Source organism: Vigna umbellata, chromosome 4 (genome assembly GCF_029865625.1).
Source record: "Vigna umbellata cultivar VRB3 chromosome 4, Vumbellata_1.0, whole genome shotgun sequence".
Lineage (NCBI taxonomy): Eukaryota > Viridiplantae > Streptophyta > Magnoliopsida > Fabales > Fabaceae > Vigna > Vigna umbellata.
This window is the reverse complement of record NC_142168.1, coordinates 58346962-58413714: the sequence shown is the minus strand read 5'-3', so window position 1 is coordinate 58413714 and position 66753 is coordinate 58346962. Positions and strand designations below refer to the sequence as shown.

Here is a 66753-nt window from a genome sequence, read left to right as displayed (position 1 = left end):
GCATATTCCTCAATCATTGGTCCGTCCACTGCTTCGCACACACAGAACAGAAGCGTCTTCAGATATTTCTTCTGTAAGGCATCGTACACACCTGAAAAAGAAATATGATAGAACAAATGAACACGCACTGCAAGCAACGCAAAATCTTCTACTAGAAGTTCATTTTGACAATAGTTCAAGCGTGCCTTTCTCCATCCAATCAATTAGTCTACGAGACTCGGCATCCAACGGCATTAGTTTTTTGATCTTCATCTCTGTCATTTCATGAATAGATTTGCATGAAATTCACTTGTCAAAAAAAATTAGAAAATTCTGTGGAAAACTATAGTAAAAAGACTGCAGCGTTAGACAGGTTTTACCTAAAGCAGGAACAGACTTATCATTGAAATACTTCTCAGGAAATAGTCCTCTGATATAACTGATATTGAATATGGCAATTCGAAGCAGATTCCTCGTCTTGCAAATGAAATTTCAATTAGATAATGAAAATGAGATGATTCAGACACTATTAATTTACTAAAGCATATCAAATTGAAGTAAAATGTGGATCTACAATTTTTCCATACGACTTAACTAAATTAAACTTGTAACAGAAAACATTACATATAGTGTAAACAAAATAATGTCAGGTGCAGAATTTAACAAAACAAATATTACTGTTAAATAAAATAGAAAAGTACATATACTGAAGAAATCTAAAATACATTAATGCAATAAATTATCAGCAGGAAAGGAAATGCAGCATTAGAAGTACAATGAGAAAACTCGAACGAAAATAGTAAAAGCATCAGATTCCTATGGTTTAAGAAATATTATATTAAAACGCATAATTAAGTACGAGAAGAAGTGAATCCTGCTCGGTGATTTCAGCTTCCTTGACTTTCTGCGCAACGACCTGAAAGAGCGAAATGGAAAATTAAGAAACCGACTCAGTGAGAGGAAGAAGAAGAAGAAGATGAAGAAGAGGCTTCTCGTCTCACCATGGTATCTGAATTCCAGAGAAAAAAACTGAAAGAAGAGTGTGATCACTTATAAAAAATTTGAATGTAGAATGTGGCGGGAGGGAATGAAAGCTAAGGAGTGATATTTATAGGCCGAATCTGATGTAGCTAGGGGCCACGATACGATGCAGCGCCACGGAAGTTGGCACTTACTGCCGATAAAATTTTTCTCAGTCTGTTAGACAGGAAAAAATATATTTTCGAACAGATTTTTTTTACTAACAATTTGACAAACATGTTTTATTTATTTTTATTAATTTATTATTATGGTGACATATTTTAGAAAATGATATGTGTGTAATATTAAAATATTATAAAAATAATTTGTATTACCATATCATTATCATTATATATATATATATATATATATATATATATATATATATATATATATATATTACCCATTAGATACATATGTCATGAAGAATAGCAATGAGAAGGGTGTCGATGGGTATTCTAAATCTTCTCTCCTCAGTTTTCTCTTTTCTATGAGTTTCGTAACTTCTCTGTTTCGTTCTCTATCTCCATTTTATCCATCATAACAGTCACGCAAGTTCTGTGAGCAAGTTGGCGCCAGAAATCGGGGAAATCTTGAATTCCATGGAAACGCTAATTTCCTTCGTTCCTTGTCATACTTGGGCTACAGAAATGTCTCGATGACGCCATTGACTTTGCAATATATCTTATAATTTTGTCACTGATGTAAAACTTTTAACATATTTTCTCGAATTAAATATTGAATATCTTCAGTGTAGAATTAATATTTTTGTGAATAATCAGATAACAAATTCAATTGCAAATGGCTAGTTTGACAAATAATACTTGATAACAAATATTACAATAAGCCTAATATAGATTTAAACCTCGTTAAAAGAGTTAAAAATTATTAAATTAAAAAAAAAGTTCACAAAATATTATAATAATTATTTATTCATTAGGAGATTTGTGAAGAATGAAAAAATGAACGTTGTAAATGTTTAACAAATGTGCTAAATAAAAATAATTGGGAAACTTTTATTAACAGGAGAGTGAGAATCATGTATCCGCCCGCACAAGTTATTTTGTATAATCGGTTTCTATTCTCGACACATGCTTTACATTCTCATCATCCCCCTTTCTTTTTGCTGGTTCAGAGTTTGAATATCATTACAATTTCAACAACAAAGAAAATGCTAAAGTTAAAATCATAGTGCAAGAATGCTATAACTTTCCTTCCCCGATATTCTATAACCCATAATTCATTCTGATAAGAAATCTCTTCTATTTGTGTTTAGAGGATGCACGGCTGCATCAATTTTCCCCCGCAGGTTGAATTTCTTTGCAATTAGTGGCCGGACATCTTCAACACCAACCAAGCTCTCCAAAAAAGGAAGTAATGAAAGCAATTCTCGATCTGAACGATCTTCAAACCAACTCTCAATCGGTATTCCATTATCCACCTGGAATCCGAATGCCTGGGTGGAAAAAAATTAACAGCAGAAAAAGTTGTAAGTAAACCTTTAACATGGTATTTTCAACAACTACGTTCATTACCTTTTTCCTTTGAATAATAGGGTAATAATTTATATTACAAGTCATTACCAAATTTTATGCCATTAAAGATTCTAGTCTTTGGGGTCATAACACGTCTTGAGGTGTTGAGCATGATTTCACAACAAAGATCTATCCGTATGCAACTAGCACATTACAAATGTTAATCACAAGAATATCAATTTGGTCTTAGGCAATAGAACGTATAAGCATACCTGTGGGGAATTGTCAATTATTATAACGTGTGCCAAATCACGACCCAGCACTGTTAAATCTTTGAGATAATTCCCCTCGACATAAACACAGGACTCACGGTACACACGGTGGCGAAATATCTTCCGCTTTGGATCAAGAACGTTTAGAAGTTGCTCAGCATAAATACTTTGACTGGCTGTAAATATAATAATCTCGAAAAGTCCAGAAACTCTCTCAAGGAAATCTTTGAGATGAGGGCGGCAGCGTACATAGACAATGTGCTCCTCACAATTGAAATTAATAGGAAAAGTGAAGTCAACATCCTCACATGGTTCCAGTGTAGAATGCACCAAAGTTTCTGCAGAGTGAAAAATATGGTATAAATGAGCTTTGACAACTTGTTCTTTTTGCATAACAGAAAATGTAAATGAGACTAGTTAAACAAGCTTGGTACACATAGTAGAAGAATAAACCACTTTTAGAATTTGCACTATAAAAAACATGTTTCTACCTATAGACTCCAGCAAACTTATCACATAGAATGATAATTTCAGGATAAAAGACTGCTTCAACTAAGGGAAGGACAGTCAGCCAAGAGCAAGAACCAACAAAAAAAGTCACTATGCAGCAACCTTAATATGGCACCAAGGTGGATGGTTCACTGCCACATAACCATTTTAATTAAAGGATCTGAGTAACAAAACGACATAAAAAATGAATGATAGTAAAATAAGAAAGCAAAACCCAAATAATTGCCTAACAAAAAATTAATGACAGATAACCCAAAAAAGGATAAGAAAAGGACACTGGAACGGAGGACATCAAAACAGAAATGAAGGGAACACTGGGATGGTTCTGTTGCAAAGGACAGACAAACCATCCATAATATATAAACCCAAAAAAGGAAAAAAAAAAAAAAAAAAACTTCTGACGCACACTTTATCAGTAAGCATGCCCCTTAAAAATGTACATATATGTTTTTTTCTTACCATCCAAATCCAGAACAAGGGTAGTAGAAGGGCAACTACGTGTCTGCTTAGGTAACAACAATCGTCTAAAAGTTGGAACCACTGATGACAGGTCCGGTAAGGTCTTTATGAATAAGTATGGGTCAAAATCATCAAAGTCCTCGAACTCATCCTCCTCTGTGCATATTTCAGAGGACATGGGATCCTGACCATGCTCATCAACACATTCTAGCTTTGAGTTTTTCATGGCAAGATATATGGCAGAAACTTCCATGGAAAGACCATTTCCATCAAAATCAGAATTGCAACCATTCACCTTTTCTGTGCCTGAAGCATGCATCTGATTGCCACAGCTCCCTGAATTAGAGTAGTTGGATGCATTGTTCATGTCTATTTCCATTGCAGTGTCAAAGTCTTGACTGCCAGGACCATCTACTGTATCTTCCTGTGGTGATTTTATTTCTTGGCAAGGAGAAATTCTCTTGTGGTCTTCATTCTGAAAAATTTTGATAAAATCAACTAGATAGAAACAAAAAAAAAAATGATTAAATATTAATTTCAAAATATAGGAAAATTTCATGGAAAATAGAAAAAGAAATCCAAAGCTAAGAATGATTGAAATGATACAATGCCATTTACCTCTATCAACAACTTTTCCTCCAGGATTTTTGGATAAGTGAAACCCAGGAGAAAATATAGTTCCAGACTCAAGATGCGCAGCTTCATTGTTACAACCCTGAAGCATTATTTCAAAACATTTAGAAAAACAAAAAACAATAATCGCTAACAATACCCAGGTGTACATGAGAACTTAAAACAAATCCCTTCAAATCATCACTTCAATTTTCAGAAATGATTTATATTAAACATGCTCAGTGTACAAGAGAACCTTAAAATACTACATTTGAGACAAATTGCCAAATGACTTTGAGTCATTATGCAGTTGAAGTCTAAGAGGTTAAAAACAACTATCAAGCAAAGAGAGACTTATATAGTAGCAAGCACACCCAAACACACACACAAAGTACAACAGCCAGACCAAGACAAGTAGAAAGGCAGTATAGTTAAAATACCATAAAATCCAGTGAAACACCATCAACTGCATCATTTTCCAAACAAAGATTGGAAGTCCCACTGTCCATAAACTGGTACTCATAATTCAAATCTGTTGACGGGACAGGCTCTGTAGCTTTATTCTCGAGAGTGCTAACTGATGTCACACCACGAAGATGAGAAGTAAAATCAGATAATTTCACACTTTCTTAATGAAAGACACATTGTCTTGGTATAACAGTATATTTATAATGGATATTTCAAATTAAAAAATAAAATAAAAAAAGAGCAACATGGTTATGAGCCATATGTTGCAGAAATCATAGCAATAAAATTAAATGATAAATTAGACATAAGAAAGAAAAAAAAAATTATGTAGATTATCTTAAAAAACTGAAAATATCTGTCAGACCATCACTGGCACTTACAAGATTTATTCTTTCTAGCAGATGACGTAATTAGGTCTGTCACTTTCTTTTGAGCAGCTCGTCCATTTTCAGAGACCTTCCTCTGTGATCTTGAAACCTTAGTACTGCCACGTTCTTGACTGGCATTTCGCCTAGAAGTTTTTTTCTTAGTTTGCATATCCACTTCAACAAGAACATGTGGTGAGCTAATTAATTTTTGTGAAAGCAATTAAAGCATCAAAAACAGCTCCAGAATGACTACCCTGATACAGTGCATTCAGGAACAAAATTTCAAAGATCACTACCATTTTGAGATCCAAAATTCAACACCAAATAATATTTTTTGTAAGTTTCTAAGAACCATGATGAATCTTCATAATGTCTTAAAACTTCAGAGCTCCAATTTTAAAACCCACACCCCTAATCGCAAAGGACAATGATTCATACCATTGATATCAGGCAGAACGAAAAACAGAAAAGAAAAAAGCATGATCACACTCAAAATCCATTCCAAAGCAATCACACTAATTTACAACAGCTATTGATACAACATCACACTAAGCTTTTAATGAATTAGTTATTTCTTATTGAGGTCCCCAGAACTCCATAAAATTATCAAGAAGAAATGACTGGAACCAGTAACATCTAAAAGCACATCAAATCCACTACCCAACATAAATTGGCTTGTTAGTATCCAAATTCCAGAGCACCGAACAGAACAAGAGACAGATAATTGCGAACATTTCCATTGAAATAGCACAAAACCCTAAAAACGCAACAGACCCTAAAACATAATAGTTATGGCAACAGGCATGTGATGTCTCAATAAGTCCCAGCTCACAAAATACAAACATGGTACCAAGATCAAATGCTATGAACTCTCTCACAGTAAGCAGCCCATGCATTAACAGAGACTTTTCCTTTAACAGGAAAAAACAGATGAAAGAACAAAAAGAAAGAGAAAGAATCAACTCACAGAAAATGAGCTCAAGGAAAAGGCTAAAACCCTAGATTTGTTCAGTGGTTGAAGGAGAAGCTATATCCTTCCCTGTCCGAAAATTTCTTTTGGATGTTTTCCCTCCAATGAGAGAGTGAGAGGGAAAACAATCAAGGATGAAAAATTATTTTTCGCAGCACAAAGGGATGTGTTGATAAATAATAATGCAGAACAAAAATGATTAAATAAGATAATTAAAAATATTTATTCTTGTCCACCGATATTTCAAATGATTCTTTATTGTCTTGTAGTACTTGCCAGACTGATCAAATGGAAGTTACGCGCTCATCTGGACCAACACGTGTCTCTTCATCAAAATATCATTGCAGTTTTGAGGAAGTGAGACTCACGCTCTTGCTGTCACAGTGGTAGTGACAACATGGTCAGTGCTATTTTGAATTTCAAAACCAGATTCAAGTTTTCCTACTATGAACCTTTCTTAATTTACTTTCTTTACACACTCAAATTTCCTAAAATTGCTCACAGATACCTCAATTCATTGATATTGTGAAAATTTTCAAAAGTGATTCCAAATTTCATCAAATTTTCAGACCTATTTTTCCCTCCATTCCCTTCCTTTGAATAGTTTAAAGAAAATTGAAGACTCCTACATTTTAACAAATCATTGAAACAAAAAAAGTGTTTCCATTTTTTTTTTCACAAGTGTGCAGAGATGAACAGTAATAGTAAGAATAAATTTAACATAATCGTATCAAGATATGTTTAAAAAATGTATATATAATTTATTATACAATAAATTTACTGATTCTATTTTTATTTTTAAATGTATTATTTAATTACATTTTTTCAGCTAAACAATATATTTCCCTTTTCAGCCTTTTCTCTTTTCTCTCAAGTTATTTTTTTTATTATTTCTCCTTCTATAACACAAGTGTGACTCTTAATTCAATTTCAATTTTAAAAAAATATCAATTTATCTAATTGGTGTAGTTTAAATTTATGTGTTCTTAGGTAATTTAGATAAATCATACTACATCCTACATTTATTTTGCATGTATGATATTTAAATTAATATAATTACTTGATGAGAATAACGGTAAAATGTTTAAATTGATTGAGTCACATTTTAATTTTAAATATTGACTATGCATCATTTAATCTCTGACTCTCTTTTTTATTAGTTTATGAGTTTATTTCGTGTTATTAATAGTGTGTTGATTAACTGTTCTTTAGTAAGTTATAGAATGTTTAAGGTGTTACTTGAACTAATTAGATTCATCTATTTACTCTTCCATTTACTCAGTCATACTTAAATTGCATACTATTTTTTCTTAGGTGAAAATATTTATTTTATATATTTGTGTTTCCTTTAGTGAGATTTATTTAATTTTTTTTATGTGAGAAAAAATATTGTTTAAGTTTATCTTTCTATTATATTTTTTTTATTACTTTTTATTACATACAAAATAATTTGCACATTGTCTAATATTATTTTTTATATTATTAAATATTTAAATATATTTAATGTGTCATGTTGGTGTCTAAATATCTCATCAATATTTGTCTCTTTAGCAAGTATCATAAAGCCTGTGTTCGCATGAACAGAATTTCCTGTTCATGCGAATTTGAGAGCGACGATTTATCACTCCTGTGTTGTTCCTTTGCCTTGAAATGGAAGGATGTTCGCGGACGGATTTGCGGGATACACCCCGTTTTCATCACTCGCAAAATTGGAGAGATTTGCGTGGATTGATGATAAAAAGTCCAGTGTGCCCTTTAGATATTAATTAAATTCCAAGCGTGTACGTTGCTCAGAAAGTGCAGTTCAAACACTGTTGAACCACGAGAGTGCATGGCTTGGCGTGGTTTTAGAAATATTCGTGTGCTTTGCTTTTCCTCAGTGATGTTACCTTGCTTGATAAAAGCAATGAACAGCAAAGATTCCTGCACTGCATCAGAGTCAAAGTGCAGTGTTGAATATGAAAGCTCCATTGACTATAGGACCTCATACGCGCATGGTAGTGGGTAGGTGTGGTTCTGTTTATTGAGGGATGAGAAGCATAATAAATTGGTTGCTAGTTTGAGAGCTATCTGCGAATGTGTGGAGAGTGGTTGCTGGTGTTCAAAGTATCTTGCGATTTGCTGAGACGAGGAAGAGGGTGGTGAGGTAAGTTCAAGCCATTATCATGTATGTGTTCGTTTGCATTAGTAGGTGTGTAGACTGGGACGAAGAATCAGAAAGTGCATGGTCATGTGAAGAAGAAGCAAAGGGTTGAAGAAGAAGATGAAACGCGTGCGTGAGAGGCGGAGAACATGATGAACAATGGACGTGGAGGCTTCGTAACCGGTTACACGCTAGACGTAATCGATTACGTCTGTATGAGAAAATTACACTGCGTCATGTAATCGGTTACGGGCACAGTTAACCGGTTACACTGTTGACTGAAAAATGAGTGATATTGTGTTGGGTGCTTGGCCGGTGTCTGGAGCAGGTTATGGGGTGCACGACGGTTGTTCTTCGACGCCACCGAGAAGGAGATGATTAACCGGAGTGGACAAGTATGGTAGTGGTGAGTGGTTTTGAGTGGTTAACAAGAGTTATGTTGTAATGGTTGTTATTGATTGGCATTGCAGGGAGTTATGGAGGAGGTGAGGGTGGCGGAGGCCATGTGAGAGATAAGAAGGTGGAGAGGGAAGATAGAGTTGTGTTGAAACAATGGTGGAGAAGCAACCATATGTACTGATTATATGAGGAGTGGATGGTACTGGGTGATCTATCCTGGTCTGACAGTGGGTTTCTGATGCAGGTGTTCACTGGGAATTGAGGTGTTTATCGTGGTGGAGCAAGAAGCGTGAAGGTGGTGGAGATTTGGAAGTCCAAAGGTACAAAATGTGGTGGAGGTGAAGGAACAACATCGTTTTGTATTGCATGAAATAATGAACTGAATTGTTGTTTTGGTTTTGTTTGTTAAAAATGAAAGCAAAGTGTCATGAGTTGGATTGGAGAAGTATGAGTTATTGACCCATTTTTTTTTTTACTTGCTTTCATAGGAAAGAGGTGTTTGTGTGGTTGCTTAGTTGTTGCTGAAAGCATCTTCAAGTGTGCATATAGGTGTTGAGCGTGTTGAAGAGGTAAGTATTTTACATTATTTGGGTATAATATAATTATTTGAATGATTTATTGAGTTATGGACATGTGTACCTTAGGAGTATAAGATTATTTATTTGATATATTTTATGTTCATTTATATTTGTATTTTATTAAATATATTAACGTATTAATATTTCAAATATTAATTTAATTTGTTATACGTATATGTACCTAGTTAATAAGAAAGATATTAAATGTTTTTGTGGTATTATGTTATTTAATTTTTTTTTTATAAGCATTAGTTGAATGTATTAATGTATATTTGTATTTTATTTAATGAATATATGAATTTTAAACTTTTATTGTAGTATGTTTAATTGTTTAAGTATATTTAGATGGAAGAAATTATAGATTTATCATATTTGGACTGCCAAGAGGTAGATGACGATGTGGTTGGTGTAAACTTCAATATTATAGCAATGATTCGTCAACACTTGCAAATAACCACTTCATTGGCGGCATTAACAATGTTATGCATTGTTGCACACGCGTTGAGTATCTTGAATATGTACTCTACTGATTGCAGTAGTGTAAGCAATTACCTACCTGATAGAGATCGTCGTAGGGAGCAATTAATGTCATATCTTGTTCACACTAATCGATGCCGCGACATTATTAGGATGGGTCCAGAGGCATTTATTAATCTCTGTGAGAGACTAAGATCAACATAGTTAGTTAAGGATGCCATTCGTTCGACCGTGGAACAACAAGTTGCTGAATTTCTTCATATAATTGGCCATAATGTTAAGAACCGAAGTGTTGCATTTTTCTGGCATCGCTCAGGTTCAACCGTTAGCAGACACTTTCACAATGTCCTAGACGCTATCTTAAGTTTAGAATCTGAATTTCTAATTCAACCATCAGGAAATGAGGTACATCCACATGTGTTGAACAACAATCGATTTTATCCTTACTTTAAGGTAGTTATTCCCTGTTATTGTAAAAGTTATTTGAACCAAGGATGGTAAAAATTTCATGTTATGAAATGATTAGTTCTGATTTTTTTTGTTTAGGATTGTCTAGGGGCCATAGACGGTACTCATGTTAGGGTTAAGGTGCCAAGAAGTGAAGCTGCGAGATTTCGAGGAAGAAAAGATTGGCCAACACAAAATGTGTTTGCGGCGTGTGATTTTGACATGAAATTCACATACGTTCTTGCTGAGTGGGAAGGCACTGCATCTGATTCAAGAATTTTAAAAAATGCTCTTGATCGAGATGACCCATTGGTTATCCCGCAAGGTCAGTGTTTACATAGCGATGTCGAGGATTTTAAAATTGTATGAGTGACTAATTATCTTTCTCTATGCAAAATTGTAGGAAAATACTACCTCGGTGATGCATGATTCATGTTGAAAACCACAATTTTGACTCCGTATAGAGACGTAAGATATCACCTTGAAGAATATACACACAGAGGACCCCAAAATGCAAGGGAGTTGTTTAATCACCGGCATTCATCTCTGCGAAATGTTATCAAAAGAACTTTTGGTGTTTTGAAAAAACGATTCCCTATCATTGCAAGTGGCACTGAACCACACTATGGGTTGGAGACAATGACAGACATCATACTAGCTTGTTGTATATTACACAACTTCCTTCGTGGCGTGGATAACGATGAGTCATTACTTGATGAAGTTGATAACGAGTTGAATGAAATGGAAGACCATAATGTTTCATCATCTCAAGATAAAGAAGACGACCATAGGATTGGTAGTAATATTAGGGATTCTATAGCCGATCATATGTGGCGAGATTATCAAAACTCGTAGTTATTGTATTTTAATGCATTGTATGACTATTTCATGTTATGTGTGTGACAACAACATTATATTAAGGATGTTTCTATTTAACTTCTTACAGATTTGTTGATGAAATAAGTTTAAAATGAATAGAGGTAAGGCAGCCGCCATTGAGTCCTCTGCTCCTATTAAAGAGTTCATGAAGTGGACAGAGGACATGGACGCACATCTTCTACACTGTATGATTGAGGAATCACGAATCGGTAATAGGGTTGACGGTAGCTGGACATCCCAGGCATATAGCAACATAGTTGATCATCTTGATAGCTTTGGGTATGTCGCAGTTACGAAAAATAATGTAAAAAATCGTCAGAAAGTCTTGAAAGATAAATGGCGTGAGGTACATGACTTGTTTTCTGGATTAAGTGGATTTGCGTGGAACCCGGTTAGTATGAAATTTCATGCTGAGGACGAAGTTTGGATGGACCTGATTCAGGTATTTATACCAACACTAACATTTATGTCGTCTTTATTATAAGTCATATCTTCATAGTTTGTTTCTTGTACATGTTTCAGTCCAGACCAACTGCGGCAAAGTGGAGAGTTAATAGCATAAAACAGTATGATTTAATGGTTGAGTTATGGGCAGCTGATCGAGCTACAGGGACTGGTGTCCGAACCGCTCGTCAAGCACGAAGACAGCGAGTTGGGCCTCGTGTAAGTGTTGATTTGAACCAAAATATTGAGTACACTCCAGAACAGCCTGATTGGATGAGGTATAGAGACCCAACCCCACCATCTCCTCCTCCATCTGTAGATGAATATAGTCCAGGACAGACTCAATCTGTGCCTTCTGTCCCATCCGGTGGTACTTCATCTTCACGCGACTAAAAAAGAAAGGCACCTATGGTTGATGTTATTGATTCTCAATTTGATAAGTTGACGACCAGCCTGGATGGTTTTGCTGGTGTGCTTAGCTCATCAAATGTTCATTTTGGTGTGATCTCTGATGCAGTCGTGCGTCAAGTAACAGCTATGGAAGACAGAAATCAAATACTCCGTCGCAACTCCAATTACACATATACAGAGGCGGACATTTATGAAATGCTTAGTGCTATGAACATTGCTGATGAAAATTTGCTAGAGCAATGTTATGATTTCTTATGTGGAAACCCCACATGTACAAAGAGGTTGATGGGACTTCCACCACACAAGCAGTGGAATAAATTATGTAAAATGATATCGGGCGGTGACTGTTAGGAAGGCTTATATCACTACTATTATTACGATTATGTGTACTGATGTCATAGTCACCTTAATTAAGAATTATCTTTATTTTATCCATCTGTGATTTTAAAATTATGTTTAAAAATACGATGTAATGATTTGTTCTTATTCACTCTTATTGTTAAATATAAGTAATTTATTATCACTAGCTTTGTTGTTGTCTCCTGTTTTACTTTGTTCAAGAACCTGTGAAATGACCTCATCATCAACCAAAAGGCCAAGAAAAAGTCGTAAGGGAAAAGAAACCCTCATTGAGGCAGAAGATGCAGCCCATGTAAGACCATCTGTACAGGAACATTTAGATCAGAGTCGTTTCTTCACGCACAGTCATCAAATGGAAAACTATGCAGCATATTTCTATACAAGGAGTATAGTTGTTCCCAAGATAATGAATTTTGAATCATTTACCGGTTCAGGGTTATATTTTCAACAACATCTTCTATTTCAAGGGGTGGTGGAATTGCTTACATTGCAGGGACCCTACTATCCAGATTTAATCAAAGTATTTTATTCCAATCTGAAGATATCTGGAAATGGATATTTGATCAGTGAGGTGAACAAGAAAAGAATTAGATTGAAACCTGTTGATTTGTTGAATGTAGCTAACTTGAAGTACCAAGGTAAGAAATTGTGTTATTCAAATATCCCAGAGGACTTTCCATATGACCGCGACATGACATTAGCTACTATGGTTATACCAGATTTGGAGGGTGGTCACGGTGTTTTAACAGTTGGTTGTTTGAATATGAATGATAGGCTTCTGCATTATGTTATTGTGCATATGTTGACTCCACGACCTGGGAATTTTGCTAGGTTATTGCAGGAAGATATTTTTATGATATGGGTGCTTAAAAATAATATAGCTATCAATTGGCCTCATCACATCATGCAACATATGCTTAAATGCAAGGCCAGTGACACACCCCTCCCATACGGTGTCCTTATCACACGGATCTTGCAATATTGTGGAGTTCATGTTGATGCCAACGCGTGCACTCAGATAGGGTCCCGACATCACTTTTCAATGAATTCTTTGAAGAGGATGCATATTGTTAATGTCAACAGTGTTTGGCAACACGATCATGCTGATGATGAAGAAGAAGACCAAACAGACCATCATGAATACCCTGTGCAGCCTCCTCCACCTCCATCAAATCCTAATATGATGACTCAAATGTGGCAAGGTGTACAAGACTTGCAACATCGAATGCAAGGTATGGAACAAATGCAGGTCCGGGTTCAACATATTGAAGATAACTTGGCAAACCTTTCTTTGGACATGAACCGTCAATTTGCTAACCTCAATCAGAATGTTAACAAGATTCTTCACCGTTTCGATGACTAAGTTAATTTTTATTCCAATTATGTATTACATTACTTATTTTCCCTTAAATTGAATTGTGTGTTTGATATATTACCTTACCTATTACTCCATATATTTGTATGTTAAATTGTTGCCACTTATTTTACGTACTTGAATATTATAACTTCATTTAATTATTTGTTTCTTTAACATTAATCACTCTCACTTACCTATCGAAATTTTTTTTACGACTTGGTAGTAAATTATATTACAAACAAATACTAAATTTTGAAAAAAATAAATTCATTTTATACTGCATTATAATTTATATAATTTAATAATAATTATTTTATAAATTCTTTATATTTTTTGTCTCTATATAAACATTTTTACAAATAAATATAATATTAATAAATTACATTTTATATTATATTTATAACTAGGGACATTTTGGTAATCTTTCATTTCTAACAATTAAACTATTTTTTTAATCTATCACATCAATCAAATCATACACTAATTCTCACAAACTTTATTTCCAAATCCACTCTCAATTACCCACAAATCCACTCTCAATTATCCACAAATCCACTCAAAAAAACAATTACAAAATTACTCTCAAATCCACCCAAATCATCTCCCCCAATTAACCTAAAGAGAACATTCCAAAAAGATAGATGAAATTAGATAGATCATGACAGGATATTAATAATACAATTTTGGGTAAAATTAATTTTAAAGAAGAAATAGTTCCATCAGTGTGATAAAAAGTAAAAATACATATATTAAAACTTTATTTGTTAACTGAAAGCAAAAATACATTTATATATTTTTTTATTTATTAACTTTTTTCTTATTAAAACTTTATTTTGTTTTTTTCAAACGTCAATAAAAAGTTACTAACAAAATAACATGTATGTATGAAAGTTACATAAGTTAAAAAAATTAAAGAAAAAATAAATAAATAAACATATATATATATATATATATATATATATATATATATATATATAACTTTTTACAAAATTTAAAATGATGATTTTTTTTACATTATTTGATGTGCTGTGACATATTTTTTATTTTATTTAAGAGATCAGTTTGTAAATTATATAAACTGAAATTTAGTATTTCATGATGCTGGTTCATCTCCATAAAAAAATTAAATAAGGTTTTGCAGGTGAAATATCTCTTTAATTCTTATTATATGAGTTCGGAGTTATCTTTTTAGTTTGAAATTAAGATCTGGAAACATGTAAATATAAATTAATTGTGAGTCTTTATTTATGAAAATATATTGGAACTTCTGAGTCAATGTTTATAAATTAAAGTTAATTTAGTTATTTTTATAGTAAATAATATAGTTTTTTAGTTATTTCCTTGAAAATAATATATTTTTTCTTAATTTAAATTTATGATATTTTAAATGAGGTGACTAACCTAAAGTAATTATTATTACTTGTTTAGTTGAGAAATTATAATTTGATATACATTATTGAGGATGTTTTGTTTGTATTTAATATATCTTAACTTTATAAAGTGATTATTATATGGACCTTGTGAGTCTTTATTATCAATTGTTGATGATAGTTAATAATGATATTACATAATTTTAACATTTTACATTTCGATCCAACATTCTCAATTCATTAAAGACAAATACAACATCAATTTGTTTTTAATTCCAAAAAATACAAAAAAAAATGTTACGAAAAATAAATACTAGAAAAACTCACCTATTTTTAACCTAATAAATCGAGAGAAAAAATTGTAACAATGAATATTGAATTTAATGGATAGCAAATCTGTTTATCTTGTGAAAGAATGGATATAAGTTGTATATGTTCGGAAATTTTGATATAATTTGTATTATGTCTCACACTAAACTTTTATGAAATTCAAATTTAAAATTTAGTTCTCAACCTTTTTCTAATATTTCAAAATTTCTCACTCAAAAATTGAAACAATTGTTATAATAATAAGTATAAAAATAGTTTTGCATGCTTGAAATATGTTTTTCTTATTATTTTTCTCACTTTAAGGATTATATAGTAAAATGGACATTGCTTTGATACATTTAAAAAAAATTTGGTGTTTTTAACGTGTGTTTAATAAGAACTTGTCACCTGTAATGATTTTAAATATTACAATATGACATGACATTCACAATTATACATCATTATTATCTCATCAAACAATGTATTTATTTCAATCATCGTAAACAATTACAACTACATTGTGCAACCCATTGTTCAATCCAACGCAAACCTAGTCTTGGGTGACATTAAGGGAAAACACAAGTGAGATTGGTTACATTTTTAGCTATTTGTTTGGTTTCTTTGTCTTTCTACGATTTGAAGATGTTGATCGAATGTGTTACTATTGCCTTTTGCCATTATTGTTTGTGTGTCTATTATCTAATTGCATTTAGGGACGACAATCTAATTACATTATTAGGAAATAATACATGTGCACTAACTAGATGATCTAATTAGATTTAAGAACAACTATCTAGTTGCATTTAGGAACACATGTGTATTGGTTAAAGCAGTAACTTCATGAGTTATGCAAATGAAGCAAGCAAAGATAGAAGATTAAAAATTCACTATTGCACAAAGCATCTTACTCGCCAAGTTGATATGTAATAAAATCATATCTCTTCATTTACGATGTCATGAATTGAATGACTGACATTAGACTGAATGATATCATACCATATAGTTACAGGATTATAATAAATGCAACACTGAGTAAGACAAAAGTATTTAATTACGAGTTTTACATCAAATTGTAATATTTAAAATTATTACATATAACACATTCTGATGTCAAAATCTCTTGAAAAAAAATCCTAAAATAATACCGTGATAAAATAAATATTCAATGTTGTAAGATAAAAGTATCGAGAGAAAATTGCTCGATCTAAAATTAACATACATATACACGATCTAAAATTGCTCGAGAAAAAAATATTTAATCACAAAGTAGCCTTAATAATTTTCTCTATGTTTATCCATTTTCCTACTTCCAATAATGTTTCGCTTAAAATTGTGACCTTGACGGCTTAAACAGTGAGTTTTACCATCAAAACCATTTCAGTTTCTTGCTATCAAACAACGACATAGATAATATATACATACATATATTTATTCATTACACATTTGGGGTGGTTGGTGTGATTCAACTAGAGATCTCCCAAAACCTTCATCGTGAGTGATAGGGTGAGTTTTGATAATACTAAAATAACATCCCGTACTTTGAAAACAACATAACACACAATACAGTTCATTAGTTAGTCTATGTTCGACTTCCTTAAACTCAACTTGTACTGTGTACTTATTTTTTTTTTTTTCATAGCGTTTCATAACTTCCAACTCCACCTCAATGAAACACTTTTTTGTTTTGTTTTTTGTTTTGGACAACAATAACCTTTATTGTGCATGGATTTACCAAGTTGTGATCAAGAGTACCTAGGGATCACTTTGAACTGTAATGGTTTTTTCATTTCCAGAGAGAGCTTAAGGCATTCTGAAAGATCCACAGGTTGCGCCGGAACCAATATGAATCGGTGAAGAAACTCTGCAAGCCACAGATGAACCGTGGCTAAGCCCAATGTTTTGCCAGGGCACACCCTACGTCCCGCACCAAACGGTGCAAGTCTCATGTCTGACCCCATGATGGACACTTGTTCATCAATGAATCGTTCGGGCCTGAAGGCCCATGGGTCCTTCCAGATCGATGAGTCGTGTGATATGGCCCACATGTTAACCATTGCAGTTGTGCCTGCAGGCACCAGGACTTTGTCAATGTGAACGTCATGGGTCGCGAGACGAGCCCATGAAAGCAATGGGCCCGGTGGGTGCAACCGAAGCACCTCCTTCACTACGGCTTGAAGGTAAGGGAGATTCGGAATGTCAGAGTCTCGCACGTGACTATTCCGGCCAATGCACGTGTCAATCTCTTGGCGGGCTTTCATCTGAACATCTTGGTGTACAACCATCATGGCCATAATCCATTCCAAAAGAATAGCAACCGTGTCTGTTCCCCGGAACAACATTTCCTGCACAAAACATACTCATGAATACGAGATATAATTAAACATCGGAAAATGTTAACGTTAGCAAGTGTGCTTGAGTACTGCTTACCCATAAGATAGCTACTGTATCTGATTCACCTATTCGTTCTTCTTCCGGCAACGATAACAAAGCGCTGAGAAAATCAGTCTGCCCAACCAGCTTTTCACATGTTTTTCTTTCTTCCACAATCTCACCAACCACACTCTTAACCTTAGTCGTCAATCCGTGACACCTTCTCTTCACGCCATGAAAGTCCAAAAACCTGAAGGGGAAATAGTCTTCCCAGTTAAACGTGGAAATCAACTCGTACCCTTCCTTGATCATATCTCCCAACATCTTTTCTCTTTCTGATTCTATACAATTATTATTGATCCCAAAAACACTCTCCAACATGGTACTCAGGGACGCTTCATGCAATATCCCTCGAACCTCCACCACCCCTTTCATCTCCATCTCCTTCCACGTTTTCCTCACCATATCACCCGCCACTCTCTGTCGGAGGCTCCCCAGATCAGAAATCCTCCTCGGAGAGAACATGTGCGTGGTCGCCACCTTACGAAGGTGACGCCAATATGTCCCATAAGGAGCAAATCCGATGGCCCGCTCAAACATCAGCGTTCTTGCCGATTCTTTAACGGGTCGGTCTGAGAAGCCCGACCCGCAAAGAATTTCTCTCGCGGTCTCCGGGTGGCTGCTAATAACAACCCGGTTGGTTCCCAAACTGAGTGCCATGAGCCTCTTTGCTTTCAGGGAAGTGGCCATGGAAGCAAGTTTTGTATGGGCCAGAGAGCCCATTTCAGGCAGGGTCCCTAATACGGGCCAGCCCATTGGACCAGAGAGTTTTGCATGGTGTTTGTAACGGTTCTGATGTTTTCTCCATGCGAACCCCCCGGGGACAAGCCAGTAGTTGAAGGAGATAGCAAGAGCAGCGAGTAGCGTTGAGAGGAAACCAGTGATGAGGGACCAAGAGAAGGTGCTTTGGAACATTGTTTCGAGTGTCGGAATCATGACTAGGAAGGACGAGTTTGTTGGGTTGCAACGTGTGTGGATCAATGCATGCTATATATAGACTACATTACATGAAAAGTGGCTAAAGTTAACTTTTAACTCTGGTTAATTGGATAACCACGGTGAAGTTAAGCCCTTCACTTGCATGTTATATTTGCCTAAGGATTACGACGTTAAATATTTTAGTGGCAACAGTAACTAAGCATGTTTAATGAAGCACATAATGATGAGATTATAAGCTTAAAGGGTTAATTATGTTTGATTACTTTTGATGCATGGTTGATATTGAATGCTTTAAAGGGAAATGATGATATATATAAAATGTTGAATGGTCTCATACTGCGATTCTCATGTCAGAAAAATAACATCAAGTCGCATTATATAGTTTTTTTAAAGTTATATACATAGATTTGGGATGTGAGATATTCTGCAGAAGACCAGTTTCTGCGAAAAGAATATTAGCTACGTCAGCCAGAGCCCAGAAACATCATGGGAAGGATTCTCGTTCCACTATACTTATAAAACTAACTATAATGGAGATATGTATGTGCTTTCTACTTTACTAGCAAAAGATTTTCTTCTTCGCCTTCAATTATTAATGATATTGCGTGCCCACTGGTATAACAATTTTTTTAATTGATGGAAATAACAGTGTTAATTCTTCAGTTGCCTTTTGGAGAATATTGATAGACAGTGCACCAGTCAGCTCCTAATACTTTATATTTTGTAGTTTATTTTTCGAGAAATTACTGTGGATATATACTTTTTTTAATATGTTAAATAGTAATAAAATCTAAACATTTTTTTTTCTCATTTGAATACGTGTTGTGTATATCTTATTAACATGTTATTCATAGACAAAACTTCAAATAAATTCTAAATCTGTTTCTTATACGATTTCTCTCATCAAATTTGCAGAAGAATCTTTTTTTTTCATCCATAATATCTAAATCACAAATCTTTCTCACATTACATAAATTTAATTTATTGAAAAGTACAGCTCACACAATTAAATAACAGCTTGAAAGTAAAGCAAGTAACTTTTACCATCTTTCAAAAAAAATAAATAATAATAATAATAAAACATATTGACCCCTCTCTATCTATAAATAAGTTAAAGAACGCGTGGCTCCGCCCATGCCTATGAATCTAGTCACTCAAATTATTATTATTAATTAGTATTATTATTCTTGTTGAATTGAGAGGGTCATTTTCAAATAGCATAAATATATATACTTTGTAGAGCGAAGTGATTAGTGGATGAAAGCACCAAATACATATGAATGATCTATGAAGTGATTATAATGATTATTAAATCCCATGTTGAAGGAAAAGACCATTAGCGCAAATCCAATCTCCAAAGAAAAAGTATTAACTAATACAAAAAGCAAATAAAGCAGGTTGTCTTTGCAGAATTCCCAAGAGATAGAAGAAAACATTGCTCGTCACAATTTCGAAGAAACTTAGGTGAAGAAAATAAATGTAAGGGGAATCTTCTTTATGCAACTTTTTGACATAGGACACACGTTAGACACGTACGTACACCAATTTCGATGTGTGTTAGTGGCCATTATACACGACCAATTGGATTGCTTTCCCTTATGAGTAATGGCATGGTGACCAATGAGCGTTTGCCATCTCAAATTATTCTTACCATTAAAAAAAGAGTGGTGGACCTTTTCGCCATGAATGGGTGTGTGTAAATAGTTGTTTATGTACCAAAAATACGAACCATGAACTGATGAACCAATTTGAAATTCGATTGCGAATCAAAAAGCTTGAGTGTTATCCAGATTTTGTTCTATGTTGTTCTTGAAGGCTTCAGGACTTCAAGTTTTTCTGGACGTAATTATGGATTGAGTTGGGTTAATTTTTTTTAAAAGTATAATCTAATCAATTAATTAGGGTTGAACAGTACTTTGCTTGTTGAGGCGGTTGAAAAAAAGTAGTGTAATCAACTAAAAAAAACAAGCACAGTGTTTTTCAAGCAGTTGAGCCGAATCAATGATGTGGACACAATCTGAAGTACGAGTTGATGAGTATACAATCTGATGTCTGTTTTGATAATGGTTCAATTACAAATTTTATGGATTAATTTAACTCAAATATCTGAACATGCTAGTATATTTTTGTTTAGGTCGAGCATAAGAACAGTTACTATTAAGGTTAGATGAATTACCAATAACGTGTTATGTTCTTCGCAATTTAATTTATAATAAATATAAATGGTAATATAGACCTTTAATCTATTTTCTTTTAAATAACTAAAGATAACCCCATATCATAATTTAAACTATTTATTATAATCACATTGAATTATTTTCATTTATAATGGATTTTAATCATAGCTAATATGTTTTTGCATGTACGATGCGCAAGAAAAGTAATCATTCCATATGATTAAACATATTTATAACAAATACAAATTAAGTGTATAAGTAATATATTTTTAACTTTAAATATATAAATTAAAATTATAGCTTATTTATAAACAACTTACATTGTGCTACAGTTCTATTTTTAAAGTTAAATTATTCATTCATTTTTTATTTGAAGTCTTTAGACACCATAAATGTTTTCAATAATCAATGTCCCTATCTGACACTGCAAATCTCAAAGGATAAAAATTGTATAAAATAAACTAATATTAAAAAAAAAATAGAAAGTTAACCACTTACGAAGTACCAAAACAAATACGATTTGGCATATTATTTAAGAATTTGATGGTTAAAGATGTTTGGATACATGTGAATTGAAACGACATCATACGAAATAAATAGTGAATGATTGTGTAAAATGGGTATAAAAAATTTTAGGTATCAAAATACCATTGTACAGTGATTAACAATCTTACAAAAATAAAAATAAAAAGAACAGGACATACAGAAATAAATGAAATCAGGCTGTCGACATAAAAAGTGACAAATGAAATCAGTATGGAGAAACTTTGACGACTTATGCTAAAAAAACAGCATTCTTAAAAAGCCAATCTTTTGGACGGCAAAAAAAATAAGTTAATGATAAATGAAGTCAGTAAGTAAACACCACACAAGTTCCAGTCTAAAGTACACAACCTATCACCAATTTCTTAGGTAAAGCATCAAAGAAAAATGTTTATCTAGGAGGTGACGGTGGAATGTTAGATTTGGCCATTCCCACCCATGCTACTATACTCACCGCAAGAATAACCCATCCAAATATGTCATACTTAAAGTCACTGTTCTTCTGCCGTTTAGATTCCTGAGAAGAGACAAACGATGACATTAAGGTTCTTCCATAAAAAGGCTAAAGCAGACATGGATCGGTTATCAGAAATAACATGCTCCATTATAGATTATTGAATACATATAATCTCATACAAAATAATCATGAGTAACTTTTCATACAAGGCTTTTTCCACAGAACTAAAACAAAAACTCCATTTGAGCATTTTGAAATTATCAAGAAGCCACTTCCATTAACAAGACAGAGCAGGTTGAAGTTGATTTTAGGTCATCAATAGGCACGTGTAATACAAAGACTAACTTTAATCAAATACAATAAAGTTTCAATATATACAACCTTTCCTTTTGAAGTAGCAGAGGATCCCGCATTACTCATCGGACCAAGCTCATTATTATGGATCTCCATGTGTAGTTCTGGAGCCTATGAAGCATGGTTCACAGCAAGCCGTCAGAGTAGAAAATATATAATTAAACAATATTATCAGAAAAAAACAGAATGAAGAAAGCAATTACTTTGATTGCATATAGAAAAAATACCTAAGCTGTTCTACCAGTAAGACTTATTTATCATAAGTGTGAATAAAGGTTATGAAATGTGAAATCACAAACATACACAAGCAAACACAAGGCCTTATCCCCGATTTGATGGAGGGTGTTAAGACAACAAGTAACTAAGAACTTTTTTTTTTTAAAATTAATATATAAAGTAGCAATCACTTTTTATTAATCAGTTTTTTTTAATTTATATATATATATATATATATATATATTTTTTTTTTTTTTTGAAAACTAGCTTCTAAAGATAGATATTAAGCTTAAAAGTGTAATTTTCCTCAAGGAATGATGACAAATTATAACATTGTACCCTTAAGATATTCCCGGTTAGAAATGGTTAACCAAAACTAAATTGTAAAAATAATTAATAAAGATTAAGTATTCGTTTTACTGTTGAAAATGAAATAAAACAAAGGAAACAAAATAATTATTCTCAAAAGATCCAAATTATGAAAATAATATATAGCCTAATGAGAAAATTTCTGCATCTACGTATCTTCTAAAGGATTGGAGAACTCAGTCGCGTTCTCAAAAAAGGTTTATGGATTAACTAGTTTTAATTTTAGTAAATTGTAAAGATCTTATTTTCGAAAGTTCATTTGATTTGATTGAATTTACAAATTTTGAGTCACCGAGTTATACAATTTCAACAAATTTTAGTTTACTTTTCACATCAAAACAAAATTATGAAATATCTGGATCACCGCATTGTGGCTCAAATGACCCTTTATAAATATCACATAGAAGTCTAATCAAACCCTAGCTAATTGTTTTAATTGGAAAAAATTAGTTTTTGGCACTTTCGTATTTTTCTTATTAATGCAAGAACAGCAATTAAGAAATTATTTGCATAATTCATGTAGAGTGAACTTTCAACAAACAAAGTAAAGACGTCACCTTTTGATGTGGTTAACGGTTACACCCATCGCCATACAGTCAACCAAGCAAACAAACGAAATTAAAGAAAAAAAGAAAAAGGTTTGGCTTCTCAAGTTGTCATGTGTTTTTTTGTATTTTGGTTACATGCATAGTTTGATTGGTTTATTTTATTGTTTTCACCCTAAACAAAGATATAATATATTCAATCTGTTTATCATTATTTTTCTACAGTAATTTAAAAAGATATATACCTACCTAAAAACTCAAGTCTCAAAGGAGTCCTGCGATTAGAGCAAAATCAATAATAAACAAAAGAAGAACTGATATATCAGACAACTAATATTGTTCCCTTAAGTACACATGTAATGTTAAGTCCAAGATTAAAATCTGATCTCTCTTTTTGAATACTCGTACTACGGAAACCCCCAATTTAAATGCACTTAAATCTTAAAGTTTTTCATACATTGACAAGTAAATAATAAGAATGAATGACATAAAAGGCAATGGATGTTGGGCCTTTCAATGGAATCAAAATTCAAAGCTGAGCATTTTGGGTATAGTGGTGCAGGTAAGGAAGTGTGATGGATGCTCATGGTGATGGTTCACGACTGGGTCATTTAACATTTGTGGATAATTCATGGATGTTGCAGTTTGGATAACAGGGGTTATATGGGTCGGTTAAAATGAGGAAACAGGGCTGGTTCATGTGGTTTCTCCAGCAATGGCTGAGGGGATATTTGAGGCTTTGTACAATGTGGATTAGTGTATAAGCTTGTCTGGTATATACGGTTCATAGAGTTTCCATGCTGTTGAATGATGATGTGTTTTCTTTTACAAATGCTTATGGAGTTGAAGAAGGGTACGATGTTTTGAGTTGATAAAAAGGTTAACACAGTTGATGCTACTAAAATCAAAATGTTGAGAACATATTTAAACGTTCATTGGGTCACAACAAACATCACAAGGTACTTTTAGCTGATTTGATATTTTTATGTAAAGTTTGGAACACGAGAATTAAATGAGTTGCAAAAATAATATTGATACAGAGGTCATAGCAATTCCATTACCTTCACAGCAATTTCCAAGGACTTCCTATAGAGGTCATTTTCAGGATCCTACAATTTCAGAACCACCACTAAGTATCTACTGGATTTGCAACAACCTGTAATAATAACGAAGAAGAATGCACATAAATCAAACATAGCATTACCTCATCAAAAGCTTTCTGGAAATACTCATGTGCCTTGTCAAAATAATCCTTTGCCTCACTGATATCCGGCGTTAGAAACCCACATGACGTGTGTGCATTTCCCAAGTACCAAAGAGTGTCGTGCTTCGTTGGATTGATCAGCAAAGCCTCTTCCAGCTTTGAAAGGGCATCTGTTTAGATGGTTGGTTCCCACCAAAGCCCAAAACAATCAATCTTAGTAACTCGCCCATCACTATGCCAAAACAAAAATTCACTTCTAAATTTTGCTCAATTTATCACGCTATGTACCATTAATCATCGCCTTAGAATCCTTAGGCTTCTCGAAAGCCGACAACTCGATCAGAGCTCCCCCCCACCTGGTCAGATTCTGTATGAATATTCATATACAAGATTATACACATTTACTTTTGTTCCAGGTATTTCTGTAAGAAAAAATAAACCTAAGCTATTTTCTAAACTACAAAGCCACAAAAACGCATAACTCCATAGACATAATTTCCAATAAAACTTAGTTACAGTAAATTAGGGGTTATTCTCCAATCAGAATTGAAGTTTCACCTCAATAATCTGCATGATCCGTAAAACCAAGCCTGCATTTTGCTCATTACTGAGGTGAAAGTTCAGTTCGAAGATAATTTCATTATATCTATGTTTTGGCGTTCCTATTTTACATAACGTAATGCGACATTGACTAATAACAGAAAAACAACACTAGCAACAATTTCATTTCATGCACGAGTATGAGCAAAGCAACTCACAAGCATAAGTGTAAGGAAGGAATATTAGGTCAGCGAAGAACAATACGTACATCAGCGTCAAGAGGATTCTTAGCGTAGTTTGCTTCAGCGGTCTTCCGCGTGTGCTCGAATAACAGTAACCGATCGAAATCATCGTGAGAATACTCCATTCCCTTCTGTGATCGCAGAACGCCAAATGCCCGTGACTGCAACTGCAGACTCCAGCAGTCCATTAAACTAAGCGGAAAGAGACTTGACCTGGACAAGGGCCTGGGCCAAAAATTCAAAAAGGCCCAATACGGCCCACTTCATATTTCTTTTATGAATGGCGGGAATGGGTAGTCAAAAGACGATACTACCCCTGATAATTTCTAGTTCCCGCCAATTTGAAAACCCTGTCTATCTATAACTTCACCGTAAAAAGAGAAGAGAGAGTTGAATGATTGCTATGGCGGAGGAAGAAGAGAACGGGGTGTCGATTGAACTCGAATTCCCGAAGAGTCGGGTTAAGAAGATCATGACGCTGGACAAGGATGTGAAGAGAGTGAGTTCAGAAGCGTTGTTCCTGGTGTCGCGCTCCACAGAGTTGTTCCTCCAATTTCTGGCTGAAAAATCTGCCAAAGTTGCTATTGAAAAGAAACGGAAGACCGTGAATCTGGAACACGTGAGAATGGCCGTTAAGAGGCACCAGCCAACCAGGGATTTTCTCCTCGATGATCTTCCGCCTCCGTCTGAGCCCACCAAACCCGATGGGCCCGCCAAGCCCGTGGTTCGACCCAAACTTGATGCTGCGCCGTCTGGTACTCGTCGCATCGATCAGTTTTTCCGAAAGCCAGAGCCTCAAAACCCAACCCAAGCTCAATCGCCTGAAAATCCAGCCCAAGCTCAATCGTCTGAAATTCCTGCCCAAGCTCAAGCGCCCGAAATACCTTCTCAAACTGAATCGCCTGAAGTTCCTTCTGAAACTCAATCGCCTGAAGTTCCTTCTGAAACTCAATCGCCTGAAGCTCCTTCTCAAACTCGATTGCCATTCCCCGTACATGAGTCTTAGGGTTATGTTTGTTTATACTCGCAATTAAGATTTTGTATCCGATCATAATCAGGTATAACACTTAACATTTAACAATGCGAAAGAGGAATTATAATTAGTTATGTATGAAGATTGTTTGGTTATTGATATAGTTTTTGTTTGTATTCTTGACTTGAAATATATATATTTTTTTGTGGTTGAACAGCGGTAAAAAATTCTTCTGACGTCGTATCTAAACAGGTCCTTGGCAACTTTGCTTTGGTTTGCTTGTTTGTAGTTGGCAAAGATTATATAACGACTTTGTAAGGGAGCAGTTATACCTTTCAGTACACGTTGAACTAGAATTTGTTTATCATTGTGAAATCATGTTGAATGTGTTGCAACGTGAATACAAGAACAGATATAATTACTCAAATTCGTGAGATTATTTTGAGATTAGAGTACATCTACATCAAGAAATGCATCTTGCTATCCTGGTGCTGAAACAGGAACCCACGATGCAAAAATTGCAAGTGAAACAATGAAACGGCAACTTAAGATTAGGGAACCCAAGTACATTAAAATCTCCATGCTTATTTTTTTTCAGGTCCACAACAGTGTTCTTGGAAAGGAAGGTTTCTGAAGCAATTTCAGTCAAAATCTCGGTTTATGACAAAGAAATGTAAGGGGAAAATGGTATATAGTGTGTTGACACTGCAGATGATGCCTCATCGCATTTGAGAGGTGAAGGCAGGGTCGCCAAAAATCTTTTTCCTTAGGGCATTGCTTCCATCCTTAATGAAGGACACGCCTTGATTTCCTGAGTTTATGCTGTTGGATGGCAACTGTTGGATTCCCATAGAAAGCCTTTTGTTCATGATCACAGAACTGTCTAAAGCTCCATTCAAGCTTCTACTTGGAAGACGTCTGCTGCTGGTGCTGGGTCTTGACGTATAAGTATTTTCTCGCTCAACTACTTGGATTTGAATCCTCTTTTTTTCCCAAGGCTGAAAACCAAACACAAAAAATGAGGTAGGGATAAGGTTGTTAGGGCATAGCAATTCACGTGGCAAGAACTTTTTCACAAACAACTTAATTTGAACAAAATTTGATGTTCAAACTGATGTATGAAGCTGTCTGTCACTGTATTATCGAACACCCACCTGCTGTCTTTTCATATCCTCCTCTTTTTCTCGTCGTAGTACATTATATTCTTCCAATATAGCCATCAGAGGTACCTACGTAGATATCATTTGTTTATGCTGTTATCAAATCAACAAACCACAGCATCATACTAATAAAGGGGAATTCACAAATGCTGGTCCAAGAGTAAAGAAATTGATACATTCTCCGGCTTCTGAAAACGTTTCAGGTCAACATAAATAAAGCTAGTAGTCTAGCAGTTTGCAGCATGATTTGCTCTTGCTTAAGTTTTCTTTTATCATTTTTTTTGGAGGTGCTAACACTGCTATATAAGATGGTTTATGGTGTTCCTTGTTTGACTGAGTTTTCAATGTGGCACATTTCGTAATAAAAGATGCTAGAATTTCATTATTGCTCCTATGTTAAGAATTTGACATTGGCTTTATAAGGAAGAGGTTCCCATTTGTATCCGTATGTTAAGTGTTTTTATTAAAGGAAAGTTCAATCTTCAATATTAAATGGCTTGATTATATGATAAAAGCAAACTGTTCATAGAATGGCACCGGCAAGTTTTCTCTATTTTTAATACTTGATAGCAATCAGTTTATCTGAGACACTAACAGTGTGTACGACTGTAACATCAAGGAATATATTGTGATGAGACTCATTAAGCATATTTATTTAGCCTCTCTTAAATGCTGGATGTTTTCTGAATATTCAAAATCTCACTTATTCTCTTATAAGAATTATCTAGACTGTTTCTTCTATACCTTTTGAGCACATATATTCTAAGTATTGCTGAGTGTAAGATATCTTACCTGATCATACAAGAAAACTTTGTTTCTTTCTTCTTCCCAACTTCTAGTCATTTTTATTAGCATATCTACCAAAGCTGGAAATCGCAATCATGGTTTGTAAGTACATGTGGGTTTGCAGCCGGTTGATCTAAATTATCTGTTTTAATCGTATATGAATGTACCTGGTATTCTGCCGACCATTATGCGGGCTCGTTCAGCTCGTCTCAAGTTTTTGTGAGCTCCTCTACTGACTGAGTATCGATTCTCATCCTGATAGCACACTTGGATTGTGAAACATACTATTGATAGCTTACCCTTTAAACCTAGTTATTATGATCTGTTCAAATTAAAATTCTAACCCTGCTATATTCTTCTAGCCAGCGCTCCTCATCACGGGCCAGCATCCACTTCTCCACTTTCTCCATGATAGCCTTCCTGCTAGAAGCCTCTTCTTTTGCTCTGCATATCTGTTCATCCATGCTCAAGAGGAGATCAGAGTGATCAATCTCCCCTGTGGTAAATGCAAGTCAATTTCAAGTCTGATGTTTTAAAGTAAATAAGCATGTACAGTTTTTGAAAGGGAATAGGCACACATTACTTAGTTTCTTAGATTCACCTGAGTTTATGAGGTTAATTATATTGTTCATCTCTTCCCTTGAAGGAATCTCCACATGTGATTTCTTGCATATCAACTCCAGCTCCTCCTGCTTCTTCTGGAATAGCTCCTTCATCTTGCTTGCTTTTAGTTGATCCAGTCTCTTGACTTCAGCTTCAGTCTTGTAAAAAGTTATGGGTTTCTTAAACAAATGAGTTTCTGACATTTTGTGGATCATTTAAGTTAGATACCTACCTGCTGGACTATTTCTAGAGTAAGACTTCCCGGGTCTGTTACTTCTGCTGATGAGAGTGACAACAGATGGATTACATGAGAAAATGGGTGTCGCTCACTATATGGTGTGTCCATAAGGTTCCACAGATTTGAAAGTGCTTTGCCTAAATGGTGAAGCTGTAAAATATAATATATCAAGAATATGACAAACTAGTGAAATGGAAAGCACACGAGTGAAGGGGAAAATATGAAATACTTGAAGCCTCCTCACGCAGTTATTTTACAGTACCCACCCAACCGATAGTACTCCAATAATATATCAAAAGTTTAATACTTTTATACCCCAGTGTCTCTTTTATTTATTTATTTTTGAAGGAAAAAAACTTTCACCATTATAGCCATCAGTGGTAACGGATGTTTTCAAGTTCCTTTAATAACAACAGCTTTTCAAATTTAGCAATGTTTACATACAACACAGAAAAATAGTAGTATTCTACCTTGTCCAGCCGATTTTTCTTTTCTTCAAAGAGGGACTCCACTGTGATATTGAGTTTATCTAAGATAGTGTCACTTATATTTTTTGTTATTCCACACAAATCATTTAAGCTTGGGTGAACTTCCATGATGATTGCAGAAGAATCCTTTCCCAAGATCGTGGACAAGCTGTGTATCATGTCTATGTATTTCTCCACTTGCTGAAGTCTTTCATTCTTCAAATGAAATCACATGAAATTATTTAAAATGTCACAATTTTGAAGGATACCACCCCTCTCAACGATGGGTTAAAAACATAAATGGCGTCAAGGTACAGGTACCTTCTCATTGTAGAGCCTTTGCAACTCATTCTGATACTCTTCAAGTCTTTTTAGTGAAAGATCATTCTCATTTACAACAATAATTGAAGGTTCATTGTGTGAGTTACCAGCAATTTCTGCAGAAATCTTTTGAATTTGACCTTGCACAGCTCGGAACTGGTTTAGCCTCTCTTCTTTCCTCAACCGCATTTCCTGGAGTGCTGGGGTGATTGAATCTAGCTGCTCTTTCAGTGAACCTGCTCTTTTCTCCGGCTGTTCAGTTAGTACTGCCATCAGTCCAGACTGATTCACGATGTCTTGTGGAAAGCATAAATTTTATCACGGAAGTAACATTTAAGAAGATTCTCTTGCAAATGTTATTTTTGCGTCCTAAAGCTTGGTTCAGCAACTTATCTATTTTCTAATATATTTTTCAAACTTATCTCATAATAGAAGATGGTATCGAATTTGAACAGTGAGAAGTACTTAAAAGCATAAATGTTATTCAATCAATAATTTGTAACTGACACTAATTAACTAGGACATGTTCATTTTAGATGGTGTCAAATAGGATCCTATTTGCTTATCATTGCTGTTAGTTGTGATTGTTTAACTACCAACTGCAGATTATTAAAAGGAATAAATACCCGTCCAGGTAGAGATCGTTCACCAAGGGACAAAAGAAGGTGAGTAAATTCAGCCTCTGCCTCGGCCACTTCCTGATGCAGACGAGCTCTAGATATATTGGCTCTATCAACTTTTCTTCTGTAAACCTCAAGGCACTCCTGCTCCAAATCCAGAAGAACCTTCTCCCTTTCGAACTTATCTTCTCCAACTTCATCCCATATAATCTAAATTCATTCAGGATAAGAAAACATGAAATGTAACAGGGGTTATCAAAACACATACATAATACATGTGAAAAAAATAAGCCTCTTGCCTGCAGTTCCTGTAACAGGAACCCACACGAAGTCTCCAGCAATGTGGAACTTCTCATTCCAATTGGTGTCTGGAATGAACCCATTTGATCTGAATATACCTTTCAGTATAGATCAAACAAGTTAGACTACTGAGGAGAGAGAGTCCTGGATAATAAACTGAATGAAGAAGCAAAATTCATGAATGTTGAGAAAGAAGTTTTGGTGTGAGTGGGGATAGTATTTGCATTTGGTATTAGTTTTTGCTTAAAAGACAAGGATGGCAGAAGTGGGTAATGTAAGCTTTGGGTTCAAGAATCAACCAGTCATTTGATCCTTCAGGCTTTAACTTTTCCCCTCCTCCTCTCCCTCTTTTATTCTTATTATTTTTCAATTGTATTACATTACATATGTCTCTGTCTTTTAAACCTAAAATTGATGGACTTCCTTATTCAGTGATGTCAGATGTGAAATGTGTTTTGCACCAGGCTCCGTCAAGTGTAGCACTTTTTATATTTCAGGACTTGATTCCTACGTTATCTTTCACAAATATATGATGCTGATCTTGATTGGGATAGATAAGTTTGAAATAATTATTTTTTTTTCCTTTTGTAATGGATTTAAAGTTGATTGTTTTTCTTGCAAGCTTCCAGAAGTGAGATTGAATTTAGTACGCCATCAATATCACGTATATTGTGAGTTCTAATAAAAACTCTGAATAAAACGTTCTACCCATTCAGCAACAGAGTAAAGCTGAGTTGTGTCTTGTCAAGGACGAAAGGCAGCATAAAGATGAAATTATTAAACGGAGAATATTGCATTCATGAATTTACAATACACCCTTTAAGATTCGTCATCCATTGGAGTTACTTTTAATCAAATTAAGGGAGAAAAAATATATTAAATAATGCATTTTTCAGCACACTTTTTGTCATTTGTTAAATTTATTAAAAACTATTTAAATTTATGGTTCTTACTCTTTTATATAACAAGTCTCTTACGATTTCAAAATCTTCAGCCAAGTTTAATTACTAATAAAAATATATTAAATGGGTTTTCTAAAGAGTATATTATTAACATGTTAGAAGTGTGTATAGATTATAAAACATAGAAGCCACCTGCCACATAATTGAATAATTGGTGAATTTCATTTGAAGAAGCACCGAACTTTAGTCACGTTATTTTCTTGAAAATATTGTTATGATAATCTGCATGTACCAATGAACACAAATATGGTTACCTTCTCAATCATTGTATAGTGACAACATTATTTCACGAATAATACCATAAATCAATTGTCTTTTACCCAAAAATAAGGTTTAAGGAAGACAAGAGTTTACTTTAACACACTGATGGCCTAATAAAGAAACAAATATGAGTACAAATCATGATGATGTCATTTAAACAATATCATTTTTGCATGCGACGGCTACACGTATACATGTGTTATACACATTACACATTGACCTATGTACAGTATAAACCTGTGAACAATTCTTTGCATATTGCAGAGATTTGTTGGTGTTTCTTTTTCATTTTCTGTTATACATATAAATACGATTAACTAAAGATTCTGATTGTTGAGTTCTTTTTGGGTAATACTAAAGAATCTTTACTGTTACAGAGATTTCCTTTTAAGTGATTTATTTAATCCTGCTAAAAAGGGTACAAGAAAATGAAAAGGTAAAAGAAATATAATATTCCTACTAAGTCCTTGGTTTAGCATTATGCAGGTAAAAAGGAAATGGTTTAGCATCACAATTCACAACACATGTATCCAAAAGACACATCAATGTCTAAAAATTGGGTTTTAAATTTTAATTTAAAAGATGGTTATTAATTTTCTGATTGGTGGAATGTGTACTTTTCTGAAATACTTGAGAACATATCAGATGAACACTGAGTTGCTGGTAAATGATAATGACTGAAATCTCCCATAGCTATATAGCTAAGCTGAATTTTACGCTACACTTTGGTTCCACTTCATCAAGCATGGGAACACAGCAATCATTAACACCTCATTCTCTAACCCTTTTTGTTTTTTCTTTTTTTTTAAAGTTACATATATTATTTACGAACATAATGTTTGACTCAGATAAAATTTCTAGAAATAACAAAACATTATTCTAAACATTAATCATAGTGAGAGTTAAACACTTTGATAAAGATTTATAAATTTGAAATTTTAAGATTTTAAGTTAGAAGTTATGTGAATCTTTTCAATGAATCAAACTCATATTGTATTGATGTTGTATAAATTCCTCGTTAAAAAGATTCATCTATTATTGGTAAAGTGTCTTGATACCAGAAGATACTGCTATATTTTTGCAGAATTAAGAACTCAGAAAAAATCGTTTTTATAATAAGGGTCAAAGAAAAAATCACTCATTGTCTTGGAGGATAGTATTATTTAGGGAAAGAGATGTTATAGCTAATCAAATAACCTGTTGACTAGGCTGTCAGCACTAAACGGTGGAATTCAGTGAAAAGCCCTTGACTTTGAAGATATGATTCCCTTGATCAGTATACAGTTCTGTTATCAAAACTAAAAAAATAAGGTTCTTAACCATAAGAAAATAAACAAATATTTTATAAAATGATGTGTATATTTTTTAGGATATTAAATAAATTATATGGTTGAATTTTATAATAATCTTTTTCAAATTTATATTAAAATCCACTTGGAAAACGTCGGCAAAAGTGCATTAATTAAGCTTTTGTTTAGTTTCAAGTTGGATTTTTTTAAATCACGTTGAAATATCGGTAGAAATATATTAGTTTTGACTCCAAAGTCTATTCTGAATTATAACAATTTAGAATTACTTGTCCTAAGTAAAAAAAGAAAATACCGAATTTTCTCATTGAATTCCTTTCATAATAAAAATATTCAAACATAAAGGACATCTTTTCAACATTAACCTTAGCTGGAATCAAAGTTTTAAAATTTTATTAAGAATCAATTTTGTTTACGCACATCCAAACACACTCTAACATGTCTTTCTTCATGTGAAATTGTTGTACACATTTCCAGAATACCAGAATAAGAAATGAGCTGTGGGCACAACGATATGGAGGAGCTCTTGAAGAATTCGCCGCAAGGTACAACAAAACTCTAAAACTGTAGCTTTAGCATGTAATGAACTTGTTTGAATGATTGATTCAATTGCGTGATTGATTCAATTGACAGATAACCATAATCTAGGGTTCCAATCACTAATTAGTCAAAACTTCAAAGAGAAAATCTCGAACAATCAATGTAAAGATACAAATGTTTCCCGAAATGTGCAAAATTCTTTAGCACTTCTCATTACTCATTAGTCAAGAAGTAGTGTTCATCTTGATTTAGAGCTATCATGTGAGGAATGATGAGAATAAATTACTAGTTAATGGTCACAGATTAAAAGTAAAGGGATTCATTAAGCAGGTGAACAGGGATGGATGTACACAAACTATGCTTCGGTGAAAGAGAATATCTTGGTCACGTATCTCACCATAACCAATTGAATCACTTCTCAACAAAGAAGACTGTAAGAAGGCATGTCTTCAATCCGTAGAACATCATCCATCAGCAACTCTCTCTCTAGCTGAACTCGCGTGGATTTCAGTACATCCTGCAATAATAATAGAAACCCCTTTGAATATAGGAACAACATATTGCATTTTACCGTTGATTATTCAAAAGCTATACTTTCTTTTATAGATTATTAACAAGTGCATCATGGAGACTTACGTTAAATTCCATGTATGTAGCATTTTTCTCCTGCCATTGTTTGTCCATAACAACGAATGCCACGCAATAAAGCAGGTCAAATGCCCATTCATTCTCTGCAAATGTATGATAACAGTTTGAACTTTTGTGTAAATACCATAACAGACCAGATAATATCTCAGAACAGTTGCTGATTCTAACCTGAAAGCATTTGTAGAAAAACTGCTCTTACAAAAGTCCTTGGCTTGGCTGCAAGGGAAGAAACAGTCTGGTATTAGAGATATTGTTGTAATTTTAAGATGGCAATTTCTATTTAGTTTAGTTTCCTTGGAGACCTAGGCCACAAGACTCGTGTAACTAACTGGGTGAGTGTTAGTATATCAAGTCAATAACTAAATATAGGTTCAAAATACTTTTGATCACGTACTGGCATCAAGATCCAGCATTTGCATAATCATAAATGTGATGTTAACGCCAGCAACAGCAAATGGATACTCCCAAACAGCTTCTTTTCCTCCTTGCCTCTTCAATAGGCGCTGAAAAGAAGTCTGCAACATGTAGAGGGACACAAGAGCATAAGCAAATAAATCGATTTTTGGCAGAAGTTGGGCAAAAACTCTTTCATGATACGGAGTATTGTTCATTTGGGAGTCTGAGATTGTTCATTTGGGATTCAGAATCTTACTGAGAATGTCTTTGCAAAGAAAAGTAGGTTCTCCAATGAAATGAAACCAGCTCCTCTGTTAACAAAATTGGTCCAAAAGAAATGAACTTGTCAAGAGCGAAAACAGCACAAAAACATAAAAAAAAGGGATGGTAACGTGACAAGGCAAATATAACCTGAAATCAGTAGACGGATCTCTACCCTGCCATCCCATTTCTTTCCATTGATCAGAAATCAAGCTTTGAAGATCCTGTCCAGGGAATGAAGCAGACCACAGAGCTCTCAACGCTTCCTGTTCTTGAAAGAATTTGTGGATGAGTATCTTGCAGAAGAAGGCTAAAAATATGTGAATAAGTAAAATTTCACTAATGATTATTTGGCATGGACCATCAATTTCAGATGTCAATTTGCTGGTATAAATTTCACAGAAAATAGGATTGCAGCAAGTTCCCCGGCAATCAATGCTTACACCAATGCAAAGTAAAATAATACAACTACGTTATACCTGGTGATCAGGCTTGGAACCATCAAAGTAAACTTTCATTCTGCGCTGTAGTCTTCTTAGCCTTTCCTCCTACAAAATTTTTTACAGATGGATGCTTAATGAATTACTTTTTCAGTTTTATTCTCTTGTTTTCCTCACTGCTCTGTCTTCAATGAATTCATGACAAAAGGGAAAAAAATATTGAACCATTTATGATAAAAAAAAAGAACACAAGACAGAGACACCAAGGGCAGAAATGTCCAATGCATTTTCAACAATTGTTTCTGCAATTATTCTCAAAAACCAAAAACTAAGATTTCAATAACTCGACATTCTAGTTATGGTCAAATTTTAAATTACCTTTGAAAATTATTAACAGTTTGTTTGTTCCAATGTTTCCTGTTATTCTCAAATTGCCTTGAAAAACATTATCACAAAACACCACAAGCTGCCATTGACACAGTTGCACATTTGTAAATTACATATGAAAAGGGACAATATGCAAATAGTTCAACTGCTTGAACTCATAAATAAACACAATTTGGTAAAAACCCAACTTGGATAACTTTAATTGTAACTTAAGAAGAGAGAATTTCTAATTTAAATGAACATTTACATCAGCAAAAAATATGACTATAAAGCAGAAAGCTAGCATTCAAGCTTGTCCAGTGACAAAACAGAAAACAGGTTCAGTTAAATCTAACAATGCTCTGACTAGGAGAGTAATTTTGTAGAGGAATGTGACTCATAAAATTAAACTGAACTATTCCAGAAACTCAAAGAAAAGCTTAAAAATGATACAGCAGTTACAACCAGTGAATGAAATAAAACAGCAGAGTCTACATTACGAACCACCAACCTGTAAGGGAGTCAAACTGATGCAGATTCGTTGACAGTTTCCCTTTCGCTTGAAGCAAACACAAGTGAGTCCTTTACCAATCCATGCAGGGGAGCCACACGTTGCATTATCTGTATACAACCAATCAGGAGACTTCCCCATTCAACCCTTTTTTCTTTTAACCTTTCTCAAACAATGCCACTAGGCACTTGGTTGAGGAAAGGAACTAAAAAGATCTTAACTTTATCCTTTTTTTTTATCACAAGTTGAAGAGGCAGCCCATGACCAAATCAAATGCACTAATCAATCAGACAGAGATGTGGCAGAATGTTGTGTTTTGGGTGGAACCAAACCATATAACTTTGGAGGGGACATAATCAATGGGAGTTGCGTATGGTGAAGAAGGAGGAGTGGTAATTTGAATAGTGTGCATTGTCGTCTATTGCCCCGACCAACTAAAAAGCAAAATGACTTAGACAAACCGTGAGCTGTGATGTTGGGCCTACAGGGCCCTATACGACCACGTGGGAAGATCAAGATTCATTACATAGTCATACATTTTGTTATCCCATCCATGTGACCAATAAAATAACTCATTTTTTTGTTTTCCTTTTGTCTTTGGCCTATAGTGTTTCTTTTTTCTGTGCTTGTAATCGTGACCGGTTATTAGTTCAGTTCTTCTCGTGGTTTGGTAACTTCCCACTCCCACCATTCCCACTATCTTGTTTGTTACATCAGATCCGACCTCACTCACTGTAACAACTAACAACTCCACAGCAATCCTAAATCCTATCCTATGTAGTTTGGTTTAACTAGTTTCACACATGTTCCTCTTTTAGTGGACCCTCTCCATTGTTTACGTCACGAAACAAACAAACACTGTCTGCTTCAAAACACCGATTCGGTTCAGAATTTCATTTATTACCAACTCTTTATATTAATTTCCTTTTTTGGTTTGGTAACATTGGATTCTTCAAAGTGTGGAAACATTGTATTTTTATTATTATTATTCTTTAATCTCAAAACCCAATGTTATCCACAATGCATGGCTCCTAAATTACATGATTAATAATGGGAAAATCCCATTAATCAGCTTATCCGAAAGCTATTCTGAAAATGAAATTATAATACATCACAAAATTTAAAATTTAAGTTTTACTGCAGTACTACTCCATTTATTAGTGAAATAAAACTCTGATGAGATATTAAATAATGGAATAAAAACAGTAATGAATCTGCATGGAGGAGTTTTTGTTAGAGAATGATGCTGAGACAGACAGAATCAAATCATTGAAATATAATATCAAACAGTGGGAAATGAGAAGAACCTGAAGTCTGAGAAAGGGAGGAAGAAGAAGAAGCAGCACAAATGGGAATGAAGGTGGCATTGAAGCTAAGGAGACCCATATTATGTGATTCTTGGTAGTGAACCTAACGTAACAATGGTCTGGTTTCTGGGATCTGTGAAATGGTATTGATTTGGATGATGGTGGTACTCTAGTACTTGTTCTAAGTAAGAACAAAAGTGTTCTTGTATTGCACTACCCTGTCTTTTTCGAACTGGACTTTGTCTCTTCTGCCTCTCCTTTTACCAAATTAGACATTAGTCATTTGCCCTATTCACACACAGTGTTCCAACATTTTAATCTTTTTTACTTTCTCTAAATATTTTATATTTGTAAACCCATAATCAAGAAAAAGATTAATATCTTAATCTAAACTCATATAAATATAGCACCGTATTAATTAATATTTGTAGAGAGAAATTCAACTAGATGTCATTTACCATACACTCGAATGTAGAGAAGAAAGTTAAAAAATAACATGTACCTTTAAACAATTGAAGAAAACAAGGTGCAAAACTAACATGAGGGAGAGTAGAAATTTTGTTATATTGATGTTTTGGAGTGTACAAGGTGATATATTTCAGGTTAATACTGTTTTTATTAAAGAAAACATAATTAAAAAGATTAGATTAAGAGAATATTTCGTAAGATGAATAAAAAATGTTTTCATATTATATTCATTTCCAGTTTAAAGTTTTTTAAATTATAACTTTTTTTACATACATGGCTAAAGAATAATCAAAATACAAATGTTAATTACTTTTTCAAAAAAATATTTTTTTAAAGTATAAAATAATAACTTATATGTTTATTTTTTAATATATTTGAAAACCAAAGTTTATATTTTTCGTGAATCACTCAATACCATTTCAGGTTTTATTTTTTGCGTGCAGGAGTAGTCGTTATCAGAAGAAAAAATATTTTTTGACAAACGTTGTTTTTATTTTTTAACACTACTTAGAATGACATTATAGATAATATGAGCTCTAAACATCCAAGTACTCTTATCAACATTGTATTAATGCCTCAGTTCAAGTGACTGGGAAGCACAGCTTCAAGAGATACCGGATATATTATTCTGAGGAGGATTTGTGTTAACCAATATTGTTGCATGTACATGAACATAGTTGTCATGGTGTCTCGTCTTTTAAGATAAAAATACATGGTATTTAAATAAAAATATATATACTTAATTTGTTAAACAATGATTAAAAACTAATATAGTTCACATTGTTATTAATATATTGTGAAATTATATGTTATAAATATTATATCATATGCTATTAAATAAATAACATTGTATATACATATATTAATATGTAATATTATTTTATTATACTCAAATGATACACAAATAATAATTATAAATTGTGTGAGAATGATTATCAACTTCTAAATTAATATTTCTCTCAAAAATATAATTTAGAAACTAACAACTATACAAAAAACTAAAAAATTGTCACACAAAAAACTGTTACAAGAAAAAAATATTTTGTGTTATGTTTCTTATTAAGTCACAGTGATTTTTAAAATAGCAATAGAACAATTAGATTACTTTTAAATTTAATATTATTTATAACTATAACTTAGTTATTTCTAAAAAAAATATTACCATGTGAGTTGATACTCATGGCCATTTCACTGGTAGAATATATTTTAAGATAGTATATGTAATTATTATTATCCATAATTTTATAATAATTAATATTTTTAATAGAGTATTAAAATAATAATTTGTTAAAGATACGTTAGGTATATTAATCTATAATGCAAGGAGTTTTTGTTTTCACTTTATGGAATTTCATCATATATGCATGTTATATTTTAAATCAGATGTGTTTGTGTACATTATCAATGAAATTATAATAATTCTACTGTGTGGTTGCAATTAAAAATAAAAACAAGTGAAATTAGTGTTTTGAGTCCTGGTAATTAAATAATTTTTATTTAGACTTTTGAAATAAATATGTAAACACTCTATAATAATGAGTTTACTTTGGGTTATAAATTTAATTTTATATTCTATCTACTACTTTCTGATAACTATAAGGTTGTAAATACAACATTTTTTACTATTTTGGAAGCTATAATTTTGTTGATAGTAATTTAATCTCTTAATCTGGATATTAATAGGTTCGGCCCAATAGATAAATTATTTTACCACTTATCGTAGTAATTGGGCCGGAACTTGGTTCAGCCCATAACTAAACCAACAAGTTCTAATTCAGTTATCCATTATATATAAAGCGATTCAGGACTAGGTTTTACCCTAGTTTCCTTCCTCCTTCAGCAGTTGTTCTTCTTCAATCGTTTGGAAGAAGTAGAAGAAGAAGCGGGAGCCGCCATGGTAAGTGACCAATGTTTCTCAGGTTTTTCTTATGAACTTCATTGTCAGATCTCATCATTTTCTGTTTCTTATTTACTTTTTATTTTATTTTTTGCTTTTCTCAGGTGAAGTACTCCAGAGAACCTGACAATCCCACAAAGTGTAAGTTCCTTTTCATTATCATTATTTCACAAAATTGTAATTTTCATTATATTTAATTTTTTCCTATGGTTATTTATTTGTTGTGTATGTTCACTGGAATAAGAATGATTTTTCTGTTAGTGTTGATTTTTAGGGTAATTAAACTAATACTTTGTTTTTCTCTGTAATGTATTTTGCAGCTTGCAAGGCAAGGGGCGCCGACCTCAGAGTGCATTTCAAGGTAATTTGATTTGTTACCCTTATACAAACCCTAATCCTTGTAACTGAATGTAATATTCATGGGCATACACGATATGTTGACTGTTGTGTGTGTGAAACCTGATGTAAAAAAAAGCAGGGGTTTGTCAATCATGTTGACCAATCTTTAGTAAACTTCAGGAATATAATAATCTCCATTGTTATTGGGTGAACCTTTATTCTTTTGTTGTGATTGAAGGTTCAGTAAATGATGGAACACGTTCTTTTAATCATCCTTATATTAAGCTATGAATCTGTTATAACTCAAGACTTACTCCCATGTAGTTTTTATAAAATTTGTTTCAAAGAATACCTTATGCCTTTTTTGAAAAGGAAATTCCCTTTGTATGAGTAGGTTCCTTTTGAACATTATAACATATAAACACCTTGGGCTTTTGGACAATATGTTTTTTTGGTTAAGTAGTGGTGATTGACTTGTATAATTTATTTTTTACTCATGTTTTTCTGTTTCATTTACAGAACACTAGGGAGACTGCCTTTGCCATCAGGAAGTTGCCCCTGGTTAAAGCTAAGAGATACTTGGAGGATGTGTTGGCCCACAAACAAGCCATCCCTTTCCGACGTTTCTGCCGTGGTGTTGGGAGGACGGCTCAGGCCAAAAACAGACACTCCAATGGACAAGGACGTTGGCCCGCCAAATCTGCTAAATTCATCCTGGATTTGCTGAAAAATGCCGAGAGTAATGCTGAAGTATGGCCTTTGTGTTATTTTATTTGCTTTACCATGTCAATATTTCATGTTAACTTTTGTACTCGTCGACTTTCTTATCATTGCTTTGCCACAGGTGAAAGGTTTGGATGTAGATGCTCTTTATATTTCTCATATCCAGGTTAATCAAGCACAGAAGCAAAGACGCCGCACCTACCGAGCCCATGGAAGAATCAACCGTATGTTTCTGAACTTATTTATATATGTGGTTAACCTAATGGATTACTAATACACTTCGATTTTTGCAGCTTACATGTCATCTCCCTGCCATATTGAGCTGATATTATCTGAGAAGGAAGAGCCTGTGAAGAAAGAGGTAACATTGCCAATCTCTCTGTTAACATTATCTTGACTTCCTTCTTTGTATTAAAATCTTATTTACTGTTGATATTGTAGCCGGAGACACAATTGGCGACAAGCAAGAAGAAGGGTGCTCTTCGAAGTGGTGCTTCATCCTAAATTGCTCTTGAAGAAAGTGATTGGAGGACTCACCTTTAGATTATGTCAGTTTTGAAGATCGTTTTCATTTTTTAAATTTGAATATTTGTGATGAGCCGCATTTGAATATTGAACAGCACCTTTTTGTTGAGCATACTATGTTTTAAGTTAATTGAGAACTTCAAATTCAAAAGGTATTTTGTTTGGGTTTTTATTTCATTAATGCTGATCTTTCTTTCTAATCTGTCATGTTATTTGTGACTATCCTTGGTGTAATTTTTTTATATTTTGGTAATTAAATATATTTTTAAAGAGTTCTGTATGGAATTTTTTCTTTTAAATTTGTGGATATTTTTACAAATGGTTAATATTGTCAAATCCACCATAGTTGAGTGGATCAATGATCAAATCAGCCAGTGAGTAATTTTTTGTTTTAAAGTTTCAAATCGACCGCAGTTGTATGAATTACTGCTCTTCATAGAAATTCTAATTCTGTTAATTTCTATTGGTAAATAAACTAGTTTTATTAACATTAATGGCGTAAAAGCTATGCTATCTTTTTTATCTGTCCGTTCAAATATGTAAATGTTATGATTGATTGTCATAAAAAATTGTTACCATGGTTTAAAAACTAGGCTTACATAATCTGTTTATACTAATTTATAGAATAATTTTTATTTAAAATTTCATTCTAAACACGCCTTCTAATTCTTGAAAGTGAGATTATACTGACCAACAAACTGACGCATATTCATATTTTAAAGGACTATTTCTATTTGAAACAATTTGTTCGGTTTTCAATTTACAACCATTATTATCGGCTACCTTACTTTTGTCATATTATAATCTCACAAAAATAAAAGAAAAATGAACAACTTATTTGAGACTTTAGTTATTGAAAAATGGAATTCTGGCTCGTTTAGAATTTGACTCTTTAGAAATCAAATTTTAATTAAAAAAACCGTGATACTCAAATATTTGATAGCATGTTATTTTTGTGAAAATTTTGATGTTATACTTTTGTGAAAATTTCTGTTTGTCATCGGATGACTAAGGTTATCTTCAGCCTCCAACTTTTAAGTTTCGGGATTTCTAGACATGAATTATAAATTATATTATATATTTATAATAAATAATTTAAAGTATGACGTGATATTGTTAATTTTGAATTTAAATTAGAAATCAGACAATTAAGTGATACATTTTGATAGTATTATTATCTTTAACACTTGTGAACATTTGATATTCTTGATGCAGGGCCATGGTGGTGGCCCTTGTGGGTGATATACAGTAAAGGAGAGTATTTTATTCTCTCTTTTTTTTATGAGGTGTAGTTAGTAGTATTGCAGCTGCGGGAATTAAAAGCCCTTCAATTTTTATCGCGAAAACATTGTTGTGGGTATTAAGTATGATCCAAATGGCCTTAAGTTCTGTTTGTAGCTTTTTGTTTACAAAGAAAGGGACGCTTACAGGGTTGTATTGATGAATCTCCTACAGATTTCCAAATGTAAGTTTTGGTAATAACCAACAAATGCATGCACCCACAACAATATCATGGGCTATCGCATTTAGTATTTCCCGTGTTCTGTCTCGAATAATCGTAACTGTAACTTCAACTCTGATTTGTGTATAGAATCAACATTTTCTGTTATCAGAATTCGAAAGTGTATTGATAGGTGATAGAGATTTGGGTCAAACAAAACACAAATGAACTTCATTGATAGGAACTTAGCTCACTCCGAGATATACATCGCATGGAAAGCAACTATTTACAATGAGAACTTTGGGGGCTAACGAAATTCTAAGAGTTTTCATTCCGTAGCGCCCTTAAAATGGGATCATTTTCCTCATCAATGTCGTCGTCGTCATCATCATCTAAGTCGTCTAAAATTGACTGGTTAATCTTCTTCCGAGATTGTCTCCTGTGCTTTTTAGGTTCCAACCGTGGTTCCGCTTGCTGAACACCCATATCTCCCATTTTCAACCTGCAAAAGATTATAGGGTGCTTGTCAGGAATATCATAACAATAATCCGTGGCAGATCTTTTTTGCATTACTACATATTCAACGAAAAATACTTTTATTGGTATTTCCACAAATTTATTGTTTTCCCCACACTCTTCAACAAGGAAATGCAATTTATTAGCTTCTTTCAAGCATGGGTTTACATGCCAGTGCCCTGATAATTATCATAAATAAATTAGAATATGCAGTGGGATTCATGTCTGCATCTATACATTAACATGTAAAAGGATAAGAATCAGCTTTTAAAAATGTGTAAAACCCTCATAATCACAGTAAATACAAAAAATATTAATTTTACTAATGGATACGAATCCCAGAATTGAACTTTTTGATCAAAGCATCATGCTTTCCAATTAACTGAAAAGCGTTGGTTTGCAATCAACAAAGGCACATCATACCTTACGTCCCCTTCTCTTTTAGTTCCAAATGTCCTAAGTTGGAACTCTTCCCTGATTCTGATTTCATCCAGAAGTTGAAAATAGAATGAATATCTTTCCCAGTCTCCCTTCACAATGCACCCAGGTTCTCCCAGATGCAAGCAATTGTTAAATGAGCATTTCTCGGTCTCATTCGCACTGAGCATTTTCCTGATCTGAATAAGATGATAAGATCAATCAAAACAGGAAAAGCTTTGTTATCCCTGGATTTATTAAAATACAAGTTAGGCATCACTAACTTCAGGAAAAGTTTGTGCAAGAGACTGCTTTGTCACTTTCAATAAACTAGGTTGGTTAAATCCAGGAGTATCAGCAAGAAAGCCCCCTCCAGATATTGGAAGCAAAGAGACATGGCGAGTAGTATGCTTTCCTCTACCACTTCTCGTGGAAACCTCCCCAACCCGTTGATCCTCAAGCCACTTGCTTCCAGAAATCTGAAAAGTAAGGCGCATCCAGGGGTGACACAAACATCAAACTCTAGTAGATAGAGGTAAAAAAAGAAAATAGAACAAAGAAAACTCACAGGCTCAAACCAATTCTCCCCTTCCGCAACATCAGAAGGGTTGCTTCTAAGGGCATTTATCAAACTAGACTTCCCAACTCCACTAGGCCCCACAATCACTGTCGTTTGATCCCTCAACTTGAATGCAAGAAGATCAAGTCCATGTCCAGATTCAACGCTGCAAAAAACCGGCTCATACCCCCAGCTACGCAGCCTGGCCTTCCACGAACTAATGATCTATGCAAGAACAAAAGCAAAATCAAGCAGTTGCTTTAGACCAGAAAATAGTAAAAGTTGGATTGTGAGTTTGAAACAACTGAAATCTTGGGAAGAAAATGCTTCCTCCCATCAGGTGAGTTCGCACCATGGATTTGCTTGCAAACAACACACCATTTGACACGGTTGCAAATCAAATTTCCGAGCACAAGTTCATATTTGGTATCAACAAGTTTTACCATGACTATCAAGGACCTAACAAAACCCTCTTCTTTTACTTGTACTTGGGATCGATATGGAACCATACTGGAGTTTGCAGCATGCCGAATAAAAACTCGCCAATTCAACAAGTGAACAAAACAACTTAAGAGCACCTTTCAATTCTATTAATGAGGATTCAAAAGTACTTTTCCTCCAAAAAACAATAAATTCTTTCTTTTACATTTTGTGACTTGAAATTCAAGAATGTGCATTCCAATTCCTAAAAGTGTTTTTTCTCAACTTCTATCCAGACTCGGTCCAAACGTTCATCAAAGCTTTCCATCCACTATACACAAAAGAATATCAGCGTGTTTGGATAGCCAGAAAGATCAATTCTTGCCCCCAAACAAAAATCACATTGAAATTTTGGAAAAAGTGGCTACTGTTTGTTGCTTGGGCATTCAACATGGAATTGGAATTGATAATGGGAAAATTGAATCCAAACTCAGTATATAGTAAAATGATTTTAGCTTGCAAGAAGCTTAATTCATTTTAATTGTTGTGGATTTGGGAGAAATTTATTCAAGCAGTGCCTACACGTCATAGTTATGACGGCAGAGCAAACAACGACAATGCATAGCGCGTGAACCTCACCTCTTTATCCACAAGCTCGGTCTTGTTGAGTGCCAGCGTGAGAGGGATTCCAGTGGATTCAGCTTCGACAAGAAAGCGCGTGAGAGTAAACGGTTCAGGCCTGGGTTGTTCGAGCGAGAACAGCACAAGAAGGTGGTCGACGTTGGCAACGGGAGGGTCAAGAATCTCAGAAGATCGGTGGAAGACGTTCTCAATCCATCCCCTGCGATCCACCCAATCCACGGAACCGACAAGAACCTTGTCCCCGACCATGACCCTGCGCTTAATCTTCTTTAATAGCGCCCTCACCACGCAGAGAAGCTCCACCCCGCGGAAGCTTCCAGAAGAAGGAGGCTGGTCGTTTTCGGGAACGATGACTCGCATGAAGTTCGCCTGCGACGCCGCCACGACACCGATGGCCTGTGATTCCGTGAGCGGGGGGCTGTCTTCCAGGGAGAGAACAGGGGCAAGAGAGGAAAACTCCTTCAACGTTTTTTTTGCCTTCAGAAGGTTGCGGCTCGGGGCGGCTTGCTTGTTAGGGTTTTGCTGCTGCCGGCCGGCAATTGTAACTGACCGGAAGCGGCGCATGAGGAGAGGAGCGGCGGAAGCCACCGCGCGGTGCCGGAGCATCGAGAATGATGATGCCAACGACATGGAAATGGAACGGAACAAACGAATCAATCAGCGTAGTTAGTGCGTGGAATATTAGTGAGTTAAGGAGTTTTAGTCACAGTTTTCAGATGACAGTGTTATCGACTCCAGTGGAAGGTCATCATCAGCGTCACCGTTTTGGGCACTCTTTATCGAAACGACGTTTAAAAACCATACTCATCAAAACAAAACGACACTGCCTCTCCTTCAATCTTCTAGGCATGTCTATCAACAACGCTTTATCTCTTAAACGACGTCGAGTTTTCCATTGCCAGTGCGGCCACCTCTTTTTGTTTATTCTTTCTTGAGAATGTGATGTGATAGAAATATAATAATTAATTTAGTGTAAATTATTATTTTCTGGTACACTAGATTTGTAATTTGATTTCGAATTAATTATGTCTTTGGAATTCTTTATACTTTATAATTAATAGTTAGCGTGAATTTTAGTGATTATGTAAGAGATAAAATAAAATAAGATATATAATAATAATAATAGGAGTGACAATTTCGTCGTTTGATATGTGGTATGTAGAAAGTATAAATCGATATTATAAGAAATTCAAGTTAATCTTTTTTAATTCATCCCCTGTAACATTTGACTTGTATGTTTATGTATCGGTCTACATAAAAATTATTTATTTTTTAATTTTTTTATTTTAAATCAAGGATTAAATATGTTTAAAGTTTTTGAATTTCTATAAAAAAAATATTTCTATTTTAAATTTTAATATATTTTAGTTTTTAAATTTTAAAAATAAATAAATAAAATATATGACATGACATTAATTTCCAAATAATTATTTGAAAACAAATATAGCATGATTAGGAGAGTTATATTGATTTGTTTTTTAATTTTGAAGATTAAACTATATCATAGACAAATTCTAATTTCATCTAAAAGGTTGAGGTCTAAAATATTAACCTCTTAATTAACAAACATAACATATTGTGTAAAAAATAAAATGTAACCATTATTTATTCTAAACAAAATAACAATTATTTCCTTTTAATGTTTGTTTTTTCCAATTGTAATTATTAGGACTTTTTGCATGAAATTATAACTATTTGAAATAATAAACAGTTAGATTCACGTATTTATCTACATAATATAATAATTATAAATCACCGTTGGTGATGAAAATTTTATCTTTTCACTTAATATTAAAAAATGTCAGTTTTTACAATTTAAAATTATGTATATCAACTCATCCATTCCATAATTGTCACACACGAGTTACAAAATATACAGATCAGACCAAAACAGATCAACAAAGTAAACATCTCATCTTTATCATTCTTAAATAATCTCTCCATTAAAAATAATTTAAATATACAATTGTCTCTTGACTCACTAAAATATTTTTTAAAAACAAAAACTGCAATGGAAATTTTGAAAAGACTCATATTTAAGTACATGTATCATCTAATTAGTTCAAATCAAACGATAAAGAAACAATTGATTGCTTTAAATTATTACTTTGCTTGGAATGTATAAACTTAGATACGTTTAACAAGACTTTTAAGTTATTTTCCAAACCTTTTTATCAGTAGAAAAGTTGTTTAATCTAATTAACAGTTTAGTGGATAAACTATTTTATTACATTCTAACATTGTTATATGTATATATCGAAGCAACGTTTAAAACAATTTCTAACTTATATATATATATATATATATATATATATATATATATATATATATATATATATATATATATATATATAATTGTTATCTTTGGAATACTGAATAAGTTTTAGTGTAATTTTTTTAACTAAGAAAAAAATATTTTATCCAAACACTCATTATTATTTTGAAAATATTTAACGAATGACTTTATCTATTATTCTAGTATTTTAATTTATTGTTTCATATGACAGTGTCATCGTTACCGCTCTCAACGCAATATCTATTATTTTTTTTCGTGTGTGATGACACGTATGGTCTTTTCTTAAACAAGATTCACAGCATAGTATTATCATATATTAAAAATATTATTTGTTTTATAATTAATGTTTGTTTTAAAATTTGTTTGATAGATTAAAAAAGAAAAAACATTTAAATTATTTTTAATTTGGATTATTGAACTATGTAAAAATATTGAATATGCTAGGTACAATAATAATGTCACTTGAAAAAATTGCTTGAATTAACTTACTTAACTTTCACAAAACTGCTAAGGAAAATGATACTTTAACAATATTTTTTTGACAATATTTTAATACTGTTTACATGTTATTATGTGATTGGTCCAAAATTATTTTATAATCAATAATAATAATCATAAACACCAATATAGACCAATCACATAATGACACATAGACAATATTAAAATATTATCAAAAAAATGTTGTCATCCAACTGCGAAACGTGTGGTATTCTGTTCCGTGAAATCAGTGGCAGGCCTAGGTTGCCCCGTATTGCTGAAGCCCTAACCTGGGAAACATTGAAATTCGGACATTGTTCAGATTCTCGGAGCCACTGGTTTTGATTTAGTGGCACGTCCCAATAACACACCAAATATCTATGATTCTTTGTTTGTTTTGGTTCTGTTTCTGGTGCAACGTATAATCAGACAGAATATGTTATTTGTCAGAATTGAACCTCAAAATGGATTGTCTTAATCATATCAATGGTTTTATGCAAATTTCGAGTAGCGTACAGAATGAATGATTAAATAAGAGGTTCTGATGTCTCGTGTTTCTTTTCCTCATAGTAACACCTAAGAAATAATTCTGGTGAAACAAAATTTATAGTATTACGGGTGAAATTATTTTGTTTGCTTTATTACTATCATTGAATAAATAAAATCGCAACAAACTAAAATCATTTTCGAAACACTGATAGAAAATTTTATTTTACATAATTGTTGTCACTTAAAAATGTCCATTCCATGGTTAACATGTTTCGATATATATAAAGGAGAAAGTTAAATTAAATATAAAAAAATCCTTTAACACTTTCTTTTTAAGCATTTTATATTCTATTAATTTTAATTTATTGAGATTCACTAAAATTGGCGGTTTTAATCAATTTAATTTGTAACAGAAAAAATATTAAAAGAAAACGTTTAGGTATGAGTGTTTCATAGAAAATCCTAATAAAGAAATCTCTTTTTTGTCTGGTTGAAATGGTAGGCAGTTTCTATCAATACAGAACACACCTTAAAAGTGTTCTTAGTATTCCTCTAAATATGGAAATTATAAAAAAAAAAATTAATAGGTATAATTTTTGCTTGGTGTAAAAGGATATGAAATTAAAATTTTCTTTTTCTTTATAAGATGAAGTCTGTGTTTGTATGAAGTTGTAAAGCATCTACAAGAGATTCAGATTAGTGAAGAATAATTGCACTTATTGGAATTCTGAAATTTTAAAGTTTAGGTAAGCCATTTTTTAATATACAAAGCTACTCTTACTTTGTTTTTATGGTCAAATGGTGCAATAATTGGAGTTAATAACATTCGTCGTCCGTTGACACTTTAAAAAGTTACTGATGGAATAATATTATTTTCCCACTCAACAATTTTTTACATTTATTATTTTTTTAATTTTTTTATAAATATAAAAGTTAACTTTTTAATAATCAAAATATCCATAATTGTTAACTAATGCATATAGTATAAATAAACATTTTCCCCACTGAAATGAGATTTTGATGTTAAGATTTTATATTATTTTTTTTTTTCAAAAACAGTTAGAGTGAACTTATTTCAACGGTTTTATTTTAACAACTTTACCTATTTAATCAAATATTAAGAAATGAATTAAGCGCTCTTTAAATACTTTTGTTATAGATATAACTTACGATATAGTTTAAATCACACTTTAAAAAGGTAATGTTGTATCGTAATACTAATCACACAAGCATATAATTTCTACGTCCTATATAAAATTATTCATTTCCTGTTTTTGAAATGGAGATAGATTTGAGAAAGTGAATTTAAATAAATTTAAAAGTGAAGATAAAATGTTTTGATTAAGAAAAGAAAAAGATATTATGATTTGAATATATTAAAAATAAAAGTTTTGTACATAATGTGATGGATATAATAAATTAAAAGAAATTTAAAACTTTTAAAAGATTGTAAAAGTTCACCTTTCCAAATCCTCTTAACCAAATCATACTCTCATTCCTTTTCAATTTCCACTTAAAATCAAACACAACATTAAAATTAATAAAATTTTATTAAATGTTAAAAAAGTAACTCGATTATTAAGAAATTAAAAAAATATCTACACTCGTAGTTTTTAACAATTCCACAAAGTAAAAAAAAAAATAGTATTATTTTATTTTATTTTATTTTTAATCTTTAGCCCACGAGAGCATTAGTTAGAAAAAAAAAAGATTTCTATGAAAAACTAACTTGAAAGATGAATTACACATTCAAGGATATCGTTAATTATTTAATATTTAAAAAATAATTCTTAACACGCTTTTTTATAAACATGGCCCACCCACTCAATATTTTAAAATCAAAAGTGACTTTTTTACTACACTCCACAACTAGTTTGGGAAGTTTTTAAAAGATAAAGACAAACGAATAGTGCATATCACCAACAATGCAAGAGGTCAGCTAATCAATTATTATTATTATATATTATTTTTTTTATATTCATAATGAAAATTATTAATAAGGAATAAAATGAAACACATGTACCTAAAGAGTAACAATCTGTCAACGAAACATTTACCACCATTGATTGATCAATTAGCGTAACAATATCTTCACCAGAAATGTTACGACACGACGTTACTGTTTGTTTGGCACTATAAAATAAACTATTTTCCTTACTCCGGAACACGACCACAACCTCTTCCAACACAAACAGGCTAAGCTTGGTTTGGTTCCATTACGTTGCCATTTTCTGGTTTTGACTTGGTCGCATTATGTGAGTGTCTTTCTCTCCTACAGTTTTCTTCCTAATCCTATAAATATTCTCTTTCTTCTGAACACCTTCTCATATCCATTCTCCATACACTCTATCTGTTTCTATGAATTCACCTTCACTGCTTCTTTTCTTCTGAATCTCGATCTTCTATTTTTGTCAGTTCCTCTCTTTCCTTTTCTTTTTGTTCTGTTCTATTCTTCTGCTTTCGTTTCTCTACTACAGATCTACCAACATTTGACTCTTTTCCTTCATGCTTGCGTATTGTAATCCTTTCCTCAAACTTTTTTCAGCTTCTGTGAGCTGCTATCTGTTTATGTTATTTATTTATATCTGTTGTGTTGTTTCTCTGAATTGAAACAAACATGTATGTATAATTTATCAGGCTCTGGAGCGTTGCGATGCTTCATTTTATAACTCAAATTGAATTTACAAATAGATTGTAATATTTCCCCTTCCTGATTCTTGCCTACTGTGTTTATTTTCAAACAATCTGAATTACATCGTTAACTGCTGGTTATTTCCAGATCTGGTGGTTGTCTGTGCTTCTGGATTTTTCTTTTTTCAAGTATAGGATATTTGATTCCTCTTATTCATCTTAGAGAGTTAACAGGTGCTGGTAAATTTATCATTATCATGTTAGTTTAAATATTAATTTGTAGGTAATTAATATTTGGTTGAATCCTTTTTGGTTGTATGCTGAGATTTGTGGAAAACACTGGAAGCCTGTCTTTGTTAGTTTTGTTTTTTTTAGATCAAGGGTTATGCTAATATCTAATATGCATTCTTGTTCAAGTAAATATTTGTATTAAAAATAACTGCGATTTACAATTTTGAATCTGCAGATTTTGAACCTTTTTTTCTCATTGATTTTTATGACTTAAGTTTTTCTTATTCTTATGTGAACTGTTCTAAGTCCTGTTTGATTCAGACCATATGAACTTGAAGAAAATGGAAGTTTGCGGTGGCTAAGTCTCGGCAACTTCTATGGCCTACTCTGGTATGCCTTTATAATTTTGTTGATTAACTTTAATTAGTTTTTGCATTTGGCTTCAAAACATGATCATCTTTGCCGTATTGGATAGGTATCTGGGCAATGTGTGAGGGAGGATACAGCGTAGGCAATTTAACAAACAATTTGCAGAAGACAACAATTAAGAAGAATCACAGTGGGAGCAGAATAATAACTGTTATGGAATTTGAATCAGACTGGACAAAGCATAGAAAATCATCTGCTCATACTGCTCAAGTGATTAGTTCTGCAACATCGTTCATGCCTTGGTCTCGTAGAATCCCAATTGTTGAAGGATTTTATGAATTTCTTTAGTTACATTACATGCTTCTCAACAACACATTTGCACACTATTTGGTTGAAAGATCTCTGCTAAAAGCTTGTACACCTTCTAGATATTTACTGTATAATTTCTGGTTTAAAAAATGCCTGATCTTACTGTTGGAAAGAAGAGATTTATCCAGCCAAATACGTGTTTCGCCAATTTGACCGATCAAGATAAATCAACTCTTTCACAAAGTGATAATTGTTTCTTCTCGGAGGCACTGAGTGAAGATTATAGCCCAATTCTACCTGGGCTGCCTGATGATGTGGCCGAGTACTGTCTGGCACTTGTGCCTCGTTCGAATTTCCCTGCTATGGGGGGTGTCTGTAAGAGATGGAGATCGTTTATTCAAAGTAAAGCATTCACTACTGTGCGAAAATTGGCTGGAATGCTTGAAGAATGGCTCTATTTCTTAACAAGAGACTGTGAAGAAAAGGAAAGTCATTGGGAGGTTATGGATTGTCTCGGTCGTAAATGCCGATCTCTTCCACCAATGCCGGGTCCAGAAAAGGCTGCATTTGGAGTGGTGGTTCTTAATGGAAAGCTTCTTGTCATGGCTGGTTGTTCAGCTATTGAAGGAACTGCCTTTGCCTCAGCAGAGGTTTACCAATATGATTCCTGCCTCAACAGGTATGGTTTCCTTAAGCACTCTACCTAGAAATTGTGAAACATAAAGGTTTGTTATGTTACTGTATGAAACTTGGCATAGATATAGTTGTGTGTGTTTTAATGTTGTTTTGACTTGCTCCATTCTCTACTCTGCCATTGCAGCTGGAGCAGTTTGTCGAACATGAATGTGGCTCGTTATGACTTTGCTTGTGCTGAAGTGAATGGCTTGGTTTATGCTGTCGGGGGCTATGGGGAGAATGGAGACAGTTTGTCCAGTGCTGAGGTGTATGATCCAGATACTGACGAATGGACAGTGATAGAGAGCCTTCGCCGTCCGAGATGGGGTTGTTTTGCTTGTGGATTTGAGGGTAAGCTCTATGTCATGGGTGGAAGGTCAAGCTTCACCATTGGAAACTCCAAGTTTGTTGATATATACAACCCTGAGAGACACACCTGGTGTGAGATTAAGAATGGCTGTGTTATGGTCACAGCTCATGCAGTAGTAGGAAAAAAGTTGTTCTGCATAGAATGGAAGAACCAGCGGAAGCTGGCTATATTCAGTCCAGAGGACAATTCATGGGAAATGGTTCCAGTTCCATTGACAGGGAGCACCAGTGTTGGTTTTCGGTTCGGGATGCTGGATGGCAAGTTGCTGCTCTTCCCTCTGCTGGCAGAACATGCTCATCAAACATTGTCGTATGATCCAAATGCAGCTCTGGGGTCAGAGTGGCGGACTTGTGACATAAGGCCATCTGGTTTGTGCTTGTATTGTGTAACAATCAAGGCATGAAATGAAACCATGTTCTGGCTGGAGTATAGCAGCATTTTACTAAGATTGACTCAGAGTTTACATGAGCTGATGTCGCATGGTGCAAAACATGATCTCGTACATGTAATAACTTGTCTTATTGAGGTGAGTGTTCCTCACATTTTATGTAATTTTAGTTGAGTTTTTTCTTGTCTGTGACTGATAGAGATACTTGGCTTCTGGCATTATCATTTTATGAATGCCCTTTGTGTCTTTGGAGTGTGAGGGATTAATTCCCTTGGTCTTGTGATTATCGACTTTTATAAGCAGTATTTAATACTGTGGTGGGTGAGCTATTCCTTTGTTGTTCTGTTTTGGACTTTTTAGCTTGTTAAAAGTGACAACTTTAGAATTTTTTATCCAATACTTTATGACTGAGACGGAAATAAGTTGAGCATATTGGCTGAAATATCAGATACGACAGCGACAACCCAATGAATTTCAACCATACCATTCACATGAATCCTTCAGTAGTGCTTGATAGAGATACAAATTTTAAAAATTTACTGCCCATATAAAAAGGTTTTCCATCAATCAATTATAAATCATTTTTCATAATTTTCTTACAAGTTAGTAAACTTAATATAATGTGTGTCTGGTTTTTACTTTATAAGATTTTGTATTTAATAAAAACAATTGAACATATGTGTGATTAAATATAAAAATCGAATTATATAAATATGAAATTACTTACTTTTTTTTCTAATGAAATTAATCCATAAAAGATAAAAGTAGAACTAAAAATTATGCAAGTACAAATTACATTTTTTTCCATGATGTCTCTTTATTCTTATCCAAAAGGAAAGAATAATGTAAAGAACATTTTCATCCAAATCTCACCTAACAACCCTTGACTATTTTGAGGCTTTTGTTCCCATTCATAAAAAAAAAAGGTTAAAAGCACAAATTCTGCATTTGTCCGTTTTCTTTTTATATGCTATATATCCCTCCTCCCCAATATTAAAATGTTTATGTATAAATAAATAGAAATCACTAATTGCATTCTTTTCCTCCATCTCATCTACAATTATTTTTTTAGAGTCCTTTTTAATTATAAGATATCATTGTTTAATGATAAAATATCTCAATTTAGAGTCACTAAAAATTTATCCAAAGTCAAGTTTGGTCTGATATGTCGGTTCCTTCACACCTATTCACTAAAATATTGATATTATATGTTACTTTAACTTAATTTCGCTAAACTTCACCTGTATATTATAATTTTATTTATTTTTAATTAATTTGGGATTTTTAATATTCATGTTGATAACATAAAGTAATTTCAACTACGATAAACTATGACTGCTTGTAATATCATATTAAAAATTAAGTTTTGAACTCATTATTACATGATTAAGCCAACGGAGAAACTTCATCAGGTGAGTTTAATAAAGTTGTATTATATTTAAATTTTACTACTTAAATAAAATAGTTTGAATAGCATATTTCCTATACTTTCTTAAATATTTGTCTATAAAGATTTTTTGATTTGTTATTTTAAAAAAATTATAATTATTATCTTAGTAATTAGATAATTTATAAATTTTTTTTCAGAATTATATTTTAGATGAGACAATTTAAAATATTTTCGAATTATTTCTTGAAAGTATATTCCGTATTTGAAATTATGTAATTTGAAGTAGTTTTAGATTACTTTGAAACGTTGGTTGTGATGTCTAAAATATAGTTTTTAATTGGTTTTCTAGATGTTATTTTGACAAATACTTTGATATTTTTTATATTACAGAGGATGGTAGAAAAAAGTACGAGATATAGAAGGAAGACAATATCATTAATCAAGTTGAAATCAAACTCAAATTGTCTGGACTAACCTAATTTGGCCCAAACATGATTGCTCTAGTCTGATGTGATGTTGGGCCAACTTTTTCTTTAACCTAGTAATGCATACATACTCTTACTATTTTTTATTTTTTTTTACAGATTGCATTGTTCCGTATTTTTAATTTAATTTAAAATGCATGTGAATTGAAAGCATCAATCCTACTTAGATTTTTTTTATTACATATTACATATTGATAAATATTATTTTATATGTCATCATACACTATCAGTACGAGCCTCTCTTTAAAAAATATGTAAAGAAGAAAATTAAATAAATAAATAAAACCTTTCGTCGAACACCTTGTCTGCACTGCATCACGCACTCGACCGCGCTTTTTTCTTTGAACTTGGGAGGGACAAATCAACACCAATCTCATTTTCCATTTCGCTCTTTCCACAAGCTATCGTCGCTTTGACAACATCACCATGTTTGGCTCCGCTCAACCTTCTTCATCTCCCTTTGGCACCCCTTCTTCAACCCCTGCATTCGGAACCCCTTCTTCTACCCCCGCCTTCGGAACCCCTTCTTCTACCCCTGCCTTCGGCACCCCTTCTTTTGCTACCCCATCTTCTACTCCGGCATTCGGAACCCCATCTTCCACACCGGCGTTTGGCGCTTCTTCTACCCCTGCCTTCGGTTCGTCCCTTTTGTCAACGCCTTTTTCTTCTCAACCACAACAGCAGCAGCAGCAACAACTAACTCCACTGTTTCAACAACAACCAACTTCTTCTCCTTTCGGCTTTCAAAGTTCCCTCGCAGCGCCGCAACCCTCGCCTTTCTCAAATGCGCAATTAACCACTCAGATGGCTAACGTGGCACCTGTTCCTTTCTCTCTCGCCGATCGCGATGTTCAAGTATCTTTTTTCTTTTTTCTTCCACAATCCAGTTTTCGAATTCTCGCTATTGCATTGTTTCGTTGATTAATTTTGTGTTCGCATGTTGTGCCACCAGACAATCGTTGATGCTTACAAGGAAGATCCTGGAAACCCCAAGTACGCTTTCAAGGTATCCTCCTCACTGTCTAATTAAAATAAATAAATACAAAAATGTCTCCTTTGTCAAGTTATTGTGTTTAGTGTTTGCCTCGTTTGTGCAATGAGCATAGTTAAGGTATACTTGGGTTTGTATTTCATGCTATGCGCCTTTTTTTTTTCTTCTTAATTTTGAAATTAGGGTTCAAATCCAAGTCTACATTATCAGTGATATTTTCTGATTCCTTGTGGTGAATGTTAGAATTGCACTTGTGGGTCTTCATTTTTTTTTCTCACATTTGTGTTTTTGTGTTGTTCAGCATTTGTTGTTCAGTGTAACAGAACCACAGTTTAGAGTGAAGCCTGCTGGTGTATCAGACGTAAGTTTTTTTTGTTTTTTCTTTTTCTAGTAAACTATTTATAGTTGGGAGATTCTTTTACCATTTTCCAGAACTGGCTAATTATGGGAATAGTTTATGGTTGCTAGATCATGTGGGCGGAGGCAATGGGGAAGCTTGAAGGTATGGACAGTGCAGATAGAGAACGTCTGTGGCCACAGCTTGTCCAGGGTTTTAAGGATCTTTCGCAACGCCTTAAGGTAAGCTTTATTAAGCTGTGTTTGAATTGAATTGATAGAAAGGAATATAATGGAAAGTGGAATGACACGACATTAATTGCAGTTGTTTGAATTGTTTAAACTTCGAAGCTATACCAAGTTCCTATTCATTCCATCCAATGCCTGGTTTTAATCCTTCCAATTTTGGGGTGTGGGATTAAACTTGTTTCCTGATCTCCTTACACAATTTTCACACTTCCCAAACAATTAAATGATAACTTTCTTCCATCCCACTGTATAATATCGAAACACTAATGACAAATTTATTTCATTTTATTTATTTAGTTCCACTTCGGTTGCCATTCGGTATCCAAACAAAACATAAACTTCTAGCGATTGTATACTCTAGAAATGTGTAGATTTTGATAGGTTAACCTCTAGAATTGTACCAGTAACTTAAATATATGATCTTTTGAGAAAATCAAGGTTTATCTTGGACTTTTTGGCCAGTTTCTGTTATTCAGTGTTTAGATATCCCGTGTAAATGATTATCAATTTTAAAGTTTAGTCCACATCATTAGCATTGATGATACCTGGCAAGTGAATATCGTTATATATGCAAAAGTTGTTTATAAGATTAGCTGAGGACCAAGATCTTGAGAAAGAAAACAGTGTTTCTTAATCAAATGTGTCAAACATTTTTTGTAGACATTATTAAGTGATGCTTTGAGTATTGAATTTTTAGATGTATCCACCAGTCAGTATTTGATGTGAAAAAGGGAGAATAGTTCAATATTTGATATAAAAGTTGTTGAATTACCTGGATTGGATATAATCTAAGCCTTGAGGATACATTTTTGCTGACATTGTCATGTAGATACAAGATGAAGTCATTGTTTCTGATGCAGAGAGATTGCGTATAACCCAAAGCAATGTTAAAATGGTACTGCTCTCCCCTTTGCTTGAACTCGGAGCAGTGGTAATGTGATTCTGGTTTTTCTACCATGCATTGTTGATTTTTCTTTCCATTTGTTTGATGCTGTTGCAGCTCCAAAGACATTTTCAGGCTGATACTCTTCCATGGATTCAAAGACTAAAACAAAAGGAACAAATTCTCCAGCAACGTCTTTTAAGAGTAGGGACAACTCCTATGTGTTTGTGAATGAAACTGTTTTCCCGATTGTAGAATGAATTGATTCTCCCTGCACAGAATTAGCTACTTTAATAAGCAGTTATATAAAGTTTTTACATTTCTTAATTTGTCTTAGTGTTCCCCTCCAATCATAAGCCCCGACAGTAGGATCTATATTCTGAAAGTAAATTGATGAATTAGCTTATCTCGAGCTTTGGATTTTTATTTGTTGCTTAAGTATATCTTATCTTGTGTTTCAAGGTAATGAGAGTAGTGGAGGCATTGGAGGGAAAAGGCTGCCGCATACCCTTAACGAAAGGGGAAGCTGAACTTGCTGAGAAATTAGCCACAATAACTAGACAGGTAAAACTTCTATCCAAGACCATTTTCTGCCCTTTTGCTCTGTTGCTGGAGATGGAACTTATAGGGAAATATGTTCTCAGCTTAAAGGATCTGGAGCGGAACTGTCTAGAAGGGTACAAAATCTACTGACTGTATCTCGTGTTAAAGCTAATAGCAATGGATTTGGTGGCTCCGTTTACCTTCCAGGTTCAACCAAAATTCATGATCAAAGTCTTGCTGACCTACACGAGGTGAGATGGAACCAATTTGAGATAGATTATTATTTAACATCTTGATTGTTGATTTTCCTTTTTTATTTTTTTTAAAAGGTATTATTTGTATGAGATAATGCGCATGATACATTCAAAGAATAATATAATAATGCCCTATTTTGTGCGAACAGGTTTTACAACAGCAAATGGAGGCCATTGCAAGACTTGGCGGTGTTCTGAAACGAGATATACGGAATATGGAGATTATGATCACTGATGACACAGGAAGAATTGAAAATGAGAATTTAATTTGAATTTTGTCTAGAAAACCTAGAACATTCTTGCGCTGTATTCACATTTTATTATATATTTTTTCTAGTGTATCATGATTTGGTAGCTAGTGGGAACTAATGTAATGAGAGCTCATTAAAATATAATGTACTCCTTCCGCTGCTGATGGAACTTCCCATTGGCAGAGAAAACGTTATCCAAATTGATTGGGCTTTCCTTCCTGCACTCCCATAATTTTTTTCAAGACTATTTTATTTTTCATGAAAGTGATTTTCAGATTACTTGTTTTGGAAATTTTCTAGAATAAACTTTCTGAAATTAATAAAACATGATTTTCGAAATGACATTTCTGAAAATATATTTTTCTAAAAAAGTACAGTTAGTAATGATTTACAGTGAAACTTTTACCTGTCGTTATAACAATAAAGTTACATTTGAGTTGATCCAGATTATGAAACATTCTTTGATTATAATATTTATCAAGCCTAATCAAACTATATTCTTAAAACCTTCTAAATTTTTAGTTAAAATGTAAGTTCCGACACTAATCATTCTTAATTTAGAATCTTCGAAACGACTACAATTTTTTTCTAATTTCTAGAATTTCCGAAAGAAGATAATGCACCATCATTTCAAGTTCTGTTGGAAATATTCAACTATTCATCATTAAAAGTATTCACGCCAGCTGCTATATGATTAATCTATATAGTTAGTATATTAGCAGCTTAGTTCAGATTCGAAGGCATCATGCTCATAAAATTTGGACAAAGCTATGGACATTAGCACGATCCCCCATCATAAGTAGCAATTTGAATTTCATGTAATGACGTTACCCTGGGGATTAATGGCAAAAACTCCACTTAATTTCAACAACAAAGAAAAAATAATTAACAATATGGTGGAACAAATTTGTGTCAAGGGCTCCGATGAAATCGTAAGTACAAACTCTCATTTCGTAGATCTGCAATTTGCGCATAAAACTGCGGTATAGAATGGACGCCCCTGCAATGCATCAAATTTCAAAATTATTGTTGACATATATGAAAGGAGGTGCATTCCTATAGACGGCTTAGAAACTGTTCTTAATATTTTATGTACGCCAGAAAATTAGTCATTACGCATATTTATTCCTTATCATTAGCTTCTGACAGCTATCATATTTGGGCACATGAAAAAGAATAATAACTTACTATTGAGTAACCAAAGCTTAGAAGAAGATTATTGAAACACCCATCATAAAGCAACCCGCAGCTACCCACGGGCTTAACCGTTCACCTGTATTAGCAACCACGTGTACGATCAAGATAATATCAGTGATTAAATTCCACATCTCATGAAATATATAATTCTAAATGAGACATACACCTAGACAGAAAGTGTTACATGTAGACAACACAAGGAATAAAAATTCCCCAGTAGGTCATAATGAGAAACTGATTTGAATATATTTTTGTTCTCACTTGCTTTGTATTTATTCCACAACGTACCAAACATGCTGGTACAGGATTAGATGTGAAGCAACAAATTCAAGAACTACATGGCCAAGCTAGAAATCTAGTAGCCCATGTCACAAACAGCTTTGGTATGACACTGTAATATAGCATCTTAAAGCTCACAAGGAATCGAGGATCTAGAACTATTGAGAATGAGTTTTCAATAACAACCAAAAGAAGATTTATGAAAATTACAAGTACCATCAATCAAAATGATGAATTTTGAAATAAGAATTGAGAAAGTAGTTTCATTATAACTAAAGGATTGATAAAAAAAATGAAATACAATGAAGCATACTTACAAAAAAGGTTGAGAATGTAAAAGGCATAATCACGATGTAGTATACACGTAAAGTGAGGATAGAACCGTAACCCAAATTTTCTATATTTGCATCACTCATCCTTTACCCCAAGTTTTCCGCTGCCAGTGGGCAAGTCATCAATCAACACACGTGTGTTCTTTGGTTCAAGATAATTAATTCAATATTTTAACTTGAAAAATCTGATGCCGTTAAGGTATTATATGGGGGAAAAGCAAAAAATCATCATAGAAGATATCAAACCAAAATTTCTAGGGTTCTATTCTTACTTTTCCAAAGCTTAAATAAAAAAAAAAAAAAGAGATTTAAAAGTGCATTCAAAAGCATATGTAAACAATAACAATGTAGAAGCATATCAAACAAGGGATATCTACCTATTCTCGCCGCCTTCCAGAAGAAACCACGAAATCTGTCAGGAAGAGCATGTATGTCTTGTCAGCAAGTTCTAAAAATCTGATATGAAGAATGAAAAAAACTATTGCAAGCTGCACGTCTAATGGAACAAAAACCTTATGATACATTGAATTTTGAACATGTAAAATTCAGATGTACAAATTACCAGAACACTTGATAATAAAAAGGAACGGAGAGGTTAACAAGAAATTTTCCATCCCTTTGTTTGGATGTTCAAAATTACTTATGGAGGAACATTAAAAGGTTCATAAAAATTAGCAATGACAAGGATTTTCATTTCCCAAACAAGAGGAAGTTTCGAGGTAAACTTTTATTTCGTTTCCCTTCCCTTCATCTCCCTTTATTGTCTTCAATCCAAACATGCACAACAACATGGCAAATGATGGTATTGCTCACCAGAAACAACAGTGCACCAAAACCAATATTGAAAATAAGACCTACTCTGTTACACAGCTATGCTACTCGAATGAAGCATTGTCAACATACGCATAAATTGTATATGCATGACCTAGGATTGTCAACTTTACTCATGGCAAGAGATGAAGAGATATATATACCCAGTTTTCTGATCTAGGATTGCCGGAAACTGCATCTTGAAATAAGTGCAGGCACATATCCCCAGAAGTATCACAGTTAGAAATGAGTGGAAATTGAAAAGTGCTGACTGAAACACAACACAACGGATGTCAAACGCAATGAGCAAACATCAACGGATTAAATCACAACGATTCAAAACTTTCAGTTTCCTCACCATCTCAACGATTCTTAGAATTTACCAATCTTCACCGTCTTCCCTCCCTGCAAAAGATTCCATCAACAATCACTTTAGGCCTCTCATCCAAAACAATATGCAATAGTGCAAGTAACTGAACAGTGTCTAAATCAAGTTCAATCACGAAACACGATTAAAAAGCCAACCCTAAAAATAAGAACAACAATGACGAAACGAGTAGATCCTTAATAGCTAAAGGATTGTGAGATTGCGAATTTAGGATACAATAGGCCAAAGCTGAATCGAACATGGATCTACGTAAGATGAGTTTATAGATGGAAAAAACGGTGAAGCAGCGTAAATAGCGAAAAACCAGTTATTTGAATTAAAAGCAGAGAAAGAACAAAACGAATCAATCAATTACCCGAATCGAAGTTGCGAGTTCCGGTGGAAGAAGAGATGTGAGCGTTAGAGTTTCCGGTGACAAAGTCGTGATTCTTCGCCGGAAGAGTACCCTTTTGGTTCTGTTAGTCTTTAGTTCTTTTCTTTACTTCACGGCTTCCCTTATTTTTTCTTAGAGGTTATTTTCATTTTGTGAAAGAATAAACTTTTATAAAAAATTTAAAATAAATAAAATTATCTTGGTGATAATCTTTCTGTCTTTTAATTATTTTTTTAATAACTTGTTTTTTAAGGACATGTGTTGTTTGAAGTTCTGTTATTTAGAATTTGAGGAAATACGATAAAAACCACAAAATCGTAATGTATGTTTATTCATCTTATTATCATTTTATATTAAGTATATATCAAATGAATATTACATTTATAAAATTTATATCATTATGACTCTTTCAAACATATTTGCTCATTATATTTTAATCTTGTAAAGTTAAATGTTAGTAAATATGTGTTTTAAATGCATAAACAAGGTTAAAATAAAATATTAATTCCTCGTTTATTTATGTTTTTTTAAAACTTGGTCTCTGTATTTAAAAAACTTCATTTAAGTGCCTCATTCGTTATCTCTTTTTTTTTTTTTGCTTTATATAAATACTAATTCGATCTATCAAAACAATTTTAATGAAATAAAGAAAAATAAATAAAACACAAATAATGAACAAAAAATTCATTCCATTCTTCACTTTATCTTATGGCTTACTCTTTCTTTTATTTTCTTAAAAAAGTGTCCTATTGCAATACAATCATTTTAAAACAGTAAAGTGGAATTGAAACTAAATTTAATTTTAGTTACTTTCTGTATTTCGCACTTCATTTCTTTTATATTTTTTTTTCAGGGGTTTATTTTCACTTCGTAAAGGTAAAAGCATGTTGACTAAATTTTATAAAACATAATTAAATAGCCATAATAAATCAATATAAATAACAAGTATATGTTAATTAAATATTTTCTTTATTTCAGGTTGACTTGGTTAATTAAATTACTTTAACTCTTGTTAATTGAGTGATTATTATATAATATTGTTAGACATTTGAATCATTTTGAATATTAATTTCTGTAAAATTAAAATAATGCTGGCTATGGGGTTCGAACCCATGCGCAGTTGACTGCAGAAGATCTTAAGTCTTCCCCCTTAACCTCTCGGGCAAACCAGCTCCTTTGTTAGATTCACCAATTAAAGGTATAAGAATTTGTTATCGAGATTAAGAAGAAATTTGACTTCCCTTTCTATAATTACATAAATTAAACACATCAAATAATAGATACTTACCATACATATAACCCAAATTTCTTTAGTTCAATATTTGTAAAAAACGAAAGGTTATCTCACAAAAGTATAGACACAAATTATATTTTTGTATTATTGATCATATAACAACAATAATACAAGAGATAGATAACTCTTATATAGAGTTAACCAATATAACAGTAAAAACAAAAAAATTATCGTAAACTTAAAATAACTAGGTATAATATTATGATCCAAATATCTACGTTCGTTTTTAATTTAACAATATAAAGATATTTGCATTAAAAATATTAATAAAATATTTTTTTTAAATGGTTAACATTTTCTTATATTTAAGCCTATAATATCTATACTAACAATTTCGCATTCATCAAAGAAACATTAATCATAATATTTAACATATTTAATCCGATAGCAAGTGGTAACTTTTATATTTATAGTGTTTGGACTCATATATATGTCACAGCTATCTTGAAAGAATTACTTCAACCATAAGTCTCTTTCTAACACTGGTATCTAAATAATGCTGGTGGTGGTGTATAAGTTTTTCAAAATAAATTAATGACTATAATTATTTTTTATAAAATTAAGTTAATATGTAGTTATTCTATGAAATTTTAATGGATAATGATACTTTGATAATATTTTTTTGACAATATTTTAATACAATATACGTGTCATTTTATGATTGGTCCAATTTGACCCCTTACATGGTTTGGTCCATGTTAGTATACTCTTGAAAAATTATAGGATGAGAATTATATATAATTTTCTAATAATTGTATCTGCAATATAAGACAATCGTATTAAAATTGACAACAAAATAAAGTATTTTTATAATATTTTAGTAAAATAAATTTGTAATACTATTTAGTTGTATAAAATCAAGTGTGTGGTTTGCAATTGTTTTTAATTATTTAAAAAAGTAGTTATTTTGAATATTAAATATTCTATTAAACTATAATTAATTAGTTTTATTTAATAATTTGAAATAAAAAATCAATTACATGAATATAAAATTTAGTACTTTTAATAGTTATTATGAAAATGTTGAAGTTTAGTTTCCAAAAATATTTTAGTGGGACTAAACCCACCTTAACCCTGACCCTAACCCCCTTGAGAGGGGGCTTTGGGGTTAGGACTTTTTTTTGGCCCCCATTTGAGGGACTTCTTAAGAATAGGCTTTTTGAAGAGTGAGTTAGGGTTAGTCCCGAGGTCATGGGTCAAATTGACAGCTCTAGAACTCTCCTCCTATAAAAATTTCAATTTATTTTCTATAGTAACTATTTTTGTAACAAATTAGGAGTTAATTATATTTTTTCTTGTATTCAAAATGAACATTTTTTCTAAAAAAAGGCTCATGGGTTGGCCCTGGCCCAGAGGGCTTTTGAAGATATTTTGGCCCCGTGGACTTTTTCTACGAGAGATTTTTTGGTTCTGTAGATATTTTTGGCCCCAACCCACGTGGGTTAAGACCAAATCATGTAAGGAAGACCAAATTGACTAGTCAAATTAGAGCTAGTCCCAGGATCATGGGTCAAATTGACAACTCTATATTAGTGTTCATAATTATTATTATTTATTATAAAATAATTTTGAATTAATCACATAACACAATAATATTAAAATATTGTAAAAAAAAAATATATTAAAAAAGTATGATTGTCCAAATTTAATACATACAGTTTGATTGTACCATATCCTGAGGCATGGATTCCGGTGTCTGGATATGCTTATTGAAAGGACATTCAAATGACATCTAAAGTTAGATTAGATAAAGAAAGATATATAATCCAGATGTGACATAATTATATGTTTTAAAAGTTAACACCGTCAACATTACACGTCATCATAATTATGAGTTTAAAAGTTTGAAAAAAAAATATAATATAAATTGTGAAGAAATTATTATTAACTTTATCTTATACCCTTATTATCCTTATTACCTATTTGAAGAGTTATATTATCCTATAATCATAATATTATGTCATCCCTGCGGTGCATGAAAGTGAATTAGCATAATAAACATATTTTATAGCTATGTAATATATAATATTATATCTAAAACATTTAAGGCGTTTTTACATTACAAACTAATATATTAAATTACTTTTATTCAAGATTTATGAATGGTTAAATCATATCTTAATCATTCAATGTAATTTGTCACAATCAATCTCTTAAAAGAACACGTATTAAGCATCTTCTATCAAGTACTAACATTTGTGACTGTAGAAAAAATAATATTAGTAAAAATTAACCTTTTCCTATAATGTTAATGTTATAATATCAGACTTGGTTTATTAATTGTATAATCCTTATTTGTGTAAAATTTTGGTAATTAAGGGTTCTCTTAAGTGAACATTGTCTAGAGAAGGAGGTTTGTTCTCTCAGTCTCTCTTGTTCAAGCAATGAAAATTCACTAAAACGAGAAAGTTTCAAAAGAATTTAAAGATAAATGAATGGTTAAAAGTTAAATGACATGTATATAAGAAAATTTTTACTAAGAGACTTACCCAAAAATAGAAAATCTCTCTTATTTTTTATGTTTTAAAAAATTTGAATTTATAAAAATTAATAAAATTAATTTATAATATATGATTAAACACACATCTTAAATTACTGAATTTATTTTGTATAATCAAATTAAACTTAAATTCACCGCGAAAAGAAAAAAGGTGTTATTTTTAACTCCATCATAACCACAAATTTTTAATTATTTTCAAATTTTTAAAATATCTCCAATAATATCC

The 66753-nt window shown here is 33.0% G+C and overlaps 15 protein-coding genes, 1 long non-coding RNA gene and 2 other non-coding genes across 20 annotated transcripts in view; 8 read left to right on the top strand and 10 right to left on the bottom strand.

Moving 5' to 3' along the window:
• The window catches only part of LOC124829855 (meiosis-specific protein ASY1), a 4352-nt gene extending 4261 nt beyond the window's left edge, over nucleotides 1–91 (bottom strand). Inside the window, exon 1 of the mRNA XM_047303433.2 lies at nucleotides 1–91. This exon is cut by the window's left edge and continues 2 nt beyond it. Within this exon, the coding sequence (XP_047159389.2) occupies nucleotides 1–17 (17 nt within the window). The 5' untranslated portion in view covers nucleotides 18–91.
• A 137-nt stretch (nucleotides 92–228) lies between these two features.
• LOC148200689 (uncharacterized) lies at nucleotides 229–1178 on the bottom strand. The gene is made up of 3 exons (XR_015786278.1): nucleotides 981–1178; nucleotides 360–895; nucleotides 229–254 (listed from the first exon to the last, which is right to left on the bottom strand). It is a non-coding gene; the product is annotated as an uncharacterized LOC148200689 (long non-coding RNA).
• An 813-nt stretch (nucleotides 1179–1991) lies between these two features.
• Nucleotides 1992–6303, bottom strand: LOC124829853 (uncharacterized). 3 transcript variants are annotated; one of them, XM_088113848.1, is made up of 7 exons: nucleotides 6131–6303; nucleotides 5176–5417; nucleotides 4768–4904; nucleotides 4334–4430; nucleotides 3716–4213; nucleotides 2747–3084; nucleotides 1992–2455 (listed from the first exon to the last, which is right to left on the bottom strand). In XM_088113848.1, the coding sequence occupies exons 2-7, from the start codon at nucleotides 5330–5332 to the stop codon at nucleotides 2240–2242; spliced, it is 1443 nt and encodes a 480-aa protein (XP_087969974.1). In that variant the 5' UTR covers nucleotides 5333–5417; nucleotides 6131–6303; the 3' UTR covers nucleotides 1992–2239. The 3 variants fall into 3 exon arrangements, with proteins under 3 accessions (XP_087969974.1, XP_047159385.1, XP_087969975.1); XM_047303429.2 differs by having other exon boundaries at nucleotides 5176–5337; XM_088113849.1 differs by lacking the exons at nucleotides 5176–5417; nucleotides 6131–6303 and having other exon boundaries at nucleotides 3716–4190; nucleotides 4768–4806.
• A 4096-nt stretch (nucleotides 6304–10399) lies between these two features.
• LOC148200688 (uncharacterized) lies at nucleotides 10400–11032 on the top strand. Its single transcript, XM_088113030.1, has 2 exons — nucleotides 10400–10502; nucleotides 10665–11032. The coding sequence occupies exons 1-2, from the start codon at nucleotides 10400–10402 to the stop codon at nucleotides 11030–11032; spliced, it is 471 nt and encodes a 156-aa protein (XP_087969156.1).
• A 115-nt stretch (nucleotides 11033–11147) lies between these two features.
• On the top strand, nucleotides 11148–11893 carry LOC148200687 (L10-interacting MYB domain-containing protein-like). Its single transcript, XM_088113029.1, has 2 exons — nucleotides 11148–11498; nucleotides 11579–11893. Exons 1-2 carry the CDS (start codon nucleotides 11148–11150, stop codon nucleotides 11891–11893), a joined length of 666 nt encoding a protein of 221 aa, XP_087969155.1.
• A 589-nt stretch (nucleotides 11894–12482) lies between these two features.
• Nucleotides 12483–13634, top strand: LOC148200686 (uncharacterized). The gene has a single exon (XM_088112484.1). The coding sequence runs from the start codon at nucleotides 12483–12485 to the stop codon at nucleotides 13632–13634; it is 1152 nt and encodes a 383-aa protein (XP_087968610.1).
• A 2950-nt stretch (nucleotides 13635–16584) lies between these two features.
• Nucleotides 16585–18688, bottom strand: LOC148200685 (cytochrome P450 78A5-like). Its single transcript, XM_088113915.1, has 2 exons — nucleotides 17735–18688; nucleotides 16585–17649 (listed from the first exon to the last, which is right to left on the bottom strand). The coding sequence occupies exons 1-2, from the start codon at nucleotides 18671–18673 to the stop codon at nucleotides 17050–17052; spliced, it is 1539 nt and encodes a 512-aa protein (XP_087970041.1). The 5' UTR covers nucleotides 18674–18688; the 3' UTR covers nucleotides 16585–17049.
• A 2874-nt stretch (nucleotides 18689–21562) lies between these two features.
• On the bottom strand, nucleotides 21563–25526 carry LOC124829851 (mitochondrial import receptor subunit TOM20). The gene is made up of 6 exons (XM_047303426.2): nucleotides 25350–25526; nucleotides 24830–24908; nucleotides 24542–24711; nucleotides 24399–24446; nucleotides 22235–22318; nucleotides 21563–21913 (listed from the first exon to the last, which is right to left on the bottom strand). Exons 1-6 carry the CDS (start codon nucleotides 25509–25511, stop codon nucleotides 21788–21790), a joined length of 669 nt encoding a protein of 222 aa, XP_047159382.2. The 5' UTR covers nucleotides 25512–25526; the 3' UTR covers nucleotides 21563–21787.
• A 168-nt stretch (nucleotides 25527–25694) lies between these two features.
• Nucleotides 25695–27029, top strand: LOC124829852 (uncharacterized). Its single transcript, XM_047303427.2, has 2 exons — nucleotides 25695–26381; nucleotides 26895–27029. The coding sequence occupies exon 1, from the start codon at nucleotides 25718–25720 to the stop codon at nucleotides 26327–26329; it is 612 nt and encodes a 203-aa protein (XP_047159383.2). The 5' UTR covers nucleotides 25695–25717; the 3' UTR covers nucleotides 26330–26381; nucleotides 26895–27029.
• Nucleotides 26698–31167, bottom strand: LOC124829850 (65-kDa microtubule-associated protein 8). The gene is made up of 11 exons (XM_088112532.1): nucleotides 30791–31167; nucleotides 30498–30701; nucleotides 29872–30123; nucleotides 29554–29766; nucleotides 29078–29233; nucleotides 28844–29003; nucleotides 28587–28738; nucleotides 28410–28497; nucleotides 28249–28322; nucleotides 27451–27525; nucleotides 26698–27294 (listed from the first exon to the last, which is right to left on the bottom strand). The coding sequence occupies exons 1-11, from the start codon at nucleotides 30872–30874 to the stop codon at nucleotides 27016–27018; spliced, it is 1737 nt and encodes a 578-aa protein (XP_087968658.1). The 5' UTR covers nucleotides 30875–31167; the 3' UTR covers nucleotides 26698–27015.
• Nucleotides 31168–33995: 2828 nt separating this feature from the next.
• Nucleotides 33996–37948, bottom strand: LOC148200684 (uncharacterized). The gene is made up of 9 exons (XM_088114289.1): nucleotides 37791–37948; nucleotides 36484–36593; nucleotides 35646–35714; nucleotides 35317–35432; nucleotides 35162–35216; nucleotides 34904–35024; nucleotides 34678–34725; nucleotides 34498–34592; nucleotides 33996–34378 (listed from the first exon to the last, which is right to left on the bottom strand). The coding sequence occupies exons 1-9, from the start codon at nucleotides 37867–37869 to the stop codon at nucleotides 34280–34282; spliced, it is 792 nt and encodes a 263-aa protein (XP_087970415.1). The 5' UTR covers nucleotides 37870–37948; the 3' UTR covers nucleotides 33996–34279.
• LOC124841087 (large ribosomal subunit protein uL22y) lies at nucleotides 37905–41897 on the top strand. Its single transcript, XM_047317271.2, has 8 exons — nucleotides 37905–37933; nucleotides 40056–40155; nucleotides 40260–40296; nucleotides 40476–40516; nucleotides 41014–41244; nucleotides 41339–41441; nucleotides 41511–41578; nucleotides 41659–41897. Exons 1-8 carry the CDS (start codon nucleotides 37905–37907, stop codon nucleotides 41719–41721), a joined length of 672 nt encoding a protein of 223 aa, XP_047173227.2. The 3' UTR covers nucleotides 41722–41897.
• LOC148200683 (small nucleolar RNA snoR74) lies at nucleotides 40624–40755 on the top strand. The gene has a single exon (XR_015786433.1). It is a non-coding gene; the product is annotated as a small nucleolar RNA snoR74 (small nucleolar RNA).
• A 1495-nt stretch (nucleotides 41898–43392) lies between the features above and the next one.
• On the bottom strand, nucleotides 43393–46638 carry LOC124841081 (small ribosomal subunit biogenesis GTPase RsgA 1, mitochondrial). The gene is made up of 5 exons (XM_047317265.2): nucleotides 45735–46638; nucleotides 44685–44900; nucleotides 44401–44595; nucleotides 44123–44316; nucleotides 43393–43685 (listed from the first exon to the last, which is right to left on the bottom strand). The coding sequence occupies exons 1-5, from the start codon at nucleotides 46365–46367 to the stop codon at nucleotides 43502–43504; spliced, it is 1422 nt and encodes a 473-aa protein (XP_047173221.2). The 5' UTR covers nucleotides 46368–46638; the 3' UTR covers nucleotides 43393–43501.
• A 5906-nt stretch (nucleotides 46639–52544) lies between these two features.
• Nucleotides 52545–54315, top strand: LOC148200682 (F-box/kelch-repeat protein At1g67480-like). Its single transcript, XM_088114146.1, has 2 exons — nucleotides 52545–53218; nucleotides 53360–54315. The coding sequence occupies exons 1-2, from the start codon at nucleotides 52689–52691 to the stop codon at nucleotides 53985–53987; spliced, it is 1158 nt and encodes a 385-aa protein (XP_087970272.1). The 5' UTR covers nucleotides 52545–52688; the 3' UTR covers nucleotides 53988–54315.
• Nucleotides 54316–56078: 1763 nt separating this feature from the next.
• Nucleotides 56079–59577, top strand: LOC148200681 (nuclear pore complex protein NUP54-like). The gene is made up of 9 exons (XM_088111624.1): nucleotides 56079–56702; nucleotides 56800–56853; nucleotides 57140–57199; nucleotides 57307–57417; nucleotides 58253–58318; nucleotides 58424–58510; nucleotides 58769–58870; nucleotides 58951–59100; nucleotides 59253–59577. Exons 1-9 carry the CDS (start codon nucleotides 56274–56276, stop codon nucleotides 59373–59375), a joined length of 1182 nt encoding a protein of 393 aa, XP_087967750.1. The 5' UTR covers nucleotides 56079–56273; the 3' UTR covers nucleotides 59376–59577.
• Nucleotides 59578–60081: 504 nt separating this feature from the next.
• On the bottom strand, nucleotides 60082–62875 carry LOC124841088 (uncharacterized). Its single transcript, XM_047317273.2, has 6 exons — nucleotides 62716–62875; nucleotides 62331–62377; nucleotides 62137–62243; nucleotides 61540–61574; nucleotides 60543–60627; nucleotides 60082–60354 (listed from the first exon to the last, which is right to left on the bottom strand). The coding sequence occupies exons 2-5, from the start codon at nucleotides 62331–62333 to the stop codon at nucleotides 60560–60562; spliced, it is 213 nt and encodes a 70-aa protein (XP_047173229.1). The 5' UTR covers nucleotides 62334–62377; nucleotides 62716–62875; the 3' UTR covers nucleotides 60082–60354; nucleotides 60543–60559.
• A 947-nt stretch (nucleotides 62876–63822) lies between these two features.
• Nucleotides 63823–63905, bottom strand: TRNAL-UAA (transfer RNA leucine (anticodon UAA)). The gene has a single exon. It is a non-coding gene; the product is annotated as a tRNA-Leu (tRNA).
• Nucleotides 63906–66753: the final 2848 nt, after the last annotated feature.

Excerpts from the sequence above, each read along its gene's own strand:
- LOC124829850 (XM_088112532.1), bottom strand. The coding sequence starts at position 30,874 with ATGGGTTCATTCCAGACACCAATTGGAATGAGAAGTTCCACATTGCTG. Across the intron at positions 30,702-30,790 it reads TCCTGTTACAGGAACTGCAG|ATTATATGGGATGAAGTTGG; the intron begins GCAAGAGGCTTA and ends GAATGAATTTAG. Across the intron at positions 28,739-28,843 it reads AATTAACCTCATAAACTCAG|GGGAGATTGATCACTCTGAT; the intron begins GTGAATCTAAGA and ends CATTTACCACAG.
- LOC124841088 (XM_047317273.2), bottom strand. Across the intron at positions 61,575-62,136 it reads ATCCTAGATCAGAAAACTGG|ATTTCGTGGTTTCTTCTGGA; the intron begins GTATATATATCT and ends TCTTCCTGACAG. Across the intron at positions 60,628-61,539 it reads CTGGAAGGCGGCGAGAATAG|GTGAACGGTTAAGCCCGTGG; the intron begins GTAGATATCCCT and ends TTGCTAATACAG.
- LOC124829852 (XM_047303427.2), top strand. The coding sequence starts at position 25,718 with ATGATTGCTATGGCGGAGGAAGAAGAGAACGGGGTGTCGATTGAACTC.
- LOC124829851 (XM_047303426.2), bottom strand. The coding sequence starts at position 25,511 with ATGGACTGCTGGAGTCTGCAGTTGCAGTCACGGGCATTTGGCGTTCTG. Across the intron at positions 24,909-25,349 it reads AGAATCCTCTTGACGCTGAT|AATCTGACCAGGTGGGGGGG; the intron begins GTACGTATTGTT and ends ATATTCATACAG. Across the intron at positions 24,447-24,541 it reads TCCAGAAAGCTTTTGATGAG|GATCCTGAAAATGACCTCTA; the intron begins GTAATGCTATGT and ends CTGAAATTGTAG.
- LOC124841087 (XM_047317271.2), top strand. The coding sequence starts at position 37,905 with ATGGTCTGGTTTCTGGGATCTGTGAAATG. Across the intron at positions 40,156-40,259 it reads AAGAAGCGGGAGCCGCCATG|GTGAAGTACTCCAGAGAACC; the intron begins GTAAGTGACCAA and ends TGCTTTTCTCAG. Across the intron at positions 41,442-41,510 it reads AGCCCATGGAAGAATCAACC|CTTACATGTCATCTCCCTGC; the intron begins GTATGTTTCTGA and ends CGATTTTTGCAG.
- LOC148200686 (XM_088112484.1), top strand. The coding sequence starts at position 12,483 with ATGACCTCATCATCAACCAAAAGGCCAAGAAAAAGTCGTAAGGGAAAA.
- LOC148200684 (XM_088114289.1), bottom strand. The coding sequence starts at position 37,869 with ATGGGTCTCCTTAGCTTCAATGCCACCTTCATTCCCATTTGTGCTGCT. Across the intron at positions 35,433-35,645 it reads GTTCCAAGCCTGATCACCAG|GAAGCGTTGAGAGCTCTGTG; the intron begins GTATAACGTAGT and ends TTTCAAGAACAG. Across the intron at positions 34,379-34,497 it reads CTACATACATGGAATTTAAC|GATGTACTGAAATCCACGCG; the intron begins GTAAGTCTCCAT and ends TTATTATTGCAG.
- LOC148200687 (XM_088113029.1), top strand. The coding sequence starts at position 11,148 with ATGAATAGAGGTAAGGCAGCCGCCATTGAGTCCTCTGCTCCTATTAAA. Across the intron at positions 11,499-11,578 it reads TTTGGATGGACCTGATTCAG|TCCAGACCAACTGCGGCAAA; the intron begins GTATTTATACCA and ends TACATGTTTCAG.
- LOC148200685 (XM_088113915.1), bottom strand. The coding sequence starts at position 18,673 with ATGATTCCGACACTCGAAACAATGTTCCAAAGCACCTTCTCTTGGTCC. Across the intron at positions 17,650-17,734 it reads ATACAGTAGCTATCTTATGG|GAAATGTTGTTCCGGGGAAC; the intron begins GTAAGCAGTACT and ends TGTTTTGTGCAG.
- LOC124829853 (XM_088113848.1), bottom strand. The coding sequence starts at position 5,332 with ATGCAAACTAAGAAAAAAACTTCTAGGCGAAATGCCAGTCAAGAACGT. Across the intron at positions 4,431-4,767 it reads GTGTTTCACTGGATTTTATG|GGTTGTAACAATGAAGCTGC; the intron begins GTATTTTAACTA and ends ATAATGCTTCAG. Across the intron at positions 4,214-4,333 it reads AGGAAAAGTTGTTGATAGAG|TTGATTTTATCAAAATTTTT; the intron begins GTAAATGGCATT and ends GTTTCTATCTAG.
- LOC124841081 (XM_047317265.2), bottom strand. The coding sequence starts at position 46,367 with ATGTCGTTGGCATCATCATTCTCGATGCTCCGGCACCGCGCGGTGGCT. Across the intron at positions 44,596-44,684 it reads GGGAGAATTGGTTTGAGCCT|ATTTCTGGAAGCAAGTGGCT; the intron begins GTGAGTTTTCTT and ends CTTACTTTTCAG. Across the intron at positions 43,686-44,122 it reads AAAAGAGAAGGGGACGTAAG|GTTGAAAATGGGAGATATGG; the intron begins GTATGATGTGCC and ends AATCTTTTGCAG.
- LOC148200688 (XM_088113030.1), top strand. The coding sequence starts at position 10,400 with ATGAAATTCACATACGTTCTTGCTGAGTGGGAAGGCACTGCATCTGAT. Across the intron at positions 10,503-10,664 it reads CCCATTGGTTATCCCGCAAG|AATATACACACAGAGGACCC; the intron begins GTCAGTGTTTAC and ends ATCACCTTGAAG.
- LOC148200681 (XM_088111624.1), top strand. The coding sequence starts at position 56,274 with ATGTTTGGCTCCGCTCAACCTTCTTCATCTCCCTTTGGCACCCCTTCT. Across the intron at positions 56,854-57,139 it reads ACCCCAAGTACGCTTTCAAG|CATTTGTTGTTCAGTGTAAC; the intron begins GTATCCTCCTCA and ends TGTGTTGTTCAG. Across the intron at positions 58,319-58,423 it reads CCCAAAGCAATGTTAAAATG|CTCCAAAGACATTTTCAGGC; the intron begins GTACTGCTCTCC and ends ATGCTGTTGCAG.
- LOC148200682 (XM_088114146.1), top strand. The coding sequence starts at position 52,689 with ATGCCTGATCTTACTGTTGGAAAGAAGAGATTTATCCAGCCAAATACG. Across the intron at positions 53,219-53,359 it reads TATGATTCCTGCCTCAACAG|CTGGAGCAGTTTGTCGAACA; the intron begins GTATGGTTTCCT and ends CTGCCATTGCAG.